The sequence below is a fragment of the Mobula birostris genome, chromosome 29, assembly GCF_030028105.1.
Source record: "Mobula birostris isolate sMobBir1 chromosome 29, sMobBir1.hap1, whole genome shotgun sequence".
NCBI classification, from domain to species: domain Eukaryota; kingdom Metazoa; phylum Chordata; class Chondrichthyes; order Myliobatiformes; family Myliobatidae; genus Mobula; species Mobula birostris.
The window spans coordinates 36885179-36956960 of NC_092398.1; the positions used below are offsets into that span (position 1 = coordinate 36885179).

At 47.8% G+C, this 71782-nt stretch overlaps 1 protein-coding gene across 1 annotated transcript; it reads left to right on the forward strand.

Annotated features, from left to right (window-relative positions):
• The first annotated feature begins 15052 nt into the window (after positions 1-15052).
• LOC140190187 (CD5 antigen-like) lies at positions 15053-31368 on the forward strand. The gene is made up of 4 exons (XM_072246701.1): positions 15053-15461; positions 23572-23886; positions 27220-27534; positions 31268-31368. Exons 1-4 carry the CDS (start codon positions 15053-15055, stop codon positions 31366-31368), a joined length of 1140 nt encoding a protein of 379 aa, XP_072102802.1.
• Positions 31369-71782: the final 40414 nt, after the last annotated feature.

Genomic DNA, 71782 nt, shown 5'->3' on the forward strand with positions numbered 1-71782 from the left:
GTATTTATAACTCTGCCAAAAATTCCTGGAACTATTGACTGCAAAAATTATAGAACAATCAGTCTTATGAGTCACATAATAAAGATTTTTTTGAGAATTGTTCTGCATCGAATTAAAAACAAGTTGAGACCAGAAACTTCTAAACTACAATATGGGTTTACTGAGGATAGAGAAACTAGGAACGCAGTTTTCATACTACGAATGCTTTCAGAAAGAGCAATTGAATATCAGAATGATGTCTTTTTATGTTTTATTGATTTCACTAAAGTATTCGACAAAGTGCAACATGAAAAATAATTTGAAATTCTCACTAAACTAAACATTGACGGAAGGGACCAACAACTGCTTCAAAATTTATATTAGAATCAAATGGCAGCAGTAAAAATTGATGATAATTTAAGTAGTTGGACTAAAATTCAAAGAGGAGTTAGACAGGGATGCATTGCCTCACCGGAGTTATTTAATATCTATATTGAAATGTTTATCAGAGAAATAGAAGAACTAGATGGGATAAAAATTGGAGTTGTTAACATCAACAATATAAGATATGCAGACGATACCACCCTAATAGCAAGTGCTGCAGAAGACCTACAAATCCTCCTAGACAAAGTAGTACAAACAAGTGCAGATTTTGGTCTAACCATCAACTGTAATAAAACTAAATGTATGGTAATATCAAAACAGCAGGATACTCCCAACTGCCAATTGCACATCAATAACCAAGAGACTGAACAAAAGACCTTGGTGGCTTTATATCACAAGATGCTAGAAGTAAAGTAGAAATAAAAAGGAAAATTGCCATTACCAAAACCAACTTCCAAAAAATGAAACCCATTTTTACCAAGACACATTTCTATGACAACAAGGCTTAGGCTACTAAAAGGTTACATCTGGTCACTCTTGCTGTATGTTTCCGAAACATGGACTATCACACCAGAACTCCAAAGAAACTTAGAAGCAACAGAAATGTGGTTTCTTAGAAGAATGCTGAAAATATTGTATCGAGATAGGGTAACGAATGAGACAGTACTCCAACGTGCCCATACAAAAAGATCTTTAATGAGAACATTAAATGAGAGGAAACTTAAATTCCTGGGCCGTGTCATCAGAAAGAGAGAAATAGAATGCTTTACACTACAAGACTGTATGCCTGGGAAATGCAGAAGAGGAAGGCAAAGAGGAAAATATATGGACACTGTGAAAGAACTAACAGATCTAAGTGTGCGAGATATCATTGACGCTGCGAGGGATCGTTCGATGTGGAGAGCCATGATCGCCTAAGCGTGTAATGCGTAAGGCACAGGGAGAAGAAGAATGCTCAAGCTTTTCAGTCCGCTGTAAGTCATCCCTACAATCGCCAAAGTCCTTTTCTGTAGTGACTACTAAAGCAAAGTATTCTCTAAGTACCTCTGCCATCTCCTCCAGTTCCATACACATTTTTCCACTGTCACACTTGATTGATCCTATTCTCTCATGTCTTATCCTCTTGCTCTTTACATACTTGTAGAATGCCTTGGGGTTTTCCTTAATCCTGCTCGCCAAAGCCTTCTCATGGCCATCTATCTCATATTTTTTTTATGTTAAACTCCCAACTGTGGCCTTCTTTCAGCTACACCCACAACGTCATACCGCCCAATCTCTAATTGTGCCACGAGTTCATCCACTTTATTCCGAATACTTCATGCATTTAAATACAGCACTTTCAGTCCAGCATTTTTCACCCTTTTGAATTTTGCCTCTGTGGTAAAATTTAACTCTTTGCTCTGTCTACATTTGTACCCAATCATTGTTCCCATCTCCCTGCCATATTAGTTTAAACCACTCCCAACAGAGTAAGCAAACCTGCCCAAAAGGATATTGGTCCCCCTCAGATTCAAATGCAACCTGTCCATTTTGTACAGGTCCCACCTGCCCCAGAACAGGTCCCAGTGCTCCAGAAATCTGAATCCCTGCCTCCTGCTCCAAGTTTTCAGCCATGCCACCTCATTCTTTTCCTATACTCGCTGTCAAATGGCACAGGCAGCAGTCCCAAGATTATTATCTTTGAGGACATGCTTCTCAGCTTCCTTCCAAACTCCCTGTATTGTGTTTTCAGGTCCTCCTCCCTTTCTCTACCTACGTCATTGGTACCGATATGTACCACAACCCCCAGCTGCTCACCTTCCCTTTTCAGGATATTGTGGAGGTGTTCATAAACATCTCGGACCCTGGCACCTAAGAGGCAAACTACCACAGAATCGCCTGTCTGTCCCCCTGACTATAGAGCCCCCTATTACTGCTGCCATTCTCTTCAGTTCCCTACCCTACTGAGCTACAAGGCCAGACTCTGTGTCAGAGGCACGGCCACTGGTGCTTCTCCTGGGGTTGGTCATCACCCCCCCCAACAGTACTCAAAGTGCAGTACTTATTGTTGAGGGGATAGCCACAGGGATGCTCTCTACAATCCGATGTTCTTCCTTCCCTCTTTAACAATCCCCTATATATCAAGAACAGGAAGGCAGATTACTATCTGAATGGTGTCAAGTTAGGAAAAGGGAAAGTACGATGAGATCTAGGTGTCCTTGTTCATCAGTCACTGAAAGTAAGCATGCAGGTACAGCAGGCAGTGAAGAAAGCTAATGGCATGCTGGCCTTCATAACAAGGGGAACTGAGTATAGGAGCAAAGAGGTCATTCTGCAGTTGTACAGGGCCCTGGTGAGACCACACCTGGAGTATTGTGTACAGTTTTGGTCTCCAAATTTGAGGAAGGACGTTCTAGCTATTGAGGGAGTGCAGCGTAGGTTTATGAGGTTAATTCCCGGGATGGCGGAACTGTCATATGTTGAAAGATTGGAGCGACTGGGGTTGTATACACTGGAATTTAGAAGGATGAGAGGGGATCTGATTGAAACATATAAGATTATTAAGGGATTGGACACGCTAGAGGCAGGAAACATGTTCCCGATGTTGGGAGAGTCCAGAACCAGAGGCCACAGTTTAAGAATAAAGGGTAGACAATTTAGAACGGCGTTGAGGAAAAACTTTTTCACACAGAGGATTGTGGTTCTGTGGAATGCTCTGCCTCAGAAGGCAGTGGAGGCCAATTCTCTGGATTCTTTCAAGAAAGAGTTAGAGCTCTTAAAGATAGCGGAGTGAAGGGATATGGAGAGAAGGCAGGTACAGGGTTCTGAGTTGGATGATCAGCCATGATCACAGTGAATGGTGGTGCTGGCTCGAAGGGCTGAATGGCCTACTCCTGCACCTATTGTCTAAATCTGTCTCCTGGGGTGACTACCTCCATGTAGCTGTTGTCTATCACCTCCTCACTTTCGCTAACAAGCCGAAAGTCATGGAGCTGCAGCTCAATGCACCTGCTGCTGATGTGGCCATCAGAAAGGCTGGACGTTTCCTGGAAATCCTACATCTGACACCCAGAACAGAGCACTTGCCCTGCAGACATACCCCCTATTCTCTCAAGAGTTACATTTGAGAAGAGTTGCATTTCAGGAAGATAAACCAGGGTAGGAGTTACATAATGAATGGTTGGTCTTTGGCAAGTCTAGTTGAACAGAGGGTCCCAGGGGTACAGTGACATGGTTCCCTGGAAGTGAAGTCACAGGTAGACAGGGCAGAGAACAGGGACTTCATCAGTTAGGGCACTGAGTACAGGAGTTGGGACGTTATGTTACAGTTGTACAAGACATTGGTGAGGCTGCACTTGGAGTATTGTGTTCAGTTCTGGTCGCCCCGCTGTAGGAAAGATGCCATTGAGCTGGGAAGAGTGCGGAGGAGATTTATGAGGATGTTGCTGGGACTCGAGGTACTGAGTTATGGAGAGAAAGCAAAGTTGTGCAGGTCTCCTGGAGTATAGGAGACAGAGGTATGTAAGACCACAAGGGGCAGAGTCTTTTGCCACCAGGATTGGGCAATCAATAACTAGAGGGTACAGGAGGTGGCAAGAGGGGTGGGGGGATGTAAAATGGTGTGTACATGGACACAGATGCATGTGAGAAATTGGTTTAGGCAGGAAAACAAAAGACATCCTGGACATTTTGACAAGTACAGGGATAATAAAGGCTTTGGTGATGGGGGGCAGGTGTGTAACATAGTTAGCAAGGACCATTTGGGCTGATGGGGCAGTCTCCATGCTGTTTTGCTCTGCCAATCAATAGCTACTGGCCAACTCTCTTTGCCCACAGCCCTGTCAGTCTCCAAACTAATCCCACTGCCCCTCTTTCTTCCCACAGCCCTGTGTCAAACACCAAACTAATCCCACTGTCCTACTTTCTCCTCACAGCCGTGTCAGTCCCCAAACTAATCCCACTCTCTTCCACAGCCCTGTGTCAGTCTCCAATCTAATCCCACTGTCCCACTCTCTCCCCACAGCCCTGTATCTGTCCCCAAACTAATCCCACTGCCCCACTCTCTCCCCACAGCCCTGTTTCACTCCCCAAACTAATCCCACCGTCCCACTCTCTCCCCACAACACTGTGTCACTCCCCCAACTAATCCCACTGTCCCACTCTCTCCACAGCCCTGTGTCAAACACAAACTAATCCTACTGCTCCACTCTTTCCCTCAGCCATGTGTCAGTCCCCAAACTAATCCCAATGTCCCACCCTCTCCCCACAGCCATTGGTCACTCCCCAAACTAATCCCACTGTCCCACTCTCTCCCCACAACACTGTGGCACTCCCCAAACTAATCCCACTGCCCCACTCTCTCCACAGTCCTGTGTCAAACACAAACTAATCCTACTGCTCCACTCTCTCCCTCAGCCATGTGTCAGTCCCCAAATGAAGCCCAGTGCCCCACTCTCTCCCACAGCCGTATCAGACCCCAAACTAATCCCACTGTCCCACTCTTTCCCCACAGGCCCTGTCAGTCCCCAAACTAATTCCTCTGCCATGCTCGTTTTTCCCAGCCCTTCCAGTCCATAAATGAATCATATTGCCCTTCTCTCTTTGAACTTTTTTTTTAACCGTGCCCATGGCCTGTTCTTCAAGTTACGGTATTGCTTGCACTGTTGTAACTATATGTTATAATTATGTGGTTTTTGTCAGTTTTTCAGTCTTGGTCTGTCTTGTGTTTCTGTGATATCAAACCGGAGGAACATTGCATCATTTCTTAATGCATGCATTACTAAATGACAATAAAAGAGGACTGCGTGTCCTCACAATCTAATCTAATACTCTCCGCACATTTCAATGGTCATTAAGACAGTGAGTGGAAAGCAGTCAGCCTTATGTGTGGTGATCACTGCTCAATTAACACCTCAGCTAGAGATAATGTTATCAACTGGGGTTACTAATCTCCATCAACTCCCTTCACCCTCCACCCTCCTGGAAATAGGATAGTTTCAATGCATTCATCTCCAAATAATTTCACCTTCTCTCTGTGGTTGGAATCGGAGGCGTGTGTGCGCTCTGTATTTGCATGCATGGTACAGAGACTCATTGTGTCCCACACAGGGAAGTAATGTGTTTTAACTGTAATTGGGGGTGGGGGAGAGTGTGAAGGGATTTTTTTTATGGCCCGCTTAAAGCACTGTCCATTCATAAAACTCTTAATCAGGTTTATTATCACTAGCACATGTAAGCAAATTCCTTGTTTTCTGGTAGCAGTATAGTGCAATACATAAAAGGTACTATCATTTGCAATAACAATGTATATATGAAAACATAGAGCAAGATAGGGAGGTGGTATTCATGGGCTGATGAACCGTTCAGAAATCTGATGGCAGAGGGGAAGAAGCTGTTCCTGAAGCATTGAGTGTGTGTCTTCAGGCTCCTCTGCCTCCTCCCTCATACTAGCAGGTCCTGGGTGATGAGGTCCTTAACGATGGATGCTGCTTTCTTGAGGTATCCTTGATGGCAGGGAGGATTGTGTAGATGATGGCAGCTTTTCCCAATCCTGTGCTTATCGGGCAGTGATACTCTCCACCGACTTCTGTAGAAATTCGTTGAGAGTCCTTGGTGATATACCAAATTGGACATTGTTATTGGAGTATCCGGATACCATACGAGATGCCTGTAAACTGGAATCCATCCATTAAAATCCTGTCCTTCGCTTCCCGCTGTTGCAAATATGGGAGTGCTCTGCACTGATGTCTTTATCCAAGCATCAGTGTAAATGTGGAGCCGCTGTATTAGGGGTTACTCTAGGTGACCAGAAATGTAAGGTAAAGGTTCCCCATCACTGCCCAGTGACCCTGGAGTTAGAGAGGGGTAAATCATGCAGGGTTCCTACTGCCCATCACTGCCCAGTGACCCTGGAGTTAGAGAGGGGTAAATCATGCAGGGTTCCTACTGCCCATCACTGCCCAGTGACCCTGTGGTTAGGGAGCGGGGGTGGTGTATCATCACTGTGCTACAACAGGAGTCATTACATTTCCCTCTGTTGTTTGACATGAGTGGCAATTTTGTGGCTCCAGGGTGGGGCCAGCGTGTGACATACTGCCTTGCATTGACGGGTATAAAAGACATATCATTCGGCAAAGCCGAGTCACTGCAGGTTCCTGTGACAATGGCAGACACAGTGCGACTGCAGCTTATCAAGCTGTTGGCTTCTGTTTCTCTTCTCCAGCTGCAAGCTGACGGGGCTGCGAACCGTAAGTCACATTCCAGTCTTGTGCCCAAACACTTACTACAAAGCAGCATCAAGTGCTGATCAGTGATGAGGAGCAGAAACCCTGATTTATTCCCACCCAACTCTCTCTCTCACTCTCTCTCTCTCTCTCTCTCTCTCTCTCTCTCTCTCTCTCTCTCTCTCTCTCTCTCTCTCTCCTCTCTCTCTCTCTCTCTCTCTCTCTCTCTCTCTCTCTCTCTCTCTCTCACCGTGGGGTTACTGGACAGATTCATTCTCATTCTCATTCTCTCTCTCTCAACTCTCTCTCTCTCTCTCTCTAACTCTTAACTCTCTCTCAAACTCTAATTGTGGGGTCACTGGACAGTGATGGGGGGAACAGGAACCCTGGGTGATAATCCCCCTACCCCCACTCATGTCGAGGGTAATTTGAAAGTAAACATTTCGGGAACCCGGCTTCTGATGAATGGTTATTGGTTTTCTCATTCTTTCGGGGGTTCTGTGGTGAGGATTTGCTGAGCACTGTGTCGATGGTGTGCCCTGAACAGGAGAGTGTGCAGCAGTTCTATGTGCAGGGCTCCTCCATCCTGGATGGCAGTGGATCTTCCTGCATTTACATGGGGAAGAGTGTTCCCCACTGCTACTTTATAGATGACAGCAGTGTTTGCAATAGAAGCAGAGACCAGTTTCTGTTTGCAAAACTATTGCCTGACCCATACAATAGAGCAAACATTTTTTATTGCATTCATAAATTAACCTCACTGTCTGACTCTCTCCCGACAGCCCAACGTCTATCGCCAAACTAAACCCACTACCCCACTCTCTCCCACGAACCTGTCAGTTCTTTAACTAATCCTACTCTCTCCCCACAGCCTGTGTCGGTCCCGAAACAAATCCCACTGTCCCACTCTCTACCACAGACCTGTCTGTCCGCAAACTAATCCTTCTGTCCCCTCAAACCTACTGTCTCCACTTTGCTGTTTTGAACACAAACCAGTCACACATGTGTTGCACTCATTCCCCCTCTGCCCCTTTCCCTCTGCCTCCCTCTGCCCCCTTTCTCCTCTCCTCTGTCTGCCCCTTTCCCCTCTCCTCTCATTGCCCCCTTACCCCTCTCCTCCCTCTGCCCCCTTACTCCTCTCCCCACTCTGCCCCCTTTCCCCTCTCCCCCTCTGACCCCTTTCCCCTCTCCTCCCTCTGCCCCCTTTCCCCTCTCCCCCTCTGCCCCCTTTCCCCTCTCCTCCCTCTGCCCCCTTGCCCCACTCCTCCCTCTGCCCCCTTACTCCTCTCCCCACTCTGCCCCCCTTTCCCCTCTCCCCCTCTGACCCCTTTCCCCTCTCCTCCCTCTGCCCTTCCCCTCCCTTCCCTCTGCCCTTTCCCCTTCCCCTCCCTCTGCCCGCTTTCCCCTCTCCTCCTCTGCCCACTTTCCAATCTCCTCCCTCTGCCCCATTCCCCTCTCTCCTTCTGCCCCTTTCTCCTCTCCTCCATTTGCCCCATTTCCCCTCTCCCCCTCTGCCCCCTTTCCCCTCTCTTCCCTCTGACCCCTTTCCCCTCTCCCCCTCTGCCTCTGTCCCCTCTCCTCCCTCTGCCCCCCTTTCCCCTCTCCCCCCTCTGCCTCTGTCCCCTCACCTTCCTCTGCCCCCTTCCCCTCTCCCTGCCCCTTTCCCCGCTCCTCTGTCTGCCCCCTTTCCCCTCTCCCCCCTCTGCCCACTTTCCCCTCCCCTCCCTCTGCCGCCTTTCCCCCTCCTCCTTCTGCCCCCTTTCCCATCTCCTCCCTCTGCCCCCTTTCCCCTCTCCCCCACTGCCCCTTTCCCCTCTCCTTGTCAGCCCCCTTTCCCTTCTCCTTCCTCTGACCCCTTTCCCCTCTCCCCCTCTGCCCCTTTCCCCTCTCCTTCCTCTGACCCCTTTCCCCTCTCCCCCTCTGCCCCGTCCCCTCTCCTACCTCTGCCACCTTTCCCCTCCCCTCTGCCCCTTTCCCCTCTACTCCCTCTGACCCCTTTCCCCTCTCCTCCTTCTGCCCCTTCCCCTCTCCCCCTCTGCCCCCTTTCCCCTCTCTTCCCTCTGCCCCTTTCCCCTCTCCTTCCTCTGACCCCTTTCCCCTCTCCCCCCTCTGCCCCTGTCCCCTCTCCTCCCTCTGCCCCTTTCTCCTCTCCCCCCTCTGCCCTCTTTCCCCTCTCCCCCTCTGCCCCGTCCCCTCTCCTGCCTTTGCCACCTCTCCCCTCTCCCACTCTGCCCCCTCTCCTCTCTCTGCCCTTCCCCTCCTCTCCCTCTGCCCGCTTTCCCCTCTCCCCCTCTGCCAACTTTCCAATCTCCTCCCGCTGCCCCATTCCCCTCTCCCCCTCTCAGCTCCCTTTCCCCTCTAACCCCATACTTCTCTTCCCCTTCTGTCCCTTTCCCTTCTCCCCTCTCTGTCCCCTTTCACTTCACCCTCTGCCCCTTTCCCCTCTCCTCCCTCTGCCTGCTTTCCGCTCTCCTCCTTCCGCCCCCTTTCCCCTCTCCCCCATCAGCCCCCTTTCCCCTCTCCCCCCTCTGCCCCTTTTCCCCTCTCTTCCTTCTGCCTCTTTCCCCTCTCCTTCCTCTGACCCCTTTCCCCCTCTCCCCCCTCTGCCCCATCCCCTCTCCTGCCTCTGCCTGCTTTCCCCTCTCCCGCTCTGCCTCCTTTCCCCTCTCCTCCCTCTGCCCCTTTCCCGTCTCCTCCCTCTGCCCCTTTCCCCTCTCCTCCCTCTGCCCCCTTTCCCCTCTCTTCCCTCTGCCCCCTTTCCCCTCTCTTCCCTCTGCCCCCTTACCCCTCTCCTTCATCTGACCCCTTTCCCCTCTCCCCCTCTGCCTCCTTTCCCCTCTCCTCCCTCTGCCCTTTCCCATCTCCTCCCTCTGCCCCTTTCCCCTCTCCTCCCTCTGCCTCCTTTCCCCTCTCCTTCCTCTGCCCCATTCCCCTCTCCTCCCTCTGCCCCATTCCCCTCTCCCCCTCTCAGCCCCCTTTCCCCTCTGACCCCTTACTCCTCCCTCTGCCCACTTTCCCCTCTCCTCCCTCTGCCCCCCTTCCCCCACTCCATCCTCTGCCCCTTTCCCCTCCCCCCTGCCCCTTTCCCCTTTCCTCCATCTGCCCCCTTTCCCCTCTCCCCCTCAGCCCCCTTTCCCCTGTCCCCCCTCTGCCCCCTTTCCCCTCTCCTCCCTCTGCCCCTTTCCCCTCTCCTCCTCTGCCCCCTTTCCTCTCACCCCCTTTGCTCCCTTTCCCCTCTCCTCACTCTGACCCCTTTCCCCTCTCCTCCATCTGCCCCATTTCCCTCTCCCCCTCTGCCCCTTTCCCCTCTCTGCCCCATTTCCCTCTCCTTCCTCAACCCCCTTTCCCCTATCCCCATCTTCCCCCTTTAACCTCTCCTCCCTCTGCCCCCTTTCCCCTCTCTCTGCTGCTTTCCCCTCTCCTCCGTCTGCCCCGTTTCCCCTCTGCCCACTTTCCCCTCTCTTCCCTCTGCCCCCTTTCTCCTTTCCCCCCCTCTACCCCTGTCCCCTCTCCTGCCTCTGCCCTCTTTCCCCTTTCTTCCCTCTGCCCCCCTTTCCCCTCTTCTCCCTGACCCCTTTCCCCTCTCCCCCTCTGCCCCGTCCCCTCTCCTGCCTCTTCCCCTTTCCTCTCTCTTCCCTCTGCTCCCTTTCCCCTCTCCCCCCTCTGCCCCCTTTCCACTCTTCCCCCGCCCCCTATCCCCTCTCGTCCCTCTGCCCCTTTCCCCTCTGCTCCCTCTGCCCCCTTTCCCCTCTCCTCTCTGCCCCCTTTCCCCTCTGCTCCCTCTGCCCCCCTTTCCCCTCTCCTCTCTCTGCCCCTTTCCCCTCCCCTCCCACTGCCCCATTCCCCTCTCCCCCTCTCAGCCCCCTTTCCCCTCTCTCCCCTCTGCCCCTTTCCCCCCTCCTCCCTCTGCTGCCTTTCCCCTCTCCCCCCTCTGCCCCTTTCCCCTCTGTTCCCTCTGCCCCTTTCCCCTACCCCTTCTGACTGCTTTCTCCCCATCGTCACATCCCTCCCCATCTCATCACCACCTCTGTCACCTCCTGTCACCACCTCCCTCCCCCCTCCCGTCACCACCTCTCTCCCCCTCCCGTCATCACCTCTCACCCCCCTCCCGTCACCACCTCTCTTCCCCCTCCCATCACTAAGTCTCTCCCCCTCCCGTCACCACGTCCCTCCCCTCCTGTCACCACCTCTCACCCCCTCCCGTCACCACCTCTCTCTCCCTCCCTCCCGTCACCACGTCCCGCCCCCTCCCGTCACCACCTCTCTCCCCCTCCCATCATCACCTCTCTCCCCCTCCTGTCACCACCTCTCTCCCCCTCCCATCACCACCCCTCTCCCCCTCCTGTCACCACCTCTCTCCCCCTCCTGTCACCACTTCTCTCCCCCCTCCCATCACAACCTCTCTCCCACTCCCGTCACCACCTCTCTTCCCCCTCCCATCACTAAGTCTCTCCCCCTCCCGTCACCACGTCCCTCCCCTCCTGTCACCACCTCTCACCCCCTCCCATCACAACCTCTCTCCCACTCCCGTCACCACCTCTCTTCCCCCTCCCATCACTAAGTCTCTCCCCCTCCCGTCACCACGTCCCTCCCCTCCTGTCACCACCTCTCACCCCCTCCCATCACAACCTCTCTCCCCCTCCCGTCACCACATCCCTCCCTCTCCTGTCACCACCTCTCTCCCCCCCTCCTGTCATCACCTCTCTCCCCCTCCCGTCACCACCTCTCTCCCCCTCCCGTCACCACCCCTCTCCCCCTCCCGTCACCACCTCTCTCCCCCTCCCGTCACCACTTCTCTCCCCCCTCCGTCACCACCTCTCTCCCCCTCCTGTCACCACCTCTCTCCCCCCTCCTGTCATCACCTCTCTCCCCCTCCCGTCACCACCTCCCTCCCCCTCCCGTCACCCACCTCTCTCCCCCCTGTCATCAGCTCTCACCCCCTCCCGTCACCACCTCTCTCTCTCCCCTCCCGTCACCAAGTTTCTCCCCCTCCCGTCAGCACCTCTCTCCCCCCTCCTGTCATCACCCTCTCTCCCCCTCCCGTCACCACCTCCCTCCCCCCTCCTGTCATCACCTCTCACCCCCTCCCGTCACCACCTCTCTCCCCCCTGTCATCAGCTCTCACCCCCTCCCGTCACCACCTCTCTCCCCCTTCCTGTCACCAAGTTCCTCCCCCTCCCGTCATCACCTCTCTCCCCCTCCCATCACCGTCCCTCCTCCTCCCGTCACAGTATAACAGTATATGTAAGTTGAATAGATTTAAAATTCTGCAAAAAACAGAAATAATATATTTTAAAAATGTGAGCTAGTGTTCACAGGTTCAATGTCCATTTAGGAATGGGATGGCAGAGGGGAAGAAGCTGTTCCTGAATCACTGAGTGTGTGCCTTCAGGCTCTGTACCTCCTACCTGATGGTAACAGTGAGAAAAGGGCTGCCCTGGGTGTTGGAGGTCCTTAATAATGGACGCTGCCTTTCTGAGACACCTCTCCTTTAAGATTTCCTGGGTATTTGGTGGGCTAGTACCCAAGGTGGAGCCGACTAAATTTACAACCCTCTGCAGCTTCTTTCTGTCCTGTGCAGTAACCCCCCCTCCATACCAGACAGTGATGCAGCCTGTCAGAATGCTCTCCACAGTACATCTTTTTTGAGTGTATTTGTTGACACACCAAATCTCTTCAAATTCCTAATGAAGTATAGCCGCTGTCTTGCCTTCTTTATAACTGCATTGATATATTGGAACCAGGTTATGTCCTCAGAGATCTTGACACCCCGGAACTTGAAACTGCTCACTCTCTCCACCTCAGATCCCTCTATGAGGATTGGTGTGTGCTCCTTCATCTTACCCTTCCTGAAGTCCACAATCAGCTCTTTCGTCATACTGACGTTGAATGCCAGGTTGTTGCTGTGACACCACTCAACTAGCTGTCATATCTCGCTTCTGACTAAGAATGAACAGTTGGCTGAAGAGGAAGAAAATCCAGTTGAGTCTGAAGAGGACGAGGATGATGTTTATTACCTCAGACCAAGACCTGACATTGTAGATAAACCTACTAAGAGTCAAGAAACCTGTAAACAGTTACACCAAAGGATTGTGGGCTCCAACCCAAGCCCATGCCAGCCATTTACAACCACTCCAGTTGCAGACCCAGTGCAGGAATCCCAAAGAAATGCAAGTTACCTACCAGATATAGAGGAATCCACTACAGAAAGTAACATACCTGTCAGTCCTGAAGAAAACCCTGTGAAAGAAACAACAAATGAGGAAGTGTGTAATCACTGTATCCACCCTACCTGATGGCAGAAGACTGGAAACTTAGTCATTCCAAATGAGTCTGAGATTCAACAAGTAAAAGAGACACGTGATGAAAAAAGACACGACAAATGAAAATTCTCACAAAGAAGAGCCTGAACTCAGAAGGTCTTCTAGACACAGAAAACCTGGAACTCTAACATATCCTGAGCTGGGAAATCTTATTGTGACAGTAGTTCAGTCTCTTTTCCAAGCTCCTTGTTCAGCTATTGTAGAGTCTGTTCCAGATTTCCCAAGTGTTGAACACCCCAAACCCTTTCCAGCGCAACCTGTAGCCATATGCAAATAGATTTTGTTAGATAGGGGTTCTCTCTCATTCTCTCTCTCTCTCTCTCTCTCTCCCCCCTGCCTCCCTCTCTCCCAACTCTCTCCCTCCCTCTCTCTGTCTCCCCCTCTCTCTCTCTATCCCTCTCTCTCCCTCTGTATCCCCCTCTCTCTATCTCCGCTGCACTCTATCTTGCTTTCTCTCTCTATCACCCTCCTTCTCAATCTCCTCTCTCTCCCCCTCTCTGTCTGTCTCATTCTCCCTCTCTCTACCCCCTCCCTCTCTCTCTCCCTCTCTCCCCCTCTCTGTCTCTCCCTTTCTACCCCCTCTCTCTCCCCTCTCCACCCCTCTCTCTCCCCCCTCTCTCCCTCTCTCCCCCCTCTCTCCCTCTCTCCCCCCTCTGTCTCTCCCTTTCTACCCCCTCTCTCCCCTCTCTACCCCTCTCTCTGTTCCCCTCTCTCTCTGTCCCTCTCTCTATCCTTCTCTACACCCTGTCTACATCTTCTCCCTCTCCCCCACTGCTCTCTAACTCACTTTCTGTCTATCTCCCTCCCTCTCTCCCTCTGTATCCCCCCTCTCTATATCCTTACCACTCTATCTCATTTCTCAATCTTCCTCCCTCTCAATCTCCTCTCCCTCCCTCTCTCCTTCTCTCCCTCTGTCCCTCTCCCTCTGTATCCCCCCTCTCAATCTTCTCTCTATCTCCATTGCACTCTATCATGATTCCTCTCACTATCACCCTCCCTCTCAATCTCCTTCTCTCTCTCACCCTCTTTCTCTCTCCCTCTCTTTCTCTCTCCCTCCCTATCTCTCCTCCTCTCTCTCTGCCCCTCTCTCCCCCCTCTTTCTGTGTCTGTATCTCCCTCCATCTTCTCTCTATCTCCACCACTCTCTATCTCACTTTATCTCTCTACCTACCTCCCTCACTATCTCCTTCTCTCTCCCCCTTTCTCTCTCTCTCAATTTCCCACCCTCTACCCCTTCTCTCTCCCACCCTCTCTCTCTCTTCACCCCTCTCTCTGCCTCTGTACCCCTCTCTCCATCTTCTATCTCTCTCCACTGCTCTCTTAACTCGCTTTCTCTCTTTATCTCCCTCCCTCTCTCCACCTTTCTCTATCTCTATCGCTCTATCTTGTTTCTCTATCTTCCTCCCTCTCAATCTCCTTCTCTCTTTCCCTCTTTCTCTCTCTCACTCTCTTTCTATATCTCTTCCCCCTCTCTTCACTCCTTCACTCTCCTTCTCTCTGTATCTCCCTCCCTCTATCTTGTCTCTATCTCAACCACTCTCTATCTCAATTTCTCTATTTCCTCCCTCTCTAACCCCTTCTCTCTCACACCCTCTTTCTCTCTGTCTCACTCTACCTCTCTCCCCCCCTCTCTCTGTCCCCCTGTCTCTATCTTCTCTCCACCACTCTCTAACTCACTTTCTCTCTCTGTCTCCCTCACTCCCCCCCCAACTTCTCTATTTGACACCTCTAATTCTCTGCCCATCCCCGTCAATCGGTTTATTGATCATTACAGGATGTCTCTCTGGTCCTCTCCGCTCCCTCCCCTCTCCTTCACCCTTTCCAACTGTGACTCTCCCCTTGCCTGCCTCCTTCCCACTCTGGAGACCCATATCGGAGTCAGGATCATCATCACTCACATGTGCCCAAGTCCTGTTTTTGTCAACCTGCGCTAGAGAGCAAGTTGGTAAACCTGGCAGAAGCAAAGGATGTTGGTAATGGAGAGGGTGGAGTGCTGTGGGACGGCTCTGGCACAGGAGGCAGAGAAGGAGTGCCATGGGTAGTGGGTGGGTCTCTCTGGTGCTTCCCGCTCACTCCCTTCTTCCATTCCCTTTTCCCACCATGATTCCCCTCTCCCGAACCCCTGAACTCGTGTTCAGTTCCAGTTGCCTTATCAGAAGAAGGATGTGGAAGTACAGTGTAATCGTTCTCCCCGTCACTCTCGACACCTTTCAGAGACTGAGCCCTCATCTCAACCTCATTCATTTCTCTGTTGCAGGCCCGGTCCCCGTGCGGCTGGTGAACGGGAACAACATGTGCTCTGGGAGAGTCGAGGTCTATCATAACTCTACCTGGGGCACCGTCTGTGGCAGGAGCTGGAATACCATTGCGGCAGACCTGGTCTGCAGGGTGTTGAACTGTGGGACGTCTGACTCGGTAACAACAGATGCCTCCTACGGAGAGGGCACTGGGAAGATCTGGCTGGATGGGGTGAAGTGTAACGGGACAGAGCCTGCTCTCAACCAGTGCACTGCCAGCCCATGGGGGGTGAATAACTGCTCCCACACAGAGGACGCTGGAGTGTCCTGCACAGGTGAGTGAGGGTGAGTGTGTTTCTGTTTTGATCTGGGTTTGTTTCCTTAAAATTTTGTTGTTTAATGTACTTAGGGAGAAAATGTTTGAAGACAGTGTGAAAATTGTTGAAGTTATGGTTGACTTCCGGGTCATCAAGGGAATGGCGGTGTAAGGAAAAGGTCTCTCAACAAAAAAGAAGGTAAACTGCCCCATAATCGAATTTAGACAAATACTTAATATTGCATAACTATATTAATGAAGGGGGCAAGGATGATGTCTAAGAACAAGATTAAAAAGTCCGCTCCAAAGGCTGATAAACATAAAGAGACGCAGCAAGGCGACGGGCCTAGCTCCCCCACGGCAAGCCAGGACGGAGATAATGAGGGGGAATCGGGGACTCTGTCCTTGATTCTCGGAGAGATTCGCGAGTTCCGACAAGATAACAGCAAACAGCTGGAAGATATTAAAGGAGAGATAGCAAAAACTAACTCGCGGATAGATGAAGCCGAAGCGAGGATTGTTAGAATTGAAGAGAAGCTACAAAACGCAGAGGAGGTGATAGCAGAAATGCTGAAGCTGCAAGACCAGCTCCAGTGGAAACTAATAGATCAAGAAGGCCGCTCGAGAAGGGAAAATGTGAGGATTTACGGAGTTCCCGAAGGAACTGAAGGTAAATCCGGATTGATGATTCCCTTCGTGGAGAAGCTACTTAGAGAGAACCTTGATATACTGGCCGCAAAAGACCTACAGATAGAAAGAGCTCACCGCGCGTTGGCACCAGAGCCTCCAGCAGGCGCCCAGCCCAGATCGATTCTGATCAGATTTCTCAGTTACAGAACGAAGGAAGAGGTGTTTAAAAGGGCATGGCAAAAGAAAGGTTTCATGTAGAACAACTGTAAAATCAGTTCAGACCACGACTACGCACCGGGGATTCTTGCCAGACGGAAGGAATATACGGAAACACGGAGAGTCCTGAAGGAAAACAACATCAAATTCCAGACCCTTAATCCAGCTCGGCTGAGAGTCTTTTACGACGAAGGGACAAAAACTTACGCTACGGTGGAGGAGGCAACATTGGACCTGGCGGACCGGGGACTACCTATTAAAGTTATCACCCAACCAGAGTCGCTACTGGAGAGGATTCGGCAGAAGTCGTGGCAGTTAGTGGGGCGAGGACGCTCCACACGAACCAGAGTGTCAAACTACAAGGAAAAGCTGCAACTATTCAGACGCGAATGTACAGAGAACACAGATTAATTAAGAGAAATGACTGAAAAGAGTAAATCGGACTTAAAGGTAAAATGAAAACTGGTAACTGAAAATAAACTAGACGGAATAACTTGAATGATAGCAATATGGTTGAGACATAAATAGGAGAAAATTCTCTATGATTATTCAAACTGCTGAGGGCCTTCTAACACGGTGAAGATGGAGGTTATCCCTCTGAACTGAGGCGGGTCGGTGCTCAGGCCTCACTGTGGGAAGTCGGGAAAAATTTTCAAATGTTGCACGTTCAAAAATGTCTAGGGTGTGGTTATATGTCTTGGTTTACTGTTGAGAAGGGATTGCTTACTGTTTGGTTAGAAAAAGAGAGGTTTTTTTTCTACTAGAGAAAAATGCAAACTGAATTGGTAAAAATAATTTCCTATAATGTTAATGGGGTTTTGAATCTAATTAAAAGAAATAAGATTATGTCTAAATTGAAAAAAGAGAGGGCACAAATAGCTTTCCTCCAGGAAACACATATGAGCCAATCTGAACATGGAAAATTAAAAAGAATGGGCTTTGAGCATGTATTTTATTCATCATATAAATTGAGTCACAAAAGAGGGGTAGCTACTTTAATATCAAGTACTCTTAATTATGAACATATTTCAGAGACTAGAGACAAAGAAGGACAGTTCGTAAAAATCACAGGAAGAATAGAAGGTACAGAAATAACATTGCTGAATGTTTATGCTCCTCCAGGTTGTGAATGCTCATTTTATAGACACATTTTTGACCTAATGGTCAGTTCTCAAGGGGTAGTAATTTGTGGAGGGGATTTTAATATTAGATTAAATCCTATATTAGATTCTTCAAGAATAGTTACTCAGAATAAACCTCTGACTCGGAAAGTGAATTCATTGATGGAGGAGTTGGGAATTATAGATGTCTGGAGGGAATTACACCCTACTAGTAAAAATTATACATATTACTCTTTCCCTCATTCAGCCTATTCAAGGATAGACTATTTCTTTATCTTTAATACAGATAGACTCAGGATAAAAAACTGTAATATTGCAACAATTGATCTGTCGGATCATAGCCCAGTCTCTATGTCTCTAATCCTGGAAAGGAAAATGAGGAAAACACTATGGAGGCTAAACTCACATATACTCAATAACCGGAAAGTAATGGAGAGATTAAGGGGAGAAATCAAAGAATATCTAGACCTTAATGACACGGGAGAAACATCACCAGTGATCTTGTGGGATACATTGAAAGCTGTACTGAGAGGGAAAATTATTTCCATTACCACTCACATGAAAAAAATCAATGCACAAAAATTAGCAGACCTTCAAAGAAAATTAAAACAACTTCAAGTTGTAGATAGCAACAAAAGTAATTCAAATCGAAAACAGGAAATTAGGAAATTGCAAAGTGAAATTGACGATATTTATACATTGGAAACTCAAAGAAATTTTCTTTACCTGAGACAAAAGAATTATGAAGTAGGAGGTAAATCAGCTAGATTATTAGCATATAAATTACGAAAACAGCAAGCAGACAATACAATTCATAAAATAAAGAATCCAAAGACAAAGCTTGTGGAGAGTACAATAGGGAAAATTCAAGAGAGTTTTGAAACATATTATCGAGAGCTGTACTCCCAACCCCGGGTCCCCAATGAGCCCTATATAGACAGTGTATTGAATTTTTTAGATCTACCTAAACTTACAGATTTACAAAATGAAAGTTTATTAGAACCAGGAACTGTCAAAGAACTGAACGTGGCCATCTCTAGGTTAAAGGCTGGAAAGTCCCCGGGTTCTGATGGGTTTACCTCAGAGTGGTACAAGTCCCTGAAGACACAGTTAGCCCCATTACTACTTAACACCTTTAATTGGATCTTGCAGAGAGGAGAAACTCCACCTTCCTGGAGAGAAGCGATTATTTCAGTTATTCCTAAAGAGGGTAAAGATAAACTAGAATGTGGCAATTATCGGCCAATTAGTGTTCTTAATTTAGATTACAAACTATTTACATCTATATTAGCGCGCAGATTGGAAAAGTTTTTACCTGGCCTAATCCACTTAGACCAGACTGGATTTATTCAACAAAGACAAGCACAGGACAACATAAGGAGAACTCTGCACATATTAGAACAGGTTAATAAGAACGAGACAGAGACAATGGTAGTAGGATTGGACGGTGAGAAAGCTTTTGATTCGGTTAGTTGGACATTCCTATACAGAGTGTTAGGAAGATTCTGCTTTCAAGAAAAGTTTATTAGAGTAATTCAGACTCTATATGACAGCCCTACAGCCCGAATTAAGATAAATGGGGACCTCTCTGACTCCTTCATCTTAGAGAGAGGCACTAGACAGGGATGCCCAATTTCTCCTCTCCTTTTTGCGCTATATATTGAACCGCTTGCCCAACTAATAAGACAGAGCGAAATCGTAAAAGGTATCAAGGTGGCAGGGATTGAACAGAAAGTGGCGTTATTCGCAGATGATGTTTTGGTCTATCTGAGTGAATCAGAAAAATCATTTATAGGATTGTTTACACTGTTGGATGACTTTGGGAAAATATCAGGTTATAAAATAAATGTAAAGGAAACGCAGGTTATGTCCCTAAATTATACACCATCCAAAAAGTTTCAGGATACATATGATCTTAAGTGGGAAGCTAAATCATTAAAATATTTAGGAATAACCCTGCCGAAGGATCTTTCAACGCTGTCACAGGTAAATTATGGGCCATTAATCTCAGAGATAAAAGCAGATATGCATAGATGGAATCTTATCCCCTTTTTAAGTTTAAATTCAAGGATAAATACTATAAAAATGAATATTCTTCCTCGGTTATTGTATCTTTTCCGTACTTTACCGGTGGAGGTGGATGATAATCAATTCAGGGAATGGGACAAATGGATTTCCCGCTTCATTTGGCAAGGAAAGAAACCTAGAATTCGATATAACACCTTACAGTTAGGGAAGGAAGGAGGAGGTATGGTTCTTCCTTGCCTGAGAAATTATTTTTATGCCTCACAGATAACCCCTCTGTTATATTGGTGTAATAGGGAATATAAGGCTAGATGGAAGGAAATAGAATTTGGATTAGTTGACAGTTTTCCTCTTCAGGCCTCAATAGCTGACAAAGGATTGATGGCCCAGTTGGAAAAATTTAAAAACGCTTGGATAAATCTTACATTAAAAGTATGGCAGAAGATGGTTAATTCATGTGGAATTAATAACATGTTAAAACTCTTTAGATGGTGTGGATATGATACCGAATTCCTTCCCAACAGAGGAGATAAAAGATTTGAGCTATGGATAAAGAAAGGTCTTACAACCTACCTCTCATTTATAGATAAAAGAGTATTACAAAGTTTCCAAATCCTGCAGGACAAACATGGCCTAGAACATAATGACTTTTTTAGGTACCTTCAAGTACGAAACTATGTTAACCAGAGTTGTAGATATACAGACCTATCAACAGTCGAATTAGAATTTTTCAAGATTCTGAATTAGGCTTGCAGTTCAATACCTAGTAAATCAGTTTCTCGATTATATAATGCACTCTCCCATGCTAAAAATGTAAATACACTGTATATTAAAGAGAAGTGGGAGAAAGAAGCGGGGTTGGTACTTTCAGAGGAGGCTTGGGGGAAAATCTGCAGCTTTCAATGGTCCTCGACTAATTCTTTGACTTGGAGAGAACATTGTTGGAAAAACATTATAAAATACTTCAAGACCCCATATCAGGAAAAATATAAAGATACAAATGTGATGTGTTGGAGAAGGTGCGGCTCCAAGGAGGCAAATCATTTTCATATTTTTTGATATTGCCCTAAATTAAGTCTATTTTGGGAAGGTATTCATAGAACATTAGTTAAGGTACTTAGGTCCCAGATACCTCTGAACTTTGAGACGCTCTATTTGGGGCATGTATTGTTTCTTGAACAGAAGGAAGATATAAAGTTGCTGCAGGCCCTCTTAGCGGCAAGTAAGAAATCAATCACTAGAAAATGGCTAAATCCAATACCACCTACATTAGAAGATTGGTACGAAATTATCTTGGAAATATTTAAAATGGAAAAGCTGACTTACTCCCTGAGAACTCAAAAAGAAAAATTTTATCAAATCTGGAATAAATGGATTGAATATATAACCCCAATGCGAGCAGACTTTAGATGACTCTCCTAATGATTTATACTGCTCTTCTCATCAACACAGTAATATTGCTAACGTAAGCACCCCTAGTCTAAATGTTTGTTTTTTTTGTTTTCTTTTGGAAAATAGAGAATTAACACAAGTAAAGGGAAAGATTTGGGAAAGGGATAAAAAAATGAAAAAATTAAGTAAATAAGTACATAGGGATTGGATAATTATGTCTGCGGGCAGGAGCAAGCATGAACAAATTAGGATATAAACACCTACAATGGTTGATACATAGGCTTATATACAACATTTTGGACCAGTGGAAATGGTCCAGAAGGGTTATATGGAAACTATTATTACCATTTTTCTTAACAACTAATTCCATTACTTAGCCTAATAAGTTAGATTTACCACAGTACATAATTATCTGTTTAAATGTTTATTTTCCTTTTATATCATCTCAATGTGTACTTAAGAATGTATAAATAATTGTAGTTTTATACATATAAAAAAATAGAAAAAGTTATATGTGTGAAAAAAGTACATGATATTTGTGAATTCCTTATCCAAATAAAAATAAAATTAAAAAAAAAAGAAAATTGTTGAAGTTGTGAATAGATGGAAGGTGGTGAAAGGACACAGCATCCTCTCTCTCTCTCTCCCTCCCTCTCTCTCTCTCTAGCCTTCTCTCCTCTATTCCTCTGGCTTTCACCCTCCTCCCTGCCCTCTCTCTCTCAACACCCCTCTCTGAATCCTCTTTTGATTCCCCCTCTTTCCCCCTCTCTCTCCCCCTTTCTCAATCCTCCTCTCTGTCTACCCTCCCCCTTTTCTCTCCCTCTTTCTCTCAACTTTCTCTCCCCCTCTCTCACCTCTCTATTTCCACTGCTTTCTATCTCGCTTTCTCTCGCTATCTCCCTCCCTCTCTATCTCCTTCACCGTCTCTCTCCCTGTCTATCTTGCTCTCTCTCTCTCACTCTCTCCCCTCACTCTCCCTCTCCCTCTGTGTTCAAAGATTCAAAGGTTAACATTTAATGTCAGAGAAATGTATACAATATACATCCTGAAATGCTTTTTCTTCACAAGCATCCATGAAAACAGAGAAGTGCCCCAAAGAATGAACGACAGTTAAACGTGAAAACCCCAAGGTCCCCCTTAGCTCCCCCCTCGCGCGTGTTAGCGGAGCGAGCAACGATCCCCCCTCCCCCCACCGGCAAAAAAAAACAAACATCAGTTCCACACCGAGCACTCAAGTGAGAGCAGAGCAATAGCAAAGAAACAGACCCGCAGTTACCCCAAAGATTTTACTTTTCATCGGGCATTTGACAAACCACAGGCTCTCTCTCTCCCAAATGAGGGAGAGGGAGGTGTCTCCATTTTCCCAGTGAGCGGGGAGACATAACATAACAAACAACTCGCTCGTTTATGATGTTAAAAAGTCCTTTTCGAGCTCTGTGCCTGCAGATCGCAAAGATCCCGGGCCTTCGAACACACAGCAGCAGTGGATTTTCCGGCTCCCCCGACGACACACGGGTCTCCGGCCGTGACACCGACCCTCAATCTGCCCGTCTCCAAATCACCGAGATCTTAGGCTTCCAAATACGAGCCGGACTCTCAGGCCAAACCCTTGGCATGCTGAATGACGGCTAGTCCTGAAACCCCTGAGAAAGAGTCCCATTCCCACAAAAAACCAAAGTCAGTGTGTAATTCCAGGTCAGGATCTTCAAAAGAACACTGAAAGGGAAAGATAAAGATATTAAAGATGGAAATAGAGCTGTTTCCGAAGATGCAAGGAAAGGAGTCGCTGTTTACCGCCATCTTAACTCCACCTCCATCTCTCTATCTCCTCCGCTCTCTATCTCGCTTCTCTCTCTGTCTTCCTCCCCTATATTTCTTCTCACCCTCTTTCTCTGTATCCCTCTCCCTCCCTTCCTCCCTCTCCCTCTCTCTATCTATCTCTATCTCTCTCTCCCTCCCCACTATCTGTCTCTTGCCCTATCTATCTTTATCACTCTCTCTCTCTTTCTATCCTCACTATCCCTTTTCTTCTCCTTCTCTTTCTCCTTTCTGCCCCCACTCTCTATCCTCTACCACCCTCTCCCTACCACTCTGTCTCTCCTCTACCAGCCTCTCCCTACCTTCTCTCACTCTCTCCCTCTCAACACCCACCCTCTCTGTCCTCCATCTCTCACCCCTCTCCCTCTCAACGCCTCTCCCTCCCTCCCTCCCCATACCTCTGACACCTCTAATTCTCTGCCCATCCCCGTCAATCGGTTTATTGATCATTACAGGATGTCTCTCTGGTCCTCTCCGCTCCCTCCCCTCTCCTTTCCCCCTTTCCAACTGTGACTCTCCCCTTGCCTGCCTCCTTCCCACTCTGGAGACCCATATCGGCATCACTCACATGTGCCCAAGTCCTGTTTTTGTCAACCTGCGCTAGAGAGCAAGTTGGTAAACCTGGCAGAAGCAAAGGATGTTGGTAATGGAGAGGGTGGAGTGCTGTGGGACGGCTCTGGCACAGGAGGCAGAGAAGGAGTGCCATGGGTAGTGGGTGGGTCTCTCTGGTGCTTCCCGCTCACTCCCTTCTTCCATTCCCTTTTCCCACCATGATTCCCCTCTCCCGAACCCCTGAACTCATGTTCAGTTCCAGTTGCCTTATCAGAAGAAGGATGTGGAAGTACAGTGTAATCGTTCTCCCCATCACTCTCGACACATTTCAAAGACTGAACCCTCATCTCAACCTCATTCCCTTCTCTGTTCTAGGCCCAGTCCCTGTCCGGCTGGTGAACGGGAACAACATGTGCTCTGGGAGAGTCGAGGTCTATCATAACTCTACCTGGGGCACCGTCTGTGGCAGGAGCTGGAATAGGAGTGAGGCGGACGTGGTCTGCAGGGTGTTGAACTGTGGGACGTCTGAGTCAGTAACAACAGATGCCTCTTACGGAGAGGGCACTGGGAAGATCTGGCTGGATGGGGTGAAGTGTAACGGGACGGAGCCTGCTCTCGATCAGTGCCCTGCCAGCCCATGGGGGGTGAATAACTGCTCCCACACAGAGGACACTGGAGTCTCCTGCACAGGTGAGTGTGGGTAGGTTTCTGCATTGATTGGGGGGGGGGAGTTTCCTTAAAATTTTGTGGTTTAATGTACTTTTATAGGAAATGTTTCAAGAAGATGTGAAAATTTTTACACTTGTGAAATGCAAGAAGATATGAAAGGACACACCAGACTTTAGATCACCCTAACAACTTACACAGTGACTTTGAGGATCTACGGATGTGAACCCCAAGATCCCTCAGTTTCTCCACACTGTTAAGAGTCCTGCCCTTAATCGTTTATTCTGTCTTCAAGTTCAGACTTTCAAAGTGAATCACTTCACACTTTTCTAGATTGAACTCCACCAGCCCAGCTCTGCATCCTACCAATGTCCGATTGTAACCACCAACAACCCTCCACAATCTGCACACTCCACCAACCATCATATCATCTGCACAAAGACTCTGGTTCTCTCCTCCATTTCCTGGATATCCATGCTCTTCACATCTTCCATTTCCTTTACAGGGATAGAGTTTGACTTGTGTCGAAGGAGTTTTCCGAGATGTTGCCTGCATTGGGGAGCATGAGATAGAAGGAGAGGGTGGACAGATGTTCTCTCTGGAGTGTCAGAGACTGAGGGGGAGACCGGAAAGAAATTGATACACTGATTCGAGGCACGGATAGGGCAGATGGTTCAGGGTGTTTTTCCCCGGGATGGAAACGTCAAATACCACAGGGCACTAGAGGGGGAATGTGTAAAGGAGATTTATGGAGAAGGTTATATTATACAGACATTGGTGGCTGCCAGGAAACTACTGCCTGGGGAGGTCGTGTGAGCAGTTACAACATCAGTGTATAAAACATTTAGACAGGCCCATGTGAAAGCTGGTATTGAGGAATATGGACAGTGTGTGGGCAGCTGCCATCAGTCAGTCTGGCAGTCTGGTCAGCAGTTTCATGTTGGTCAAAGTTGAACAAAGGGAAGTATGGTGCTGTGAGGGTGGAGCTGGCCAAAGTTCAATGGAACAATACCCTTGCAGGGATGAAAGTGGAACAGCAATGGCAAGTGTTTCTGGGAATAATGTGGAAGGTGCAGGATCAGTTCATTCCAAAGAGGAAGAAAGATCCTAAGGGGAGTAAGGGGAGGCCGTGGCTGACAAGGGAAATAATGGACAGTATAAAAATAAAAGAGAAGAAGTATGACATAGCAAAGACGAGTGGGAAGCTGGAGGATTGGGAAACTTTTAAAGAGCAACAGAAGGTAACTAAAGGGGCAATACGCAGAGGAAAAAATGAGGTACGAAGGTAAACTAGCCAAGAATATAAAGGAGGATAGTAAAAGCTTCTTTAGGTATGTGAAAAGGAAAAAAAATAGCTAAGACCAAAATTGGGCCCTTGAAGACAAAAGTGGGTGAATTTATTATGGGGAACAAGGAAATGGCAGACAAGTTGAACAGATACTTTGGATCTGTCTTCACTGGGGAAGACACAAACAATCTCCCAGATGTAATAGTGGCCAAAGGACCTAGGGTAACAGAGGAACTGAAGGAAATTTATATTAGGCAGGAAATGGTGTTGGATAGGCTGTTGGGTCTGAAGCCTGATAAGTCCCCGGGACCTGATGGTCTGCATCCCAGGGTACTTAAGCAGGTGGCTTTAGAAATCATGGATGCATTGGTAATCATTTTCCAATGTTCTGTAGATTCAGGATCAGTTCCTGTGGATTGGAGGGTGGCTAATGTTGTCCCTCTCTTCAAGAAGGGAGGGAGAGAGAAAACAGGGAATTATAGACCAGTTAGCCTGATGTCGGTGGTGGGAAAGATGCTGGAGTCAATTATAAAAGATGAAATTACAACACATTTGGATAGCAGTAACAGGATCGGTCCGAGTCAGCATGGATTTACGAAGGGGAAATCGTGCTTGACTAATCTTCTGGAATTTTTTGAGGATGTAACTATGAAAATGGACACAGGAGAGTCAGTGGATGTAGTGTACCTGGACTTTCAGAAAGCCTTTGATAAAGTCCCACATAGGAGATTAGTGGGCAAAATAAGGGCACATGATATTGGGGGCAGAGTGGATTGAAAATTGGCTGGCTGACAGAAAGCAAAGAGTAGCGATTAACGGGTCCCTTTCGGAATGGCAGGCGGTGACCAGTGGGGTACCGCAGGGTTCAGTGCTGGGACCGCAGCTGTTTACAATATATATTAATGATTTAGATGAGGGAATTAAAAGTAACATTAGCAAATTTGCCGATGACACAAAGCTGGGTGGCAGTGTGAAATGTGAGGAGGATGTTATGAGAATGCAGGGTGACTTGGACAGGCTGGGTGAGTGGGCAGATGAATGGCAGATGCAGTTTAATGAGGATAAATGTGAGGTTATCCACTTTGGTGGTAAGAACAGGAAGGCAGATTATTATCTAAATGGAGTCAAGTTAGGAAAAGGGGAAGCACAACGAGATCTAGGTGTTCTTGTACATCAGTCACTGAAAGCAAGCATGCAAGTACAGCAGGCAGTGAAGAAAGCTAATGGCATGCTGGCCTTCATAACAAGGGGAATTGAGTATAAGAGCAAAGAGGTCCTTCTGCAGCTGTACAGGGCCATGGTGAGACCACACCCGGAGTACTGTGTGCAGTGTTGGTCTCCAAATTTGAGGAAGGACATTCTTGCTATTGAGGGAGTGCAGCGTAGGTTCATAAGGTTAATTCCTGGGATGGTGGGACTGTCATATGTCGAAAGATTGGAGCGACTGGGCTTGTATACTCTGGAATTTAGAAGGCTGAGAGGGGATCTTATTGAAACATATAAGATTATTAAGGGATTGGACACGCTGCCGGCAGGAAACATTTTCCCGCTGATGGGTGAGTCCAGAACCAGAGGCCACAGTTTAAGAATAAGGGTTAGGCCATTTAGAACGGAGTTGAGGAAAAACTTTTTCACCCAGAGAGTGGTGGATATATGGAATGCTCTGCCCCAGAAGGCTGTGGAGGCCAAGTCTCTGGATGCTTTCAAGAAAGAGATGGATAGAGCTCTTAAAGATAGCGGAATCAAAGGTTATGGAGATAAGGCAGGAACTGTATACTGATTGTGGATGATCAGGCATGTTCACAGTGAATGACAGTGCTAGCTCGAAGGGCCAAATGGCCTACTCCTGCACCTATTGTCTGTTGTCTATTGGTCCGAAGTCCCTGTTCCTGTGCTGTTCTGTTCTGTGCTCGATGTTCCTTCCCTAGAGCACTGATCTCCCACCCAGTCGAACCCCATTCTTCCCTCAGTCCAAGCCCCATTTCACATTGCAGAGTCGAACCCTTCTCTCACGTCACTCTCGACTGCTTACAATATGGGAATCCTCATTTTAAACTTCTCTGTTCCAGGCCCGGTCCCTGTCCGGCTGGTGAATGGCAACAACATGTGCTCTGGGAGAGTTGAGGTCTATCATAACTCTGCCTGGGGCACCGTCTGTGGCAGGAGCTGGAATACTATTGCGGCGGACGTGGTCTGCAGGGTGTTGAACTGTGGAAGGTCCCAGTTAATAACTAGAAATGCCTCCTACGGAGAGGGCACTGGGAAGATCTGGCTAGATGGGGTGAAGTGTAACGGGACAGAGCCTGCTCTCGACCAGTGTGCTGCCAGCCCATGGGGGGTGAATAACTGCTCCCACGCAGAGGACGCTGGAGTCTCCTGCACAGGTGAGTGTGGGTGAGCAGTGAGGGTGTGCTTTACACTGAAACCTCTGGTGTGCAATTTAGTGAACTCTAGTGTTGATCAGTTTCTGCACCTGACTGCATCCCTGTCCTCAAGTCCCTCATCCACCGTGATTCCTGGTTGTCAGGTCCAACTGCAGGTGGTGGGAGATAGTCGGATTGTAGTGCAGGCTGTCCAAATCACTGCACAGTCTGAAAGTCTCAAAGCTGGAGGAGTAGTTCCCTCGTTCTAGCAATTAGAGGCCCTATCCCATTGCCGGGTTGGGATTTTTTGGATTGAACCTTGACCAGAATTGAGGTAGACTGTGAAAACATGAGGGGATAGTGGGATCAGTCTGGGTGGTCAAAGGAATTGCCACAGAGGGCACAACCTCAGAATAGAGGGACGTCTCTTTAGAGATGAGGAAGAATATTTTTTAGCAAGTACATGGTGGATCTGTGGAATTCATTTCTAGAGGCAGATGTGGAGGCCAAGTCATTGGGTAAAGCAATGTTAACATTCATTTCTAGAGGTCTGGAACACCTAGACCTGTGTTGGCATGTGGCCAAGTGGTTAAGGTGTCTAGTGATTTGAAGGTCGCTAGTTCGAGCCTTAGCTGAGGCAGCATATGTGTCCTTGAGCAAGGCACTTAACCACACATTGCTCTGTGACGACACTGGTCCCAGGCTGTATGGGTCCTAATGCCCTTCCCTTGGACAACATCGGTGGCGTGGAGAGGGGAGACTTGCAGCATGGGTAACTGCCAGTCTTCCATACAACCTTGCCCAGGCCTGCGCCCTGGAAACTTTCCAAGGTGCAAATCCATGGTCTCATGAGACTAATGGATGCCTATATAAGAACACCTCACAAGTAACTTGTTATTTGGAAATTATCTCCAGTCCTGCAGATTACCTGAAACATCATACTTTAAAACATAGAGAGCAAAGCAACGCCATCTCACAAAATGGAGGACGTAAAACAGTTCCACAAAATTGTAGTCTCCATCTCCAAAGCACACGGCAGGAACAAAGACAGTTCGACTGTGTGCTTTCACTGTTCTTGACCCATTCGAGTTCAGCATTTTCTTCCATATTTTAAATCCACCATGGCCAACATCTTCCCACTTTTGTCCACAGAAACTCCTGGGATTCACACTACTGTTTATATGTCTGAGTGAATATAGCATAAATGGAACACCAGCATTCATGACTACATCAAGTAATACTGATAAAGATTTAAGAATATTATCGGAACAATAACATGCAGAAACATGATAAAAATGTCCCCAATTTCATACCATATATCAAGGCATTTAATAGTAATTAATACATAAACAACATGGCAGTATGAAATCAAACAAAATCACCGAAAGGAATTTAGAATGGCATGTAGGACACAAGCACTTAAGTTATTAAAGTTGACATAAAAGTCAGTTGTTCATCCATTGTCGTCGATGAAGACCTCGACACCATTAGTCACTTTGAGACTGGATGTGGTGTGTCCGAAGATGACTGGTCAGGCCAATTCGGGCACGGAGTGTCCTGGCACATGTTGGGCAGACGTGTGTAGGCACTGCAGTTGTTGCGCTGGTGGCTCTGCACTTGCACAGCTCGCGCTTACGTTGTACTTCAGCAATGCGCCTTGCTTCGTAGGCTTGACAACCCTTGTGGATGAGGCCGCGCCAGGTAGGGCAGTTTTAGAAACATAGAAACATAGAAAATAGGTGCAGGAGTAGGCCATTCGGCCCTTCGAGCCTGCACTGCCATTCATTATGATCATGGCTGATCATCCAACTCAGAACCCTGCCCCAGCCTTCCCTCCATACCCCCTGACCCCCGTAGCCACAAGGGCCATATCTAACTCCCTCTTAAATATAGCCAATGAACTGGCCTCAACTGTTTCCTGTGGCAGAGAATTCCACGGATTCACCACTCTCTGTGTGAAGAAGTTTTTCCTAATCTCAGTCCTAAAAGGCTTCCCCTCTATCCTCAGACTGTGGCCCCTCATTCTGGACTTCCCCAACATCGGGAATAATCCTCCTGCATCTAGCCTGTCCAATCCCTTTAGGATCTTATACGTTTCAATCAGATCCCCCCTCAATCTTCTAAATTCCAATGAGTACAAGCCCAGTTCATCCAGTCTTTCTTCATATGAAAGTCCTGCCATCCCAGGAATCAATCTGGTGAACCTTCTTTGTACTTCCTCTATGGCAAGGATGTCTTTCCTCAGATTAGGGGACCAAAACTGCACACAATACTCCAGGTGTGGTCTCACCAAGGCCTTGTACAACTGCAGTAGTACCTCCCTGCTCCTGTACTCGAATCCTCTCGCTATAAATGCCAGCATATCATTCGCCTTTTTCACCGCCTGCTGTACCTGCATGCCCACTTTCAATGACTGGTGTATAATGACACCCAGGTCTCGTTGCACCTCCCCTTTTCCTAATCGGCCACCATTCAGCTAATAATCTGTTTTCCTGTTTTTGCCACCAAAGTGGATAACCTCACATTTATCCACATTACATTGCATCTGCCATGAACTTGCCCACTCACCCAACCTATCCAAGTCACCCTGCATCCTCTTAGCATCCTCCTCACAGCTAACACTGCCGCCCAGCTTCGTGTCATCCGCAAACTTGGAGATGCTGCATTTAATTCCCTCATCCAAGTGATTAATATATATTGTAAACAACTGGGGTCCCAGCACTGAGCCTTGCGGTACCCCACTAGTCACTGCCTGCCATTCTGAAAAGGTCCCGTTTATTCCCACTCTTTGCTTCCTGTCTGCCAACCAATTCTCCACTTTTGTGCCAGCGTTTCCCAAGAGGTCGTGTCTCTGTCAAGTGACTTCAGGGCGGCCTTCATGGTGTGTCTTTGTAACATTTCTTTTGCCCTCCATGCGAGCGTCTTCCAGCAGAGAATTACCCAAAGAAGAGCTGCTTGGGTACGTGCTCGTCCGGCATGCGGATGACATGACCTGCCCACCGGGTCTGTGCTCTCATCAGCAGTGTGTGGACTGATGGCAGACTTGCTCTAGAGAGAACTTCAGTGTCTGGTACTTTGTCTTGCCATCTGATGCCTAATATTCTGCGAAGACAAGTCATGTAGAAATGGTTGAGCTATCTTGCATGCCTTCGATACACAGTCCACGTGTCACAGGCATACAGGAGGGTAGTGAGTACCACGGCTCTGTAGACCATCAGTTTTGTTGCTGGACTGATTGCTTGATGTTCCGATACAGTGGAGTGCAGTCTACCGAAAGCAGAACTTGCCTTCACTATTCTGCAGTTAACTTCTGTATCAGTAGTTACTGCGCGGGAGAGGGTGCTGCCAAGGTAAGTAAACTGGTCCACTGCCTGTAGTTTCCGTCCTTTGACTGTGATTTTGGGTTCTGTGTACGGTGCATGAGGGACAGGCTGGTGCATAACTTCGGTCTTTTTGATGTTGACGGTGAGTCCAAAGTTGTCACAAGCCGTGGAGAATTTGTCCATATTGACTTGCATCTCTGGCTCTGAACCAGCATACAGGACGCAGTCATCGGCAAAGAGGAAGTCTCTCAGAACAGTCTCCTTCACTTTGGTAACAGCTTGAGGTCTCCTCAGGTTGAAGAGCTTCCCATCCACTCTGTACTTGAGGCTGATTCCAGCATCACTGTCCTGGAAGGCATCATTCGACATGGCAGAAAACATCATGCTGAACAGTGTGGGTGTGAGCACACAGCCCTGTTTGACGCCATTAGTGACTGGGAACGCCTCAGAGGATTCTCCGCCGTCCAGCACTCTGGCCATCATGGAACTGGCGTACCACCTGAATGAATTTGGCAGGGCAGCTGAACTTTGACATGATCCTTCACAGGCCTTGTCGGCAGACAGTGTCGAAGGCTTTCGTGGGGTCAACAGAAGATGTGTAGAGTTCACGATTCTGCTCCTGACACTTCTCCTGAAGTTGGCGCACAGCAAAAGTCACGTCAATAGTCCCACGACCTTTGCGAAAGCCCAGCTCCAGATGAGTGACCAGATGATTTAGCAGGACTCTTGCAAGAGTTTCTCCTCTGATGGAGAGCAGCGAGATTCCTCAGTGGTTGTCACATACTTGTTCATTGCCCTTCCTCTTGTAGAGGTGTACGATGGATGCATCTTTAAGTTCCTGAGGAATGGATCCTTGCTTCCAAAAAGACTGGAACAACTCAGTGAGCCTCTCTATAAGTACAAGACCACTGTCTTTGTAGATCTCTGCAGGTATGGCGTCTGCCCCTGGGGCTTTGCCACTGGATAGCTGGCTGACAGCTTCCGTGACTTTGGCTACTACCGGTGGGTCATCCATGGCGCTGTTGATGTTGACCTGGGGGATCCTGTCTATTGCCTCATTGTTAATAGATGACGGTCGGTTGAGGACGGCTTCAAAGTGTTCAGCCCATCTCTGCAGGATCTGAGCCTTCTCTGTAATGAGAGTTGTACCATCTATACTCAGGAGGGGGGACTCCCGAGAGACTGAGCTCCGTGGAGAGTGTTGAGGGCTTCATAGAATCATTTTGAGTTGTTTCTGTCGGCGTATCCCTGTATTTCATCTGCCTTGGTACTCAGCCAGGCATCTTGCATTTTACACAGTTTATTCGGGACTGTCCTGCGAGCACTGGTAAAGGCATTTTTCTTGGCAGCTGATGATGGGTCGTTCTGATGGGCACGATGAAGGTGGTGCTTTTCAACAAGTAGAGCCTGTATCTCCTCGTCGTTCTCATCGAACCAGTCGTGCTGTTTGCGGTTAGAGGGCCCTAGCATCTTCAGTGTAGATGAATGGACAGCATCCCTGAAGCGATCCCAGTCGTCCACAGCACTGCCTGCAAGGCGTAGGTCAGCAAGCTTGGTTTCTAAATCTTCAGCCTGGCCACATTAATTCTCTCCATAGCCTTGCTTCCTTGTGGTCGCCTCTTGGGTCTGATGTGGAGCTTCATTTTGGAGACAATGAGCCTGTGATCTATCCAGCAGTCAGTGCCACACATGGCCTTGGTCACTCTGACATCTTGCCTGTCTTTTCTCCTGACAATGACATAGTGGATAAGATGCCAATGCTCAGAGCGGGGGTGCATCCAGGAGGTCTTGTTACGGGTGGGCAGGCGGAAAGTTGTGCTGGTGATGAGGAGGTCGTGTGCTGCACAGGTCTCCAGTAAGAGTAGGCCGTTACTGTTACACTTGCCCACTCCATGTCTCCCGATGACTCCCTGCCAGGCTGCAGAGTCGCAACCTACTCTTGCACTGAAGTCGCTGAGCAAGATCAGCTTGTTGGTGCTGCTCACTGCTGATAGTAGGGCATCTAGTTCTTCATAGAACCTGTCTTTCGTCTCGTCCGGGTTGGTCACTGTGGGGGCATAGGCGCTGATGAGGGTGGCTTGACTTCTGTTCTGTAGCGGAAGCTGTAGTGTCGTTCACACCCTTGGGGAGACTGGCAAGTTTCCGAACAAGGTGACTCCTGACGGCAAGTCCAACTCCAGCATCATGACGCTTGTCGCTGCCGCGACTGCTCCAGAAAAAAGTGTATCCGCTTCCAGTTTCAGTCAGCTGACCTTCGTTGGCAAGATGAGCCTCACTTAGGGCTGTGTTACGAACCCACAGGTTTCGTTTACTGTGGACAGTCACTTCAAGAGTGCCTAAATGAGGTGGGACGATGATGTTGTTCACTGACTGACTTGCAGCTTGTTTAATTTTAAAACAAGGACACAGACAGTCACGGTCAGAAATCAGTCGAGAGAGAGAGAGTGAGAGAGAGAGGGAGAGAGAGAGAGAGAGTGGGAAGCCAGTAGCTTCAGCTTGTCACAGCTGAGGGCTTGGAACTCTCTTATGTCCAAAAGGGTGGGTTAAACGTCGGCACAGAGTGCATAGCAGAATGTGCGTCTGTCACTTGGTATAATCCAAAGGAGTGGATTTTTCAGGATATCCTGTGGAGACCACTTATGTGTTAACCCTTGCCAGGGGTATGTTGTGTGGTAATCCCTTGAAGATGATGTCCCTGTGACAGGTCACTTTCGGTGATAATTCGTATGTGGATTTGGAACAACACGACGGACAAGATCTACAGCGACTGTTATCTCGTTTTACTATCGTGGAATCTGGGGAATACTTTTGTCTACCTGGGGAATTCGACGTAACCACCTTTTCTCTACATTTCACCCTGGATTACAAATATCTCTCTCCTATCACTTATTGCGTGGATGAACTGAACTTTCCTACTTTATCACCTCAAGACTCTAAGCTTTGTTTCCCCAAGCTTAACTTCGTTTGGGAGCTATATTTACACACATATATACACATAACACTGTTAATATTTGTTTATCTTGGTTAAGTTACGATATTATAAGTAGATGTGGTTTATTTCTAAAACGTTACAGTTTGTAACAACTGCAATGTCAATGTTGTATCTTGCAAGCTCTCTGGCAACTAAGGCTGTTCTTCTCTCTGGTCTGTTTGCTGTAGGGTTGTCCAATAGTGTGCGCACATTCCAAGTGCCAATGGTGAGCGGTGTGACCTTGCGTGTTGTTGTGTTTGTTCGACCGCCAAGATGGGATCCCCGCCAGCCGCGGTAAACTGGCAAGGGTGTAATAAAGCAGGCAATGTTTAGGGCACCTTTTCTAGCCCCTTCCTCATACTACGGAGGTGAGCAGTGGGTTCCTTAAAGAAGGCTGCTCAGTCGCCCAGATAGACGCTGAGTTTCACTGCTGCTTCGATCAGTGAAAAACGACCATTAGTCCTGAGCCACCTGTGTGCAGGTCCGTGACTACAGCTCCCAGTGTATTCACACCTGCTGCTTCGTCGCTCGCCCATCGCCACAGGACTCCAAAGGTTGAGGGTGATGATAATGATGATGATGGTGTGGAGAGTAGTGTGTGATTTGGATTTAAGTGAGGGAGAGTTGTACAGCGTCAACCTCACTCTCTCTTCCCAATTCCCACCTGATCCAGTGGCAAGACAGAGTCGAGATGGCTGGAGATGGGACTAGGCGCAGTGGATGTCCAGGACGTCTTCTGTGTCTTGTCCTGCTCTACACGTTCCACGACGCTTGCAGAGACCACCTTCTTGACCGTTGGACCATCCATTGGTCTCATCCGCTCAATCCACCGGAGTCTGTCTTCACATGCTGGGATAGACAACTCCCTATCTCACCGAGGGTTTGAGACCCGTCGGCTACCCTCACCTGGTTTAGCCGGCTTGTGGAGGCCGTTGCCTGCAGTGTGGCCGCTGTCACATGCAAACAGCTCCGGGGAGCCACAGGTGAGAGCTGAGTGCCAGGTGGGGACCAAAGGTGGACTAACTGCCTTGAAAAGGATGCGACATGTTCCCCCACCAGAGGTGCTGCCCCTCCCTGACACCGCATACATCCCTGCCATAAAAATAAACACTGCAGAAAGTACATTGGATAACCATTAGTCCAAAGAGTGAAGCAACAATAACAGGTGAATTAATACACATCTCAAGATGTACATTAACTTTTAAACCCCAGTTCCAAGCTTTATTCCAGAAGGGTTGGATTCTACAAAACATCACTAGCTAAACCCATAACGTCTGTTATAGTCTTGGATATGTCATCTCATTGTTAAATAATAGCTTTATTATTGTCAATAATTATCCAACTCTGCCATAAAATAAAATGGATGAAAGAGCAGTAGACACATATCTAGGTGAGACCTCAGCAGTATCATTGATACTATCTCTATCTCCGCTTGAATAGGTAGTATCACAAAAGGTTTGGGTAATACCTTCCCAGTCAAAACTAAATATCTCATAACATTAAAAACCACAAATTACAACTTAAAGGTCCCTTCTTGTCAATGTGCTTGAAGCAACAATGTAATAAGTATTATTCACCAAGCAAATTTCAGGAATGTCCTGTTAATGAATCGGAATCAGGTTTATTATCACCGGCATGTGATGTGAAGTTTGTTAACTTAGCAGTAAATTTGTTAACTGCTGTTCAATTCAATACATAATCTAGCAGAGAGAGAAAAAATAATAAATAAAATAAAACATAATAATAAATGAACAGGTAAATCAATTACATAAATCGATTTTTAAAAAAATGTGCAAAAACAGAAATACTATCTATTAAACAAAGTGAGATAGTGTCCAAAGCTTCAATGCCCATTTAGGAATCGGGTGGCAGAGGGGAGGAAGCTGTTCTTGAATCGCTGAGTGTGTGCCTTCAGGCTTCTGTATCTCCTACCTGATGGTAACAGTGAGAAGAGGGCATGCCCAGGCCCTTAATAATGGACGCCGCCTTTCTGAGACACCACTCCCTAAAGATGTCCTGGGTACTTTGTAGGCTAATGCCCAAGATGGATCTGACTAGATTTACAACCTTCTGCAGCTTCTTTCGGTCCTGTGCAGTAGCCCCCCCATACCAGACAGTGATGCAGCCTGTCAGAATGCTCTCCACGGTACAACTATAGAAGTTTTTGAGTTTATTTGTTGACATGCCAAATCTTTTCAAACTCCTAATAAAATGTAGCTGCTGTCTTGCCTTCTTTATGACTACATCAATATGTTGGGACCAGGTTAGATCCTCAGAGATCTTGACACCCAGGAAAATACAGGGAGAGTAGGTAGGGAGTAATCATAAGAAACAGTCCCACAATCTGTTAACCCATTCCTAATTAAATCCTCTGGACAAACCCAATGTTCTCCTTTTAGATGACAAAAACCAAATTCACTCCCTTGTAGATCCCATATTTATCACACAAAGGACTAGCAACAGTTGGCATTGTGATGGTTGTGGCATCAATTGTCCTTATTCACATCATAGAAAAGGTACATATAGAGCTCCAGACTCACTGGGATTGAGTTTCCTGGGGCACATGATAATCCATGTCCTTGTTTCTGATTTGTGTTCACATCAACAATACCATTACATTCACAATAAAGTTGTACTCAAATTACAAGTCCTTGTTTCCCCTGAAACAGAGCCCAAAAAGAAACACAGCTTCCCACTCTTATCCTTCCACTCCCATCTTTTCCCCATATTACTGTTATTCACCCACAAATGTCAACAGACTCTAGTCCCATTTCCTTTGCACAATCTCACTTCAGTTCTTCAGAAATTTGTTCATAGTGCATGCAACCTTCAACAGATCTTTCGACCATTATGAAGCCAATCATTTCTGAACAGCAACGTGTTTTAGTTACTTCTGTGTTTAATCCATTGATAGATTATCTCTCTTGCCTTGTTCACAACACCTGTCCAGACTGCAGTCAAGTGAGGAATCAGAGGCAACTTGACAACACCATAGCCCCAGAAACAAATTCATTTGTATCACAGCTTTGGATTGTGAGGTCCTCCTTCACTACCACATTTACTGCTAGCTGAGACAATGTTTGTCCTCCAACAGCCAGATCTAAAATCACCTTCCCAATTGTGACATTGGGATTTTTTCAAAGGCATTATTTCCACCCCGTGGTATAACTTTGTTGCTGCTGCTATACAATATGTCTGTCTCTCCATTGCAGATTGTAAGAAAAAATGATTATTCACAGACAATATAGACAATGATAAATTTCCATAGGTACTGATAACATAATTCGTAAGTTGTGTCTCATGACATTTACCCACATTGTGAACCTTTTCACTCTACTTGCCCCCTGTACAGTGTTCTCCTGTGTACAGTTAATAATGTTCAAAGCATCCTTTGGAAAACACTTGGCTATAACCACCTCAACAGATATATTCACATGAATGTTATCCACAGGACTTCTCTTCCCATCCTATACATATGAGCAGCCATTTACAACAAAAAAAGCTTTTCTTTTGTGTCTTGTTCTTGGAGATTGGTTCCTGATCTCCTTTCACCTCCCTCTAATCCAATATTTAAGTTGAACCTCACTTGCAATTTACATGGCAAAATACTGATCACTTCAAAAGTATTTTCCAAGGAATCTGAAGCTCAAAACCAATATGTCAGAAGTCTTGAACAATATCTTTTATGTCCTGTAAAAGAAAGCAGTCTTGTTAGTAAAACAACTTTTAGGGTCGTTCCCAAATACTCCAATCTTCCCAGAATTGTTCATTTCAAATTCCCAATTTAACTATCCACTAATGAGCAATTTCCCTGAATGCCAATTTTCCCTCAGAAATGTGGGCATCTCATATCTGGAATAGAGGTGCATAAATTTCCATCTCAACCAAGATTACACATGGCCAGTGTGGAATCCAGGTTCCTCTAAATTCAATTCCACGGAAAACAAATAACAAAACAAACTGAAAACACAGACAAGACAAAATACAAAAGTCCATGCTTGCACTGTTCTTCCTTCAGAACCTTCTGCAAGTAATCTTCAAAACCTAGAACAAACAGTTAATTCCCACCATGAAAACCTTTTACATATTTTCTAAAAAATCAAGGAAAAGGAAAAAAAGGAGCTTGTTGGGGGCCCTGACACTTTACCACATTGATGGAACCTCTAGAGCACAGCCTTTTAGAGCAACCTTTGTATTCTCTCAGACACACACACTCTCAAACGAACTAACACAAGGCCACATTTTACGCAATTAGAACATATAAACCATTCACACTTTAAACCATAACAGAAAATCTCTAGTTCCTGAGGGTTAAACCATTGCCAGAATATTCAGTATCAATCCAAAAACATTGAGGAAATGCATTACTCTGAGACTTTAAAAAAAAAGTTGCTGTAAGTTATTCATCGTGCACAAGTAAACAACATTCAAGATTAAAGCATGGCACCCCGTCATCAACCAAAATTCCAGCATATTTGGACCTTTCTGCAACTCCCATCTCTGGTCTGTGTTAGGATTCGGTTTGACTGAACTGTTTGCTGTACAGTTCCGGGCATGATGACCCACATTTTCTCGAAGGGAAAACATTTTAGCTGCCTCTGGACTATTCCTGGTTAAAATCTAGCTCCCACACTTCCTTCTCCCATGCTGTAATCATTTTCCTGAGTGCTCAAGCCTCAGTGTGTGTAGGATCACTGGGAACAAACAGTTCTAACACTCTTTTGCTCTGCTCAGTAGTGTGCGATAACAAGGTCCTCAGCCAGTTATTACTCGGTCACTGAGTCAAATTTCGCCTATCCAAAGAAGGACCATAAACACCACAATCTGGTCACCACAAGTTCAGAGGGGCGCTCCCCTTTGTACTGTCTGCACCTGTGCAAAGCCTCCATCAGGTTACCTCGACTGGCTCCTGCAGCTTCTAATCTAGCTTCCTGCAAATCACCCAGTGTCCCCTGACCTTAGGCCTGGTCCCCTGGCAGGGCTGAGTGTTACACTATAGTTAAACACAGAAGAGTTAACCTCTGTTCCTTTGCTTCATCTGAACCATGAATTATCCTATGCTGTTGAATGCACTGGAAAAGTTCCCGAGGATCGTCTCCCAGTCCACACTTTGGTGTATTCGCAGCTATAACAATCAATTGGGCCACATGCAAAGGGGTAGAATACTGTGTCACAACCGGTGCCCCTGCTGTGGTGTTTTCTGCACTCTCTCTGTTACCACAGGCACCATTTGGGGCAGCGGGTATTGAGGTTTCCACTCCCTCCACTCCATGAGGCGGAAAGCCACTTCCCCAATCATCCTCACTGTTGTAGTGTGTCGCCTCATACGCTGAATCACCCTCATCTATATCACCATCACTGTCAGCCCTCCCAGCAGATACACATCTCATTCCTCTCTGAGCTGCATCAATTTAAATCACCCCAATCTATATCACCGTCACGATCAGCCCTCCCACCAAATGAACATCTCATTCCTCTCTGAGCTGAGAGTTGACTTTGCAGCTTTATGATTTGTTTTAAACACTTGGTGTGGTCGGCGATGCCTTTGTTCTCAGCTGCCGACTTCTGTACGGAATTCGTAGCAGTTGGTAAATCCTGACACTGACTTTTCCATTTCTCTACTTCTGTACTGGCCTTTTTATAGTCTTTTTCCCGTTCTTCCTTCTCTTTCGTTAAGCATTCACACTGAGACGTGAATCAAATTTGCCTGACCTCGCGCTCTCAAATTTCATTTTCTTTTCCCTCCATCTCCAGCTCTTCCCTACACTTACACATCTCCTCTGTCAGTTCCTGGTTTTCTCTCTCCACGTCAGTTAGATCTAGCCGCATACATCCCATTATAACGGTGTTTTGAATCTCTTGTAATGTATTTGATTTCTCTTCACTAACTCCTTTCCACAATGCATCCCCCAAGGTTCCTGTAGAGAAATGGAAAAGTCAGTGTCAGGATTTATGGACTACTATGAATATCGTACAGAAATTGGCAGCGGGAACCCTCCACTCTCAATCTTTTCTACCCATGCCTCATAGTCAAGCCATTTTCTTAATAAATATTTAAGAAAATGATCCCTCCAGTCATCCAAACTTCCTGGGTTCTTCTCGTGCTCTCCTTTTCCCATTTTAATATCCTAACCTTGTGGGTGGTGCCAGATCTCTTTTTTTGCTTCGAGCACACCCTGGGACGCCAAAATATGTTTACCGTTTGTCAACAGAATGAGCTGAGAATTGCAGGAAGGTAGTGACTTTGGGAAGCTAGAAAGATTTACTTTACATCAGTCAGACTGTTGACCGTTCGGAAGTTCACTACACAACTCGTAATTAATCGAAGCTCACACTTCATTCTCTGTACAAAGAACAACGTAACTGTGTTGACCCCAGGCCAACAGCTTAGAACATGAACTCTGCTGCTCCCTCTGTACCAGTTCTCACACAGACAACTTCTCCAATTTATAACACCGAAATAAAGGATCTCTGTTGACCAAATAATCTAACCTTTCTTCATCCAGACCCTAGCATGGGGGTTCTTCCTTGCGATGGTGGGTCTCTTGAGAGTTATCGCTGGTAATACACTTGAAGAGTCCACTTTTATCTTGTTAAGCAGCTTCACGGGAGGCATCGTTCTGAAAATCAAAATAAGTGATATCCACTGCCTCTCCTCTGTCCATCTTGTTTGTTATTTTCCTCAAAGAATTCTAATAGATTTGTCAGGCTAGATTTCCCTTTACAGAAACCATTCTGACTTTGACTTATTTTATCATTATTCTCCAAGTACCCCGAAACCTTTTCCTTAATAATAGACTCCAACACTTCCCCACCCACTGAACTGGTCTATAATTTCCACATTTTTGCCTTCCTCCCCTCTTAAAGAATGGAGTGACTTTTGAGATTTCCCATTCCTCTGAAACCATGCCAGAATCAAGTGAACCTTGAAAGATCATGACCAGTGCATCCGCTATCTCGTCAGAAACCTCTCTCAGGACTCTGGGATGTAACCTATCTGACCTTTCAGCTTTCCCTTTGTAATAGCACTGGCACTCACTCCTGCTTCCTGATACTGTACTCACGGACCTCTCATGGACACTGCTAGTGTCTTCCACAGTGAACAATGAAGCAAAGTATCAAGTTCACCTGACATTTCTTTGTCTCATATTACTATCTCACCAGCATTGTTTTCCAGTGGTGCAATATCAGCCCTCACCTCCCTTTTTTATTCTTGTTAGATCAAGTTCTTTTCTTCCTTTTTTTTTCTCTCTCCCCCTCTCTCGCTCTCTCTTTCTCTCTCTCTTTCTCTCTCTATCTATTTCTCTCTCTCTCACTCCCTCTACCTCTCCTTCTCCCTCTCCCTCTCTCTCACTTCCCTCCACCATGATTCCCCTCTCCCGAACCCCTGAACTCGTGCTCAGTATTGTGTTCAGTTCCAGTTGCCTTACCAGAAGAAGGATGTAATCGTTCTCCCCGTCACTCTCGACACTTTTCAGAGACTGAACCCTCATCTCAACCTCATTCCCTTCTCTGTTCCAGGCCCGGTCCCTGTCCGGCTGGTGAATGGGAACAACGTGTGCTCTGGGAGAGTCGAGGTCTATCATAACTCTGCCTGGGGCACCGTCTGTGGCAGGAGCTGGAATAGGAGTGAGGCGGACGTGGTCTGCAGGGTGTTGAACTGTGGGACGTCTGAGTCGGTAACAACAGATGCCTCTTACGGAGAGGGCACTGGGAAGATCTGGCTGGATGGGGTGAAGTGTAACGGGACAGAGCCTGCTCTCGACCAGTGCGCTGCCAGCCCATGGGGGGCGAATGACTGCTCCCACGCAGAGGACGCTGGAGTCTCCTGCACAGGTGAGTGTGGGTGAGCAGTGAGGGTGAGTGTGTTTCTGCTTTGATCCGGGTTTGTTTCCTTAAAATTTTGTTGTTTAATGTGCTTACGGAGAAAATGTTTGAAAACAGTGTGAAAATTGTTGAAGTTGAGAATACATGGAATGTGGTGAAAGGACACAGCAGATTTTACATCATTCAGACTCTTGGACAGAAGTGCTTCTCTTTTTCTCTCTATCCTCTCTCTCTCTCTATCCTTCTATCTTGCTCTTTCCCTCTCTCCTCTCCCTTCTCTCTCTCTCTTCTACTTTACCTCAATCCTCTCTCCCACTCACTCTCTCATCCCCCCACCCCTCTCTCTACCCCCTCTCCCTACCCTCCCCACTCTCTCTCTGTCTCTCTCAACCACCCCGTCTCTCTACCCCTCCTTCCCCTCGCTCTCCCTTCTCTCTCCCCCTCTATCTCCATCACTTTCTATTTCGCCTTCTCTCCTTATCTCCCTCCCTCTCTATCTCCTTCACTGTCTCTCTCTCCCCCTTCTCTCTCTCTCTCTCCCCATCTTTCTGTCTCTCTGCCACACTCTCTACCTCTGTATTCAAAGGTTCAATTTAATGTCAGAGAAATGTATACAATATACATCCTGAAATGCTTTTTCTTCACAAACATCCACGAAAACAGAGAATTGCCCTAAAGAATGAACGACAGTTAAATGTGAAAACCCCAAGGTCCCCCTCAGCTCCCCCCTCGCGCGTGTTAGCGGAGCGAGCAACGATCCCCCCTCCCCCCACCGGCAAAAAAAAACAAACATGAGCTCCACACCGAGCACTCAAGTGAGAGCAGAGCAATAGCAAAGAAACAGACCCGCAGTTACCCCAAAGATTTTACTTTTCATCGGGCATTTGACAAACCACAGGCTCTCTCTCTCCCAAATGAGGGAGAGGGAGCTGTCTCCATTTTCCCAGTGAGCGGGGGGACATAACATAACAAACAACTCGCTCGTTTATGATGTTAAAAAGTCCTTTTCGAGCTCTGTGCCTGCAGATCGCAAAGATCCCTGGCCTTCGAACACACAGCAGCAGTGGATTTTCCGGCTCCCCCAACGACATACGGGTCTCCGGCCGTGATACCGACCCTCAATCTGCCCGTCTCCAAATCACCGAGATCTTAGGCTTCCAAATAGGAACTGGACTCTCAGGCCAAACCCTTGGCATGCTGAATGACGACTAGTCCTGAAACCCCGAGAAAGAGTCCCATTCCCACAAAAAACCAAAGTCAGTGTGTAATTCCAGGTCAGGATCTTCAAAAGAACACTGAAAGGGAAAAATAAAGATATTAAAGATGGAAATAGAGCTGTTTCCGAAGATGCAAGGAAAGGAGTCGCTGTTTACCGCCATCTTAACTCCACCTCCATCTCTCTATCTCCTCCGCTCTCTATCTCGCTTCTCTCTCTGTCTTCCTCCCCTATATTTCTTCTCACCCTCTTTCTCTGTATCCCTCTCCCTCCCTTCCTCCCTCTCCCTCTCTCTATCTATCTCTATCTCTCTCTCCCCCCCCACTATCCCATTTCTTCTCCTCTTTCCCCTTCCCCCCCCCAACTTCTCTGTCTCACACCTCTAATTCTCTGCCCATCCGCGTCAATTGGTTTATTGATCATTACAGGATGTCTCTCTGGCGCTCTCCACTCCCTCCCCTCTCCTTTCCCCTTCTCCAACCATGACTCCCCCTTGCCTGCCTCCTTCCCACTCTGGAGACCCATATCAGAGTCAGGTCTATCATCACTCACATGTGCCCAAGACTTTAGCACAGTCCTGTTTTTGCCAACCTGCAGCAGAGAGCAACTGCAGAAGTTTTGAGGCCATGATCACCCAGTGTCAGCTGCAGTGGCTGGGGCACGTGATAAGGATGCCCCATGTTGGCTACCCCGCAGAGTGTTATACGGCCAGCTACATCATGGTCGACGCTCGGCTGGAGGGCCGAAGAAACGCTATAAGGATCAGATGAAGAATGCTTTAAGGAAGTGCAAGATCAGACCCGAGGACCTGGAGGAGGTTGCTGCTGACCGTACCACTTGGCCACAGCTGTGTTAGGGACAGGGTTTGTATTCTGGAGATGGAAAGAACAACCAGAAGGCAGCAGAAGAGAGCCAGGAGAAATGCAGCCATGGTTGTCACCACTACCACATATACATGTCCTACCTGCAATAGAGCTTGTGGGTCCAGGATAGGACTGTGACATCAAAGATCTCACTGTTAAAGGAATGGACGTCGTCATCGGATTTTGATGGACAACTGAAGAGAGAAGAAGAAGAGAGAGAGCAGTAGAGAGCAAGTTGGTAAACCTGGCAGAAGCAAAGGATGTTGGTAATGGAGAGGGTGGAGTGCTGTGGGACGGCTCTGGCACAGGAGGCAGAGAAGGAGTGCCATGGGCAGTGGGTGGGTCTCTCTGGTGCTTCCCGCTCACTCCCTTCTTCCATTCCCTTTTCCCACCATGATTCCCCTCTCCCGAACCCCTGAACTCGTGTTCAGTTCCAGTTGCCTTATCAGAAGAAGGATGTGGAAGTACAGTGTAATCGTTCTCCCCATCACTCTTGACACATTTCAAAGACTGAACCCTCATCTCAACCTCATTCCCTTCTCTGTTCTAGGCCCGGTCCCCGTCCGGCTGGTGAACGGGAACAACATGTGCTCTGGGAGAGTCGAGGTCTATCATAACTCTACCTGGGGCACCGTCTGTGGCAGGAGCTGGAATACAATTGCGGCGGACGTGGTCTGCAGGGTGTTGAACTGTGGGACGTCTGAGTCGGTAACAACAGATGCCTCCTATGGAGAGGGCACTGGGAAGATCTGGCTGGATGGGGTGAAGTGTAACGGGACAGAGCCTGCTCTCGACCAGTGCGCTGCCAGCCCATGGGGGGTGAATAACTGCTCCCACACAGAGGACGCTGGAGTCTCCTGCACAGGTGAGTGTGGGTGCTGATCGGGTGAGTGTGTTTCTGCTTTGATGCGGGTTTGTTTCCTTAAAATTTTGTCGTTTAATGTACTTAGGGAGAAAATGTTTGAAGACAATGTGAAAATGGTTGAAGTTGTGATTAAATGGAAGATGGTGAAAGGACACAGCAGACTTTACATCATTCCCGGGATGGCAGGACTGTCATATGTTGAAAGATTGGAGCGACTGGGGTTTTATACACTGGAATTTAGAAGGATAAGAGGGGATCTGATTGAAACATATAAGATTATTAAGGGATTGGACACACCAGAGGCAGGAAACATGCTTCCAATGTTGGGGGAGTCCAGAACCAGAGGCCACAGTTTAAGAATAAGGGGTAGACAATTTAGAACGGAGTTGAGGAAAAACTTTTTCACACAGATGGTTGTGGTTCTGTGGAATTCTCTGCCTCAGAAGGCAGTGGAGGCCAATCCTCTGGATTCTTTCAAGAAAGAGTTAGATAGAGCTCTTAAAGATAGCGGAGTGAAGGGATATGACGAAAAGGCAGGAAAAGGGTACTGATTGTGGATGATCAGCCATGATCACAGTGAATGGCGGTGCTGGCTCGAAGTGCTGAATGGCCTACTCCTACACCTATTGTCTATTGTCTATTCAGACTGTTGGACAGAGTTGTGCAGAATGTCCAAATCCTGCAGAGACAGAAAGTTTCAAGGCTGGAGGATTAGTTCCCTTGCTCCTAGCAATTAGAGGCCCTGTCCCATTGCTGGGTTGGGATTATTGGATTGTCCTTGACCTGGATCGAGGTAGACTGTGATAACGTGGTGGGATAATGGCATCAGACTGGGTGGACAAGGTAATTACCAATGAGGGCACGACTTCCGAATAGAAGGATGTCTTTTTAGTGATGAGGAAGAATATTTTTTAGGAAGTATATGGTAAATCTGTGGGCTTCATTTCCACGGGGGGATGTAGAGGCCAAGTCACTGGGTATATTTGAAGCAGAGTTTGATAAGTTCCTAATTAATCAGGGTGTCAAAGATTACGGGGAGAAGGCAGAAAGCCTTCAAAGCCAGTTTTGAAAAAGCCAGTGGGGCCAGTCACTCGACAGGCTTCAGGTAATTAGGAAATTGCTAGGGCCAATAAAAAGAAGTTCGGCTTAAGCAATGTGGCCACTGTAGGCGTGGGACATTGCTAGAGTGGCTCATGGGGCTCAGTAAGTAGAGGTGGAGGCTACGGTAAGCTTCCTTTTCTCTTGGTCTATTTCTGTCGAGTACTACAGTGAGAATGGGTCCAGGGTCGTCGTCGTCATCGTTAGGTCACAGCAGGAATTTCCAGTTGGCGGACGATTTCCTTCCATGCCGCTCTGTCCCGACATCTGTCCACAACATCCCTAGTCTTGTCCAGCTTGGTCCAATCCTTGAAGTTATCCAGCCACGTTGTTCTTTGCCTTCCTCTTCCTTTCTTTCCCTCCACCTTTCCATATAGCAAGTCCAACAAGATGTTATCTCTCCCCTTAAGCTGTCCACAGTAAGCAACTTTTAGCTTCATAATCTTCTCCAGCAATATCTGTGGTCTATCCACTTCGGACAAAACCCGCTCATTTGAAACTTTCTCTACCCAGCTGATCTTCTAATCCATACCTCAGCACTGACCACACGTAACACTCGAGGAAGCGGATTCTACTTTGGATGTCTACCTCCCGATTGCATGGTAGATCTTTTTGCTTCATGAACTGGGTCTTAGCTATACCTATTCTCTTCTGACCTCAACTTCACATCTCCCGTCATCTGTCAGACAACTGCCAAGATATTCAAACTTTCACACCTGTTCGATGTCTTGTCCATTCACTTGTAACGATACCATCATGAATGAGTCTTTAGTGGTTGTTCTGCTTACCTCCATCAATTTTGTTTGCTTAGGGTTGGTTTTAAGTCCGTAGTTGAGGCTTTTCTCATTCACTTTATTCAGCATAATTTGCAGTTTGCATTCGCTGTCAGCTAACAACACGGTGTCGTTCGCTTACCTGATGTTATCCATCTTCCGGCCTCCGATTGGAATACCTGTCTCCTGATGGTCGCATTCCTGAAAAACCTATTCTCCGTAGAGGTTAAACAAATCCGGCAAACCAACACAGCCTTGCCTTATGCCTCGTTTAATACATGCCCATGCTGATAGCTCATTTTCTACCCTGACCACCGGTTTCTGTTTCCAATACAAGGTCATTATTATCCGCACGTTCGCCCATCCCAGATCGTACTTGTTCAGCACCTCTGTTACTTCCTCGTAGCTTACTCTATCAAAAGCATTTTCATATCAATAAAGCATAAGTAGATGGTCTATTGTGGCTCAATGCATCTCTCTATGATGTTTCTCATCGCAAATATTCCTTCCTTTGTTCCTGAGCCTTTATGAAAATCAAACTGTGTTTCTCCAATTTCATTGCTGATTGGACCTTTCGTTCTGCCGAACACTATTTTCAACAGTAGCTTGACGCAGTGAGACATTATGCTTATCGTCCTATGCTCATTACATTTTATTGTCCATGGCTTTTTTGGTAAGGCAATAAATACCGATTTCAGAAAGTCCTCCGGTAGATTTCCTGTCATATAACTGTTGTTTAATATCACTAAAAGGTTTGTTTTTCCCTTTGGACCAAGTGATTTCAGAATTTCAGTGGAAATCTTATCTTCACCGGCCGCCTTTCTGACTTTCAGACTCCAAATCACACTTTCCATCTCTGACATCAATAATTTAGGTTGATTAGTCATTTGATTTAATTCTGGTAATTCCTCAAACCTGCTATCTTCAAACAATTCCGAGATGTACTCAACCCATCTGTCCATGATGGTCTGTTGGTCTCTTGGTCTATTTCTGTCGAGTATTACAGTGAGAATGTATCCTGGGTCGTCATCGTCGTCGTTAGGTCACATCAGGAATTTCCAGTTGGCGGACGATTTCCCTCCACGCCGCTCTGTCCCGACGCTTGTCCACATGTTCATAGCATGAATTCCCACTACCGTCTTCAATAAACCCAGTTGACGGTCCTCTTTAAGTTCATCATATCCTTTACCTTTTGGTGAAGGCCTTTATAATCCAGACTTCGTTCATACTGCACAATTTCTTCGCACTGTTCATTCATCGAATTCACTTTTGCTTCCTCACATTTTCTTTGAATCAAGCGGTGTAGGGCTTTGTAGCGTTCATTATCACAATGTTTTCTCTTTCTTCTTTCTTCACCTAACTTTCTCAACTCATCGGTGAACCAAGAGTTATGTCTTTTGCTCTTTTTCCAACAACCCAAAGTCTTTTCCGCAACTTCTGTCACTGTTGTTTTAAACTCTTCCCAGATGTTCTCCACTGCCATGTTGCTATCCTCGTCATCTAAGACTGAAAAGCTATTTTCCCTTTCAAACAAATATTCTATCTGTTTTGCTTCACCTGTAATGACTACATCAAAGTCTATCTTATTTGATGGTTTGGACTCTCTCATCTTCTTCAAACGCATACTCATGTCCAATACCACAGGGTTGTGATCTGTATAACAGTCAGCACCAGGGTACGTTTTCACCTGCTTCACTCCATTCCTGAACCGATTGTGTACTAAAACATAGTCAGTTTGGTTTTTTACTGAACCATCAGGACTGCTCCATGTGTACAGTCACCGTTTTGGCAGACACTACCAGGTGTTTGCAACCATTACCCTTCCCTTGTAATTTGCCCCAAGTCCAGCGGACCGGCTGGTAGCACCTGGTAAGGGTCGCTTTCTCGGGGTTACGAGCGATGGCCAACGACGGATCCATCAGGAGAGCTACGACCTTGGAAGATAATGGTCCGGGGTCAGTGGTGTGTTCTTCATGGGAGATGTGGGAACTGTGGGAGACCTGAGATCTCTCTGATAACTATATGGGCAGTGAGCCTCGGCTCCTCAGAGACATGCGTTAAAGAACTGGAGCTGAAGCTGGATGACCTTTGGTGCATATGCGAGAATGAGGAGATAACGGATAGAAGCCCCTGAGTTGCAGGAGGCAGGTACCTGAGTGACTGTGGGGAGAAGGTAAGGGAATAGGCAGACAATAATAGGCTGGCCACTCTGAAGAAAAATAGGTACATTACCAGGAGTAAACTAACTGGATGCCCCACATTACCCTCCCTCTCTCTGATCTGTTCTAGGCCCGGTCCCCGTCCGGCTGGTGAACGGGAACAACATGTGCTCTGGGAGAGTCGAGATCTATCATAACTCTGCCTGGGGCACCGTCTGTGGCAGGAGCTGGAATAGGAGTGAGGAAGACGTGGTCTGCAGGGTGTTGAACTGTGGGACGTCTGAGTCGGTAACAACAGATGCCTCCTACGGAGAGGGCACTGGGAAGATCTGGCTGGATGGGGTGAAGTGTAACGGGACAGAGCCTGCTCTCGACCAGTGCGCTGCCAGCCCATGGGGGGTGAATGACTGCTCCCACGCAGAGGACGCTGGAGTCTCCTGCACAGGTGAGTGTAGGCGGAAGGTGAAGGTGTGCTTTACACTGAAACCTCTGGTGTGCAATTTAGTGAATTCCAGTCTTGAGCAGTTTGTTCCCCTGACTGCATCATTGTCCTTCTCAAGTTCCTGATCATGTATGGTTCCTGGTTGTCAGGTCCAGCTGCAGGTGGTGGGAGATAGTCGGATTGTAGTGCAGGCTGTCCAAATCGCTGCAGAGTCAGAAAGTTTCAAGGCTGGAGGAGTAGTTCCCTCACTCCTAGCAGTTAGACGCTCTGTCCCATTGCCCGGTTGGGACTTTTGGATTGACTTTAAACAGGAGAGAGGTGGACTGTGAAAACTTGAGATAGTGGCGTCAGACTCGGTGAACAAGGGAATTACCACCGAGGGCACAACTTCAGAATAGAAGGACATCTTTTTAGTGATGAGGAAGAATATTTTTTAGGAAGTACGTGTAGTATCTCTGGAATTCATTTCCACAGGCGGATGTGGAGGCCAAGTCATTGGGTATATTTGAAGCAGAGTTTAACAGGTTCTTGATTAATCATGGCGTCGAAGATTACGGGGAGAAGGCAGAATGGGTTTAAGAATGATAATTAATCAGCCATTGCAGATCCAACTCGATGTGCCAAATGGTCTAATTTTGCCCCGTTGTCTTCTCGTGCAAGTCTCCGCTCATCCTCTGATGCTGTTGGGGAACAACTCAAGCATTTTCAACCTTCTCGGCCCTATTGCAGTCAGCAGATCAGTTGGCCTGTGGATGTTAGCGGCAGTTTTGAGAAAGCTAGTGGGGCCAGTCATTTGTCAGGCTTCAGGTAATTAGGAACGTGGTAAGGGCCATAAAAAGAAGTTAGGCTTAAGTAAAGTGGCCATTGTAGGAGAGGGATATTGCTTGGGGGAGATGTGAAATAAATTGATACACTGATTCGAGGCATGGTTAGGGCAAATGGTTTTTCTCCAGGATGGAAACGTCCAATACTACTCGTAGCTGTGTGGAACGAGCTTCCAGCTACGGTGGTTGAGGCAGGTTCGATGTTGTCTTTTAAAGTTAAATTGGATACATATATGGACAGGAAAGGTTATGGCCTGAGTGCAGCTGTGTGGGACCAGGTGAGAGTAAGAGTTCGGCACAGACTAAAAGGGCCGAGATAGCCTGTTTCCGTGCTATAATTGTTATATGGTTATGCTGATCACTGGAGGGGGAAAGTGTAAAGGAGATTTACGGGGAAAGTTATTTCATACAGTGGTGGCTGCCGGGAAACCACTGCCAGAGGAGGTTGTTTCGGTAATCACAGCATCAGTGTTTAAAAGGCATCAAACATGGAACATTTTACAAGCAGCTATCGAGGAAAATGGCCAGTGTGTGGGCAGCTGGCATTCGTACCTCTGGCCTCCTGGTCAGCAGAATCAGGCTGGTCCAAAGAGTCTATTCCTGTGCTATTCTCTGACCTCGATGTTCCTTCCCTCAATCATTCATATCCCACCCAGTCGAACCCCATTCTCCCCTCAGTCCAGGCCCCATTTCACATTGCAGAGTCGAACCCTTCTCTCACGTCACTCTCGACAGCTTACAATATGGGAATCCTCATTTTAAACTTATTTCCTTCTCCGTTCCAGGCCCAGTCCCTGTCCGGCTGGTGAAGGGGAACAACGTGTGCTCTGGGAGAGTCGAAGTCTATCATAACTCTGCCTGGGGCACCATCTGTGGCAGGAGCTGGAATACTATTGCGGCGGACGTGGTCTGCAGGGTGTTGAACTGTGGAAGGTCCCAGTTAATAACTAGAAATGCCTCCTATGGAGAGGGCACTGGGAAGATCTGGCTAGATGGGGTGAAGTGTAACGGGACAGAGCCTGCTCTCGACCAGTGCGCTGCCAGCCCATGGGGGGTGAATAACTGCTCCCACGCAGAGGACGCTGGAGTCTCCTGCACAGGTGAGTGTGTGATTTGCACTGAAACCTCTGGTGTGCAATTTAGTAAACTCCAGTCTTGAGCAGATTGTTCCCCTGACTGCATCACTGTCCCTCTCAAGTTGCTGATCATCCGTGGTTCCTGGTTGTCAGGTCCAGCTGCAGGTGGTGGGAGATAGTCGGATTGTAGTGCAGGCTGTCCAAATCGCTGCAGAGTCAGAAAGTTTCAAGGCGAGTTCCCTCACTTCTAGCAATTAGAGGCCCTGTCCCATTGCTGGGTTGGGATTTCTTTGGATTGGATTTTGACCAGGATTGAGGTAGACTGTCAAAACCTGGTGGGATAGTGGGGTCAGACTGGGTGGTCAAGGGAATTGCCACCATGAGCGCCACCTGAGAAGAGAAGGACGTCTCTTTAGAGATGAGGAAGAATTTGTTTTAGCGAGTAAGTAGTGGATCTGTTGAAATCATTCCACAGGTGAATGTTGAGGAACAGTCATCTGAAGCACAGTTTGATAGGTTCTTGATTAATGAGGGCGACGAAGATTACGGAGAGAAGGCAGGATGCGTTTGGGGAGATAATTAATCAGCCTTGGGAATGGCAGATCCGACTTGATGTGCCAAATAGCCTAATTCTACTTATATGTCTTCTGGTCTAAGTCTCCTCTAGCCTCTGATGCTGCTGGGGAACAACTCAAGCACATTGAACCTTCTCAGCCCTATTGCAGTCAGCGTTGGCCTGGGGATATTAGCGGAGGCTTTGAGAAAGCCAGTGGGGCCACTCATTCCACAGGCTTCAGATAATTAGGAACTTTGTAAGGGCCAATAAAAAGAAGTTCAGCTTCAGCAAAGTGGCCATTGTAGGAGTGGGAGATTGCTAGAGTGGCTCATGAGGCTCAGTAAGTAGAGATGAAGGCTGAGGTAAATTTCCTTTTCTCTTGGTCCATTTCTGTCGAGTATGGGTTCAGGGTCAGTGGTGTGTTTTTCATGGGAGATGTGGGAACTGTGGGAGACCTGAGGTCTCTCTGATAACTATATGGGCAGTGAGCCTCAGCTCCTCAGAGACATGCATAAAGAACTGGAGCTGAAACTGGATGACCTTTGGTGCATACGGGAGAATGAGGAGATGATGGATACAACCCCCTGTGTTGCAGGAGGCAGGTACCTGAGTGACTGTGGGGAGAGGGGAAGGGAATAGGCAGACATTGAGGGTACCCCTGTGACTGTCCCCTTCAATAATAATCATACCGATTTGGATACTGGTGCAGGCTGGGATGGGAGGAACGACCCTCCAGGTGCCACAGTCGCAGAACAGAAATGGCTCGCATGAGGGAATAACTTTAAAGTGATTGGAGGAAAGTATAGGGTGGGTGTTGGAGTGGTGTGGGGTGTAGTCAGAGGTCAGGTTTTACACAGAGAGTGGGGGATGTATAGAATGTGCTGCCAGAGGTGGTGGTAGAGACGGACACATTAGGGATATTAAAGTGTCACAAGTATGACAGAAAAATGGAGGGTTATGTGGGATTGATCTTGGAAGAGGTTAACATCGGGGGCCGAGTGTCTGTAGTGTGCTGTAATATTCTATGTTCTAGGTAACCGACTGGCCACTCTGATCAAAAATAGGTACATTACCAGGAGTGAACTAACTGGATCTCCCACATCACCCTCCATCTCCCTGATCTGTTGCAGGTCCAGTCCCTGTCCAGCTGGTGAACGGGAACAACATGTGTTCTGGGAGAGTCGAAGTCTATCATAACTCTGCCTGGGGCACCGCCTGTGGCAGGAGCTGGAATACGACTGTGGCGGACGTGGTCTGCAGGGTGTTGAACTGTGGAAGGTCCCAGTTAATAACCAGAAATGCCTCCTACGGAGAGGGCACTGGTAACATCTGGCTAGATGGGGTGAAGTGTAACGGGACAGAACCTGCTCTCGACCAGTGCCCTGCCAGCCCATGGGGGGTGAATAACTGCTCCCATGCAGAGGACGCTGGAGTCTCCTGCACAGGTGAGTGTGGGTGAGCAGTGAAGGTGTGCTTTATACTGAAACCTCTAGTGTGCTATTAAGTGAACTCCAGTGTTGAGCAGATTGTTCCCCTTACTGCATCACTGTCTTCAAGCTCCTCATCCTCCGTGGTTCCTGGTTGTCAGGTCCAGCTGCAGGTGGTGGGACATAGTCGGATTGTAGTGCAGGTTGTCCAAATCACTGCAGAGTCTGAAAGTTTCAAGGCTGGAGGAGTAGTTCCCTCACTCCTAGCAAGTAGAGGCCCTGTGCCATTGCTGGGTTGGGATTATTGGATTGTCCTTGACCAGGATTGAGGGAGACTGTGAAAACATGGTGGGATATTGTGGTCAGACTGGGTTGTCAAGGGAATTGTCACCATGAGCACCACCTGAGAAGAGAAGAACTTCTCTTCAGAGATGAGGAGGAATATTTTTTAACAAGTAAGTAGTGGATCTGTGGAATTCATTTCCACAGGTGGATGTTGAGGAAAAGTCATTGAGTATATTTGAAGCAGAGTTTGATAAGTTCTTGATTAAGCCGGGCGTCGAAGATTACGGAGAGAAGGCAGAATGGGTTTGAGAAAGAAAATTAATCAGCCTTGGGAATGGCAGATCCGACTTGATGTGCCAAATGCTCTAATTCTGCTCCGTTATCTGATGGTGTAAGTCTCCCCTCAGCATCTGATACTGTTGGGGAACAACTCAAGTATCTTCAACCTTCTTATCCCTATTGCAGTCAGCAGATCCGTTGGCCTGTGGATGTTAGTGGCTGTTTTGAAAAAACCAGTGGGGCCAGTCATTCAACAGGCTTCAGACAATTAGGAACGTGGTAAGGGCCAATAAAAGGAAGTCTGACTTAAGTCCTGACGAAGGGTCTCGGCCTGAAACGTTGACTGCACCTTTTCCTAGAGATGCTGACTGGCCTGCTGCATTCACCAGCAACTTTGATGTGTGTTGCTTGAATTTCCAGCATCTGCAGAATTCCTGTTGTTTCTGACTTAAGCTAAGTGGCCATTGTAGGAGTGGGACATTGCTAGAGTGGCTCATGAGGCTCAGTAAGTAGAGATGAAGGCTGAGGTAAATTTCCTTTTCTCTTGGTCTATTTCTGTCGAGTATTACAGTGAGAATGGGTCCAGGGTCAGTGGTGTGTTCTTCATGGGAGATGTGTGAAATGTGGGAGACCTGAGGTCTCTCTGATAACTATATGGGCAGTGAGCCTCGGCTCCTCAGAGACATGCGTTAAAGAACTGGAACTGAAACTGGAGGATCTTTGGTGCATACGGGAGAATGAGGAGATGATGGAGACAACCCCCTTTCTTGCAGTAGACAGGTACCTGAGTGACTGTGGGGAGAGGGGAAGGGAATAGGCAGACATTGAGGGTACCCCTGTGACTGTCCCCTTCAATAATAATCATACCTCTTTGGATACTGGTGCGGGCTGGGATGGGAGGAACGACCCTCCGGGGGCCACCATCCCAGAACAAAAATGGCTTGCATGAGGGAATAATTTTAAGGTGATTGGAGGAAAGTATAGGGTGGGTGTTGGGGTGGTGTGGGGTGTAGTCAGAGGTCAGGTTTTACACAGAGAGTGGAGGATGTATAGAATGTGCTGCCAGAGGTGGTGGTAGAGACGGACACATTAGGGATATTAAAGTGTCACAAGTATGACAGAAAAATGGAGGTTTATGTGGGACCGATCTTGGAAGAGGTTAACATCGTGGGCCGAGTGTCTGTAGTGTGCTGTAATACTCTATGTTCTAGAAAACCGGCTGGCCACTCTGAAGAAAAATAGGTACATTACCAGGAGTGAACTAACTGGATCCCCCACATCACCCTCCCTCTCCCTGATCTGTTGCAGGTCCAGTCCCCGTCCGGCTGGTGAACGGGAACAACATGTGCTCTGGGAGAGTCGAGGTCTATCATAACTCTGCCTGGGGCACCGTCTGTGGCAGGAGCTGGAATATGATTGCGGCGGACGTGGTCTGCAGGGTGTTGAACTGTGGAACATCCCAGTTAATAACTAGAAATGCCTCCTACGGAGAGGGCAGTGGGAAGATCTGGCTTGATGGGGTGAAGTGTAACGGGACAGAACCTGCTCTCGACCAGTGCGCTGCCAGCCCATGGGGGGTGAATGACTGCTCCCACGCAGAGGACGCTGGAGTCTCCTGCACAGGTGAGTGTGGGTGAGCAGTGAGGGTGTGATTTACACTGAAACCTCTGGTGTGCAATTAAGTGAACTCCAGTATCGATCAGTTTCTGCACCTGACTGCATTACTGTCTTCAAGTTCCTCATCCACCTTGGTTCCTGGTTGTCAGGCCCAGCTTCAGGTGGTGGGAGATAGTCGGATTGTAGTGCAGGCTGTCCTAATCACTGCAGAGTCAGAAAGTTTCAAGGCTGGAGGAGTAGTTCCCTCACTCCGAGCAATTAGAGGCCCTGTCCCATTGCCAGGTTGGGACTTTTGCATTCACCTTGACCAGGATTGAGGGAGACTGTGAAAACATGGTGGGATATTGTGGTCAGACTGGGTTGTCAAGGGAATTGCCACCATGAGCACCACCTGAGAAGAGAAGAACTTCTCTTCAGAGATGAGGAGGAATATTTTGTAACAAGTAAGTAGTGGATCTGTGGAATTCATTTCCACAGGTGGGTGTTGAGGAAAAGTCATTGAGTATATTTGAAGCAGAGTTTGATAGGTTCTTGATTAATTTGGGTGTCGAAGATTACGGAGAGAAGGCAGAATGTGTTTGAGAAAGAAAATTAATCAGCCTTGGGAATGGCAGATCTGACTTAATGTACCAAATGCTCTAATTCTGCTCCGTTGTCTGATGCTGTAAGACTCCCCTCAGCTTCTGATACTGTTGGGGAACAACTCAAGCATCTTCAACCTTCTTACCCCTATTGCAGTCAGCAGATCCGTTGGCCTGTGGATGTTAGTGGCTGTTTTGAAAATACCAATGGGACCAGTCATTCGACAGGCTTCAGACAATTAGGAACGTGGTAAGGGTCAATAAAAGGAAGTCTGACTTAAGTCCTGACGAAGGGTCTCAGCCTGAAACGTCGACTGCACCTTTTCCTAGAGATGCTGACTGGCCTGCTGCGTTCACCAGCAACTTTGATGTGTGTTGCTTGAATTTCCAGCATCTGCAGAATTCCTGTTGTTTCTGACTTAAGCTAAGTGGCCATTGTAGGAGTGGGACATTTCTAGAGTGGCCCATGAGGCTCAGTAAGTCGAGGTGGAGGCTGAGGTAAATTTCCTTTTCTCTTGGTCTATTTCTGTCGAGTATTACAGTGAGAATGGGTCCAGGGTCAGTGGTGTGTTCTTCATGGGAGATGTGGGAACTGTGGGAGACCTGAGGTCTCTCTGATAACTATATGGGCAGTGAGCCTCGGCTCCTCAGAGACATGCGTAAAGAACTGGAGCTGAAGCTGGAGCAACTTTGGTGCATACGGGAGAATGAGGAGATGATGGACACAACCCCCTGTGTTGCAGGAGGCAGGTACCTGAGTGACTGTGGAGAGAGGGGAAGGGAATAGACAGACATTGAGGGTACCCCTGTGACTGTCCCCTTCAATAATAATCATACCGATTTGGATACTGGAGCGGGCTGGGATGGGAGGAACGGCCCTCCGGGGTGGGGCACAGTCCCAGAACAGAAATGGCTCGCATGAGGGAATAATTTTAAGGTGATTGGAGGAAAGTATAGGGTGGGTGTTGGGGTGATGTGGGGCGTAGTCAGAGGTCAGGTTTTACACAGAGAGTGGAGGATGTATAGAATGTGCTGCCAGAGGTGATGGTAGAGACAGACACATTAGGAACATGAAAGTGTCACAAGTATGACAGAAAATTGGAGGGTTATGTGGGATTGATCTTGGAAGAGGTTAACATCGTGGGCCAAGTGTCTGTAGTGTGCTGTAATACTCTACGTTCTAGGTAACCGGCTGGCCACTCTGAACAAAAATAGGTACATTACCAGGAGTGAACTAACTGGATCCCCCACATCACCCTCCATCTCCCTGATCTGTTGCAGGTCCAGTCCCTGTCCAGCTGGTGAACGGGAACAACATGTGTTCTGGGAGAGTCGAAGTCTATCATAACTCTGCCTGGGGCACCGTCTGTGGCAGAAGCTGGAATAGGAGTGAGGCGGACGTGGTCTGCAGGGTGTTGAACTGTGGGACGTCTGAGTCGGTAACAACAGATGCCTCCTACAGAGAGGGCACTGGGAAGATCTGGCTGGATGGGGTGAAGTGTAACGGGACAGAGCCTGCTCTCGACCAGTGCACTGCCAGCCCATGGGGGGTGAATAACTGCTCCCACGCAGAGGACGCTGGAGTCTCCTGCACAGGTGAGTGTGGGTGAGCAGTGAGGGTGTGCTTTACACTGAAACCTCTAGTGTGCAATTAAGTGAACAGTTGAGCAGATTGTTCCCCTCACTGCATCACTGTCTTCAAGTTCCTCATCCACCGTGGTTCCTGGTTGTCAGGCCCAGCTTCAGGTGGTGGGACGTAGTCGGATTGTAGTGCAGACTGTCCAAATCACTGCAGAGTCAGAAAGTTTCAAGGCTGGAGGATTAGTTCCCTCACTCCGAGCAAGTAGAGGCCCTGTCCCATTGCTGGGTTGGGAATATTGGATTGTCCTTGACCAGGACTGAGGTCAACTGTGAAAATGTGTTGAGATCTGGGGTCAGACTGGGTGGTGAGGGAATTACCACCGAGGGCAGAACTTCAGAATAGAAGGATTTCTTTTTAGTGATGAGGAAGAATATTTTTTGGAAGTACGTGTTGTATCTCTGGAATTCATTTCCACAGGCGGATGTGGAGGCCAAGTCATTGAGTATATTTGAAGCAGAGTTTGATAGCTTCCTGATTAATCAGGGTATCAAAGATTACGGAGAGAAGGCAGAATGGGTTTGAGAATGATAATTAATCAGCCATGGGAATGGCAGATCCAAGTCGATGTGCCAAATGGCCTAATTCTGCTCCTTTATCTGATGGTGTAAGTCTCCCCTCAGCCTCTGATGCTGTTGGGGAACTACTCAAGCACGTTCAACCTTCTCGGCCCTATTGCAGTCGGCAGATCTGTTGGCCTGTAGATGTTAGCGGCAGTTTTGAGAAAGCCAGTGGGGCCAGTCATTCAACAGGCTTCAGGTAATTAACAGCTTGGTAAGGGCTAATAAGAGGAAGTTTGACTTAAGCAAAGTGGCCATTGTAGGAGAGGTATATTGCTTGGGGGAGATCTGAAATAAATTGATACACTGATTCGAGGCACGGTTAGGGCAGATGGTTCCGAGGGTTTTTCCCCAGGATGGAAACGACCAATACTACTGGGCACTGGAGAGGGAATGTGTAAAGGAGATTTATGGGGAAAGTTATTTCATGCAGTGGTGGCTGCCAGCAAACCACTGCCAGAAGAGGTTGTTTTAGGAGTCACAGCATCAGTGTTTAAAAAACATTTTAACAGGTATCACACATTGTAACATTTTACAAGCAGGTATTGAGGAAAATGGACAGTGTATGGGCAGCTGGCATTCGTCCCTCTGGTCTCCTGGTCAGCAGAATCAGGCTGGTCCAAAGAGCCTGTTCCTGTGCTATTCTCTGAGCTCAATGTTCCTTCCCTCAATCATTCATATCCCACCCAGTCGAACCCCATTCTCCCCTCAGTCCAAGCCCCATTTCACATTGCAGAGTCGAACCCTTCTCTCACGTCACTCTCGACTGCTTACAATATTGGAATCCTCATTTTAAACTTATTCCCTCCTCTGTTCCAGGCCCAGTCCCTGTCCGGTTGGTGAATGGGAACAACATGTGCTCTGGGAGAGTCGAGGTCTATCATAACTCTGCCTGGGGCACAGTCTGTGGCAGGAAATGGAATACGATTGCGGCGGACGTGGTCTGCAGGGTGTTGAACTGTGGAAGGTCCCAGTTAATAACTAGAAATGCCTCCTACGGAGAGGGCACTGGGGACATCTGGCTGGATGGGGTGAAGTGTAATGGGACGGAACCTGCTCTCGACCAGTGCGCTGCCAGCCCATGGGGGGTGAATAACTGCTCCCATGCAGAGGACGCTGGAGTCTCCTGCACAGGTGAGTGTGGGCAGAAGGTGAGGGTGTGATTTACACTGAAACCTCTGGTGTGAAATTTAGTAAACTCCAGTCTTGAGCAGATTGTTCCCCTGACTGCATCACTGTCCCTCTCAAGTTGCTGATCATCCGTGGTTCCTGGTTGTCAGGTCCAGCTGCAGGTGGTGGGAGATAGTCGGATTGTAGTGCAGGCTGTCCAAATCGCTGCAGAGTCAGAAAGTTTCAAGGCGAGTTCCCTCACTTCTAGCAATTAGAGGCCCTGTCCCATTGCCGGGTTGGGATTTCTTTGGATTGGACTTTGACCAGGATTGAGGTAGACTGTCAAAACCTGGTGGGATAGTGGGGTCAGACTGGGTGGTCAAGGAAATTGCCACCATGAGCACCACCTGAGGAGTGAAGGACGTCTCTTTAGAGATGAGGAAGAATTTGTTTTAGCGAGTAAGTAGTGGATCTGTTGAAATCATTCCACAGGTGAATGTTGAGGAACAGTCATCTGAAGCACAGTTTGATAGGTTCTTGATTAATGAGGGCGACGAAGATTACGGAGAGAAGGCAGGATGCGTTTGGGGAGATAATTAATCAGCCTTGGGAATGGCAGATCCGACTTGATGTGCCAAATAGCCTAATTCTACTTATATGTCTTCTGGTCTAAGTCTCCTCTAGCCTCTGATGCTGCTGGGGAACAACTCAAGCACATTGAACCTTCTCAGCCCTATTGCAGTCAGCGTTGGCCTGGGGATATTAGCGGAGGCTTTGAGAAAGCCAGTGGGGCCACTCATTCCACAGGCTTCAGGTAATTAGGAACTTTGTAAGGGCCAATAAAAAGAAGTTCAGCTTCAGCAAAGTGGCCATTGTTGGAGTGGGAGATTGCTAGAGTGGCTCATGAGGCTCAGTAAGTAGAGATGAAGGCTGAGGTAAATTTCCTTTTCTCTTGGTCTATTTCTGTCGAGTATTACAGTGAGAATGGTCCAGGGTCAGTGGTGTGTTCTTCATGGGAAATGTGGGAACTGTGGGAGACCTGAGGTCTCTCTGATAACTATATGGGCAGTGAGCCTCGGCTCCTCAGAGACATGCGTTAAAGAACTGGAACTGAAACTGGAGGATCTTTGGTGCATACGGGAGAATGAGGAGATGATGGAGACAACCCCCTTTCTTGCAGTAGACAGGTACCTGAGTGACTGTGGGGAGAGGGGAAGGGAATAGGTAGACATTGAGGGTACCCCTGTGACTGTCCCCTTCAATAATAATCATACCTCTTTGGATACTGGTGCGGGCTGGGATGGGAGGAACGACCCTCCGGGGGCCACCGTCCCAGAACAAAAATGGCTTGCATGAGGGAATAATTTTAAGGTGATTGGAGGAAAGTATAGGGTGGGTGTTGGGGTGGTGTGGGGTGTAGTCAGAGGTCAGGTTTTACACAGAGAGTGGAGGATGTATAGAATGTGCTGCCAGAGGTGGTGGTAGAGACGGACACATTAGGGATATTAAAGTGTCACAAGTATGACAGAAAAATGGAGGTTTATGTGGGACCGATCTTGGAAGAGGTTAACATCGTGGGCCGAGTGTCTGTAGTGTGCTGTAATACTCTATGTTCTAGAAAACCGGCTGGCCACTCTGAAGAAAAATAGGTACATTACCAGGAGTGAACTAACTGGATCCCCCACATCACCCTCCCTCTCCCTGATCTGTTGCAGGTCCAGTCCCCGTCCGGCTGGTGAACGGGAACAACATGTGCTCTGGGAGAGTCGAGGTCTATCATAACTCTGCCTGGGGCACCGTCTGTGGCAGGAGCTGGAATATGATTGCGGCGGACGTGGTCTGCAGGGTGTTGAACTGTGGAACATCCCAGTTAATAACTAGAAATGCCTCCTACGGAGAGGGCAGTGGGAAGATCTGGCTTGATGGGGTGAAGTGTAACGGGACAGAACCTGCTCTCGACCAGTGCGCTGCCAGCCCATGGGGGGTGAATGACTGCTCCCACGCAGAGGACGCTGGAGTCTCCTGCACAGGTGAGTGTGGGTGAGCAGTGAGGGTGTGACTTACACTGAAACCTCTGGTGTGCAATTAAGTGAACTCCAGTATCGATCAGTTTCTGCACCTGACTGCATTACTGTCTTCAAGTTCCTCATCCACCTTGGTTCCTGGTTGTCAGGCCCAGCTTCAGGTGGTGGGAGATAGTCGGATTGTAGTGCAGGCTGTCCTAATCACTGCAGAGTCAGAAAGTTTCAAGGCTGGAGGAGTAGTTCCCTCACTCCGAGCAATTAGAGGCCCTGTCCCATTGCCAGGTTGGGACTTTTGCATTCACCTTGACCAGGATTGAGGGAGACTGTGAAAACATGGTGGGATATTGTGGTCAGACTGGGTTGTCAAGGGAATTGCCACCATGAGCACCACCTGAGAAGAGAAGAACTTCTCTTCAGAGATGAGGAGGAATATTTTGTAACAAGTAAGTAGTGGATCTGTGGAATTCATTTCCACAGGTGGGTGTTGAGGAAAAGTCATTGAGTATATTTGAAGCAGAGTTTGATAGGTTCTTGATTAATTTGGGTGTCGAAGATTACGGAGAGAAGGCAGAATGTGTTTGAGAAAGAAAATTAATCAGCCTTGGGAATGGCAGATCTGACTTAATGTACCAAATGCTCTAATTCTGCTCCGTTGTCTGATGCTGTAAGACTCCCCTCAGCTTCTGATACTGTTGGGGAACAACTCAAGCATCTTCAACCTTCTTACCCCTATTGCAGTCAGCAGATCCGTTGGCCTGTGGATGTTAGTGGCTGTTTTGAAAATACCAATGGGACCAGTCATTCGACAGGCTTCAGACAATTAGGAACGTGGTAAGGGTCAATAAAAGGAAGTCTGACTTAAGTCCTGACGAAGGGTCTCAGCCTGAAACGTCGACTGCACCTTTTCCTAGAGATGCTGACTGGCCTGCTGCGTTCACCAGCAACTTTGATGTGTGTTGCTTGAATTTCCAGCATCTGCAGAATTCCTGTTGTTTCTGACTTAAGCTAAGTGGCCATTGTAGGAGTGGGACATTTCTAGAGTGGCCCATGAGGCTCAGTAAGTCGAGGTGGAGGCTGAGGTAAATTTCCTTTTCTCTTGGTCTATTTCTGTCGAGTATTACAGTGAGAATGGGTCCAGGGTCAGTGGTGTGTTCTTCATGGGAGATGTGGGAACTGTGGGAGACCTGAGGTCTCTCTGATAACTATATGGGCAGTGAGCCTCGGCTCCTCAGAGACATGCGTAAAGAACTGGAGCTGAAGCTGGAGCAACTTTGGTGCATACGGGAGAATGAGGAGATGATGGACACAACCCCCTGTGTTGCAGGAGGCAGGTACCTGAGTGACTGTGGGGAGAGGGGAAGGGAATAGACAGACATTGAGGGTACCCCTGTGACTGTCCCCTTCAATAATAATCATACCGATTTGGATACTGGAGCGGGCTGGGATGGGAGGAACGGCCCTCCGGGGTGGGGCACAGTCCCAGAACAGAAATGGCTCGCATGAGGGAATAATTTTAAGGTGATTGGAGGAAAGTATAGGGTGGGTGTTGGGGTGATGTGGGGCGTAGTCAGAGGTCAGGTTTTACACAGAGAGTGGAGGATGTATAGAATGTGCTGCCAGAGGTGATGGTAGAGACAGACACATTAGGAACATGAAAGTGTCACAAGTATGACAGAAAATTGGAGGGTTATGTGGGATTGATCTTGGAAGAGGTTAACATCGTGGGCCAAGTGTCTGTAGTGTGCTGTAATACTCTACGTTCTAGGTAACCGGCTGGCCACTCTGAACAAAAATAGGTACATTACCAGGAGTGAACTAACTGGATCCCCCACATCACCCTCCATCTCCCTGATCTGTTGCAGGTCCAGTCCCTGTCCAGCTGGTGAACGGGAACAACATGTGTTCTGGGAGAGTCGAAGTCTATCATAACTCTGCCTGGGGCACCGTCTGTGGCAGAAGCTGGAATAGGAGTGAGGCGGACGTGGTCTGCAGGGTGTTGAACTGTGGGACGTCTGAGTCGGTAACAACAGATGCCTCCTACAGAGAGGGCACTGGGAAGATCTGGCTGGATGGGGTGAAGTGTAACGGGACAGAGCCTGCTCTCGACCAGTGCACTGCCAGCCCATGGGGGGTGAATAACTGCTCCCACGCAGAGGACGCTGGAGTCTCCTGCACAGGTGAGTGTGGGTGAGCAGTGAGGGTGTGCTTTACACTGAAACCTCTAGTGTGCAATTAAGTGAACAGTTGAGCAGATTGTTCCCCTCACTGCATCACTGTCTTCAAGTTCCTCATCCACCGTGGTTCCTGGTTGTCAGGCCCAGCTTCAGGTGGTGGGACGTAGTCGGATTGTAGTGCAGACTGTCCAAATCACTGCAGAGTCAGAAAGTTTCAAGGCTGGAGGATTAGTTCCCTCACTCCGAGCAAGTAGAGGCCCTGTCCCATTGCTGGGTTGGGAATATTGGATTGTCCTTGACCAGGACTGAGGTCAACTGTGAAAATGTGTTGAGATCTGGGGTCAGACTGGGTGGTGAGGGAATTACCACCGAGGGCAGAACTTCAGAATAGAAGGATTTCTTTTTAGTGATGAGGAAGAATATTTTTTGGAAGTACGTGTTGTATCTCTGGAATTCATTTCCACAGGCGGATGTGGAGGCCAAGTCATTGAGTATATTTGAAGCAGAGTTTGATAGGTTCCTGATTAATCAGGGTATCAAAGATTACGGAGAGAAGGCAGAATGGGTTTGAGAATGATAATTAATCAGCCATGGGAATGGCAGATCCAAGTCGATGTGCCAAATGGCCTAATTCTGCTCCTTTATCTGATGGTGTAAGTCTCCCCTCAGCCTCTGATGCTGTTGGGGAACTACTCAAGCACGTTCAACCTTCTCGGCCCTATTGCAGTCGGCAGATCTGTTGGCCTGTAGATGTTAGCGGCAGTTTTGAGAAAGCCAGTGGGGCCAGTCATTCAACAGGCTTCAGGTAATTAACAGCTTGGTAAGGGCTAATAAGAGGAAGTTTGACTTAAGCAAAGTGGCCATTGTAGGAGAGGTATATTGCTTGGGGGAGATCTGAAATAAATTGATACACTGATTCGAGGCACGGTTAGGGCAGATGGTTCCGAGGGTTTTTCCCCAGGATGGAAACGACCAATACTACTGGGCACTGGAGAGGGAATGTGTAAAGGAGATTTATGGGGAAAGTTATTTCATGCAGTGGTGGCTGCCAGCAAACCACTGCCAGAGGAGGTTGTTTTAGGAGTCACAGCATCAGTGTTTAAAAAACATTTTAACAGGTATCACACATTGTAACATTTTACAAGCAGGTATTGAGGAAAATGGACAGTGTATGGGCAGCTGGCATTCGTCCCTCTGGTCTCCTGGTCAGCAGAATCAGGCTGGTCCAAAGAGCCTGTTCCTGTGCTATTCTCTGAGCTCAATGTTCCTTCCCTCAATCATTCATATCCCACCCAGTCGAACCCCATTCTCCCCTCAGTCCAAGCCCCATTTCACATTGCAGAGTCGAACCCTTCTCTCACGTCACTCTCGACTGCTTACAATATTGGAATCCTCATTTTAAACTTATTCCCTCCTCTGTTCCAGGCCCAGTCCCTGTCCGGTTGGTGAATGGGAACAACATGTGCTCTGGGAGAGTCGAGGTCTATCATAACTCTGCCTGGGGCACAGTCTGTGGCAGGAAATGGAATACGATTGCGGCGGACGTGGTCTGCAGGGTGTTGAACTGTGGAAGGTCCCAGTTAATAACTAGAAATGCCTCCTACGGAGAGGGCACTGGGGACATCTGGCTGGATGGGGTGAAGTGTAATGGGACGGAACCTGCTCTCGACCAGTGCGCTGCCAGCCCATGGGGGGTGAATAACTGCTCCCATGCAGAGGACGCTGGAGTCTCCTGCACAGGTGAGTGTGGGCAGAAGGTGAGGGTGTGATTTACACTGAAACCTCTGGTGTGAAATTTAGTAAACTCCAGTCTTGAGCAGATTGTTCCCCTGACTGCATCACTGTCCCTCTCAAGTTGCTGATCATCCGTGGTTCCTGGTTGTCAGGTCCAGCTGCAGGTGGTGGGAGATAGTCGGATTGTAGTGCAGGCTGTCCAAATCGCTGCAGAGTCAGAAAGTTTCAAGGCGAGTTCCCTCACTTCTAGCAATTAGAGGCCCTGTCCCATTGCCGGGTTGGGATTTCTTTGGATTGGACTTTGACCAGGATTGAGGTAGACTGTCAAAACCTGGTGGGATAGTGGGGTCAGACTGGGTGGTCAAGGAAATTGCCACCATGAGCACCACCTGAGGAGTGAAGGACGTCTCTTTAGAGATGAGGAAGAATTTGTTTTAGCGAGTAAGTAGTGGATCTGTTGAAATCATTCCACAGGTGAATGTTGAGGAACAGTCATCTGAAGCACAGTTTGATAGGTTCTTGATTAATGAGGGCGACGAAGATTACGGAGAGAAGGCAGGATGCGTTTGGGGAGATAATTAATCAGCCTTGGGAATGGCAGATCCGACTTGATGTGCCAAATAGCCTAATTCTACTTATATGTCTTCTGGTCTAAGTCTCCTCTAGCCTCTGATGCTGCTGGGGAACAACTCAAGCACATTGAACCTTCTCAGCCCTATTGCAGTCAGCGTTGGCCTGGGGATATTAGCGGAGGCTTTGAGAAAGCCAGTGGGGCCACTCATTCCACAGGCTTCAGGTAATTAGGAACTTTGTAAGGGCCAATAAAAAGAAGTTCAGCTTCAGCAAAGTGGCCATTGTTGGAGTGGGAGATTGCTAGAGTGGCTCATGAGGCTCAGTAAGTAGAGATGAAGGCTGAGGTAAATTTCCTTTTCTCTTGGTCTATTTCTGTCGAGTATTACAGTGAGAATGGTCCAGGGTCAGTGGTGTGTTCTTCATGGGAAATGTGGGAACTGTGGGAGACCTGAGGTCTCTCTGATAACTATATGGGCAGTGAGCCTCGGCTCCTCAGAGACATGCGTTAAAGAACTGGAACTGAAACTGGAGGATCTTTGGTGCATACGGGAGAATGAGGAGATGATGGAGACAACCCCCTTTCTTGCAGTAGACAGGTACCTGAGTGACTGTGGGGAGAGGGGAAGGGAATAGGTAGACATTGAGGGTACCCCTGTGACTGTCCCCTTCAATAATAATCATACCTCTTTGGATACTGGTGCGGGCTGGGATGGGAGGAACGACCCTCCGGGGGCCACCGTCCCAGAACAAAAATGGCTTGCATGAGGGAATAATTTTAAGGTGATTGGAGGAAAGTATAGGGTGGGTGTTGGGGTGGTGTGGGGTGTAGTCAGAGGTCAGGTTTTACACAGAGAGTGGAGGATGTATAGAATGTGCTGCCAGAGGTGGTGGTAGAGACGGACACATTAGGGATATTAAAGTGTCACAAGTATGACAGAAAAATGGAGGTTTATGTGGGACCGATCTTGGAAGAGGTTAACATCGTGGGCCGAGTGTCTGTAGTGTGCTGTAATACTCTATGTTCTAGAAAACCGGCTGGCCACTCTGAAGAAAAATAGGTACATTACCAGGAGTGAACTAACTGGATCCCCCACATCACCCTCCCTCTCCCTGATCTGTTGCAGGTCCAGTCCCCGTCCGGCTGGTGAACGGGAACAACATGTGCTCTGGGAGAGTCGAGGTCTATCATAACTCTGCCTGGGGCACCGTCTGTGGCAGGAGCTGGAATATGATTGCGGCGGACGTGGTCTGCAGGGTGTTGAACTGTGGAACATCCCAGTTAATAACTAGAAATGCCTCCTACGGAGAGGGCAGTGGGAAGATCTGGCTTGATGGGGTGAAGTGTAACGGGACAGAACCTGCTCTCGACCAGTGCGCTGCCAGCCCATGGGGGGTGAATGACTGCTCCCACGCAGAGGACGCTGGAGTCTCCTGCACAGGTGAGTGTGGGTGAGCAGTGAGGGTGTGATTTACACTGAAACCTCTGGTGTGCAATTAAGTGAACTCCAGTATCGATCAGTTTCTGCACCTGACTGCATTACTGTCTTCAAGTTCCTCATCCACCTTGGTTCCTGGTTGTCAGGCCCAGCTTCAGGTGGTGGGAGATAGTCGGATTGTAGTGCAGGCTGTCCTAATCACTGCAGAGTCAGAAAGTTTCAAGGCTGGAGGAGTAGTTCCCTCACTCCGAGCAATTAGAGGCCCTGTCCCATTGCCAGGTTGGGACTTTTGCATTCACCTTGACCAGGATTGAGGGAGACTGTGAAAACATGGTGGGATATTGTGGTCAGACTGGGTTGTCAAGGGAATTGCCACCATGAGCACCACCTGAGAAGAGAAGAACTTCTCTTCAGAGATGAGGAGGAATATTTTGTAACAAGTAAGTAGTGGATCTGTGGAATTCATTTCCACAGGTGGGTGTTGAGGAAAAGTCATTGAGTATATTTGAAGCAGAGTTTGATAGGTTCTTGATTAATTTGGGTGTCGAAGATTACGGAGAGAAGGCAGAATGTGTTTGAGAAAGAAAATTAATCAGCCTTGGGAATGGCAGATCTGACTTAATGTACCAAATGCTCTAATTCTGCTCCGTTGTCTGATGCTGTAAGACTCCCCTCAGCTTCTGATACTGTTGGGGAACAACTCAAGCATCTTCAACCTTCTTACCCCTATTGCAGTCAGCAGATCCGTTGGCCTGTGGATGTTAGTGGCTGTTTTGAAAATACCAATGGGACCAGTCATTCGACAGGCTTCAGACAATTAGGAACGTGGTAAGGGTCAATAAAAGGAAGTCTGACTTAAGTCCTGACGAAGGGTCTCAGCCTGAAACGTCGACTGCACCTTTTCCTAGAGATGCTGACTGGCCTGCTGCGTTCACCAGCAACTTTGATGTGTGTTGCTTGAATTTCCAGCATCTGCAGAATTCCTGTTGTTTCTGACTTAAGCTAAGTGGCCATTGTAGGAGTGGGACATTTCTAGAGTGGCCCATGAGGCTCAGTAAGTCGAGGTGGAGGCTGAGGTAAATTTCCTTTTCTCTTGGTCTATTTCTGTCGAGTATTACAGTGAGAATGGGTCCAGGGTCAGTGGTGTGTTCTTCATGGGAGATGTGGGAACTGTGGGAGACCTGAGGTCTCTCTGATAACTATATGGGCAGTGAGCCTCGGCTCCTCAGAGACATGCGTAAAGAACTGGAGCTGAAGCTGGAGCAACTTTGGTGCATACGGGTGAATGAGGAGATGATGGACACAACCCCCTGTGTTGCAGGAGGCAGGTACCTGAGTGACTGTGGGGAGAGGGGAAGGGAATAGACAGACATTGAGGGTACCCCTGTGACTGTCCCCTTCAATAATAATCATACCGATTTGGATACTGGAGCGGGCTGGGATGGGAGGAACGGCCCTCCGGGGTGGGGCACAGTCCCAGAACAGAAATGGCTCGCATGAGGAAATAATTTTAAGGTGATTGGAGGAAAGTATAGGGTGGGTGTTGGGGTGATGTGGGGCGTAGTCAGAGGTCAGGTTTTACACAGAGAGTGGAGGATGTATAGAATGTGCTGCCAGAGGTGATGGTAGAGACAGACACATTAGGAACATGAAAGTGTCACAAGTATGACAGAAAATTGGAGGGTTATGTGGGATTGATCTTGGAAGAGGTTAACATCGTGGGCCAAGTGTCAGTAGTGTGCTGTAATACTCTACGTTCTAGGTAACCGGCTGGCCACTCTGAACAAAAATAGGTACATTACCAGGAGTGAACTAACTGGATCCCCCACATCACCCTCCATCTCCCTGATCTGTTGCAGGTCCAGTCCCTGTCCAGCTGGTGAACGGGAACAACATGTGTTCTGGGAGAGTCGAAGTCTATCATAACTCTGCCTGGGGCACCGTCTGTGGCAGAAGCTGGAATAGGAGTGAGGCGGACGTGGTCTGCAGGGTGTTGAACTGTGGGACGTCTGAGTCGGTAACAACAGATGCCTCCTACAGAGAGGGCACTGGGAAGATCTGGCTGGATGGGGTGAAGTGTAACGGGACAGAGCCTGCTCTCGACCAGTGCACTGCCAGCCCATGGGGGGTGAATAACTGCTCCCACGCAGAGGACGCTGGAGTCTCCTGCACAGGTGAGTGTGGGTGAGCAGTGAGGGTGTGCTTTACACTGAAACCTCTAGTGTGCAATTAAGTGAACTCCAGTGTTGAGCAGATTGTTCCCCTCACTGCATCACTGTCTTCAAGTTCCTCATCCACCGTGGTTCCTGGTTGTCAGGTCCAGCTGCAGGTGGTGGGACATAGTCGGATTGTAGTGCAGGCTGTCGAAATCACTGCAGAGTCAGAAAGTTTCAAGGCTGGAGGATTAGTTCCCTCACTCCGAGCAAGTAGAGGCCCTGTCCCATTGCTGGGTTGGGAATATTGGATTGTCCTTGACCAGGACTGAGGTCAACTGTGAAAATGTGTTGAGATCTGGGGTCAGACTGGGTGGTCAAGGGAATTACCACCGAGGGCACAACTTCAGAATAGAAGGATTTCTTTTTAGTGATGAGGAAGAATATTTTTTGGAAGTACGTGTTGTATCTCTGGAATTCATTTCCACAGGCGGATGTGGAGGCCAAGTCATTGAGTATATTTGAAGCAGAGTTTGATAGGTTCCTGATTAATCAGGGTATCAAAGATTACGGAGAGAAGGCAGAATGGGTTTGAGAATGATAATTAATCAGCCATGGGAATGGCAGATCCAAGTCGATGTGCCAAATGGTATAATTCTGCTCCTTTATCTGATGGTGTAAGTCTCCCCTCAGCCTCTGATGCTGTTGGGGAACTACTCAAGCACGTTCAACCTTCTCGGCCCTATTGCAGTCAGCAGATCTGTTGGCCTGTAGATGTTAGCGGCAGTTTTGAGAAAGCCAGTGGGGCCAGTCATTCAACAGGCTTCAGGTAATTAACAGCTTGGTAAGGGCTAATAAGAGGAAGTTTGACTTAAGCAAAGTGGCCATTGTAGGAGAGGGATATTGCTTGGGGGAGATCTGAAATAAATTGATACACTGATTCGAGGCACGGTTAGGGCAGATGGTTCCGAGGGTTTTTCCCCAGGATGGAAACGACCAATACTACTGGGCACTGGAGAGGGAATGTGTAAAGGAGATTTATGGGGAAAGTTATTTCATGCAGTGGTGGCTGCCAGCAAACCACTGCCAGAGGAGGTTGTTTTAGGAGTCACAGCATCAGTGTTTAAAAAACATTTTAACAGGTATCACACATTGTAACATTTTACAAGCAGGTATTGAGGAAAATGGACAGTGTATGGGCAGCTGGCATTCGTCCCTCTGGTCTCCTGGTCAGCAGAATCAGGCTGGTCCAAAGAGCCTGTTCCTGTGCTATTCTCTGAGCTCAATGTTCCTTCCCTCAATCATTCATATCCCACCCAGTCGAACCCCATTCTCCCCTCAGTCCAGGCCCCATTTCACATTGCAGAGTCGAACCCTTCTCTCACGTCACTCTCGACTGCTTACAATATTGGAATCCTCATTTTAAACTTATTCCCTCCTCTGTTCCAGGCCCAGTCCCTGTCCGGCTGGTGAATGGGAACAACATGTGCTCTGGGAGAGTCGAGGTCTATCATAACTCTGCCTGGGGCACCGTCTGTGGCAGGAGCTGGAATAGGAGTGAGGCGGACGTGGTCTGCAGGGTGTTGAACTGTGGGACGTCTGAGTCGGTAACAACAGATGCCTCCTACGGAGAGGGCACTGGGAAGATCTGGCTGGATGGGGTGAAGTGTAACGGGACAGAGCCTGCTCTCGACCAGTGCCCTGCCAGCCCATGGGGGGTGAATAACTGCTCCCACGCAGAGGACGCTGGAGTTTCCTGCACAGGTGAGTGTGAGTGAGCAGTGAGGGTGTGCTTTACACTGAAACCTCTAGTCTGCAATTAAGTGAACTCCAGTGTTGAGCAGATTGTTCCCCTTACTGCATCACTGTCTTCAAGTTCCTCATCCACCGTGGTTCCTGGTTGTCAGGTCCAGCTGCGGGTGGTGGGAGATAGTTGGATTGTAGTGCAGGCTGTGGAAATCACTGCAGAGTCTGAAAGTTTCAAGGCTGGAGGATTAGTTCCCTCACTCTTAGCAATTAGAGGCCCTGTCCCATTGCTGGGTTGGGATTATTGGATTGTCCTTGACCAGGATTGAGGTAGACTGTGAAAATGTGATGAGATATGGGGTCAGACTGGGTGGTCAAAGTAATTACCACCGAGGGCACAACTTCAGAATAGAAGGACGTCTTTTTAGTGATGAGGAAGAATATTTTTTGGAAGTATGTGTTGTATCTCTGGAATTCATTTCCACAGGCGGGTGTGGAGGCCAAGTCATTGGGTATATTTGAAGCAGAGTTTAACAGGTTCTTGATTAATTATGGCGTCGAAGATTACGGGGAGAAGGTAGAATGGGTTTCAGAAGGATAATGAATCAGCCATGGAAATGGTGTATCCGACTCAATGTGCCAAATGGTCTAATTCTGCTCCTTTGTCTTCTGGTGTAAGTCTCCTCTCAGCCTCTGATGCTGTGGGGGAACAACTCAAGCATGTTCACCCTTCTCGGCCATATTGCAGTCAGCAGATCCGTTGGCCTGTGGATGTTAGCGGCAGTTTTGAGAAAGCCAGTGGGGCCAGTCAGTCGACAGGCTTCAGATAGTTAGTAACTTGGTAAGGGCATAAAAAGAAGTTCAGCTTAAGCAAAGTGGCCATTGTAGGAGAGGGATATTGCTTGGGGGAGATCTGAAATAAATTGATACTCTGATTC

Coding starts and splice junctions, on each gene's coding strand:
- LOC140190187 (XM_072246701.1), top strand. CDS start 15,053: ATGTGGAAGTACAGTGTAATCGTTCTCCCCGTCACTCTCGACACCTTT. Junction 23,887..27,219: donor CACTGGAGTCTCCTGCACAG/GTGAGTGTGGGT, acceptor TCTCTGTTCCAG/GCCCGGTCCCTGTCCGGCTG. Junction 27,535..31,267: donor CGCTGGAGTCTCCTGCACAG/GTGAGTGTGGGT, acceptor TGACGCCATTAG/TGACTGGGAACGCCTCAGAG.